General features: G+C 39.4%; 1 long non-coding RNA gene across 2 annotated transcripts; it reads right to left on the minus strand.

The window, feature by feature from the left end:
* Positions 1–8,604: 8,604 nt before the first annotated feature.
* Positions 8,605–45,016, minus strand: LOC129143694 (uncharacterized). Of its 2 annotated transcripts, XR_010156467.1 has the most exons (6): positions 44,938–45,016; positions 42,626–42,782; positions 37,127–37,167; positions 24,389–24,440; positions 21,066–21,278; positions 8,605–12,379 (listed from the first exon to the last, which is right to left on the minus strand). It is a non-coding gene; the product is annotated as an uncharacterized LOC129143694 (long non-coding RNA). The 2 variants fall into 2 exon arrangements; XR_008547435.1 differs by lacking the exons at positions 42,626–42,782; positions 44,938–45,016 and adding an exon at positions 37,700–37,799.
* Between the last annotated feature and the right edge of the window lie 27,073 nt (positions 45,017–72,089).

Below are 72,089 nucleotides of genomic sequence, written 5' to 3' on the forward strand. Positions count from 1 at the left end.
ACCACAGGTGTGCACCACCACACCCGGCTAATTTTTGTAGTGCTAGTAGAGACAGGGTTTCACCATATTGGCCAGGCTAGTCTCAAAGTCCTGACCTCAGGTGATCAGCCCACCTCAGCCCCCCAAAGTGCTGGGATTACAGACATGAGCCACCATGCCTGGCCGACATCTATTCTCTATATCAGAAACCTTCACCTGTAATGATAATTTAGAAATATGGACAAGACAACAGTGAGCAAGATAGCAATCCCAGGAATAAATCAGGGGAAAGATACAATCCCAACCACCATAATCCCAGTTGATGAAATTTCCAAAGAACGAAACCCCCAAAATCTAAAATCTTGAAAATATAATTCTGGAAAAGCATAATTTAAAAATCATTTAAAATACATTCACTTACATGTTTAAAAGGGGATTTAGTTGAGAACCATATAAAAATAAAACAGAACACTTCATGGTCCACTTTACACAACAAAATAGTCAATATAACAAATATTCTTGCAAGCATAAACATGGGCAGACAAACTGTATTCATGAGGAAACAGGTCAAAAAGAGAAATGTATGAATGCATATCACTATGGTGGTTAATTGTGTGCACCCAGCTTTATAACTACAGTCATCTGAAATACCATGATGGACAACCCAAGTCTTTTGATGAGACTGTTCAAAAACCTTGATAGGTTATCACCGCATCACCCTACCAGTCACTCAGAAACATCCAACATCTCGAGAAATGTTATATTTCACAAATGCAGGCATACAACAAGAACATCCCTTTATTTATTGAGGAAATTTCAACATTTTTACATACACACACAATGTTTACATGCAAAGCCAATGTTGTGTTAATGCATTTTCATGGAATCACATTTGCGAAAAATGTGTAAAATGAATCAGCACTGTCTAACATGATTTATATGTCCAGTATTAGAAATGATGCAAAGATGAAATCTATAGCATAACAAATTATATTTAAAAAATGCTTGGAATTTAGAATAGTGAAAAAACCTTTAAAAAGATAAAAGAAAAGAAACAAAAATAAAACAATTTGACAAATAAAAAAGGGTAATTACACGGATAGATTATGTGCAATTGCATAGATAGCTCATAAAAGCTGGCCAAGTTTTACAATCATTAACCATATTTTGAAGTCTTTTTTTTTTTCATCATGAATAGCTGTTTGTTTGTCTGTTTGTTTGTTTTTCTTTTAGGATATGACTCTCCTAGTGGAATATGTTCACATTCATTTTCTACATGGCACTGCTCCTTTCCAAAATTCTTCTATGATTCAATATACACTGATGTGAGCTTTCCCTAAGTTATCCCATCTTCTGTGTCATGCTTCTATGGTGTCTTGGGTATGCAGAAATCCATTCTGTACGTACTCATATAGAGGCCACAAATTTGGCAGGAACAATACCAATGATCAAACAGCAATACGATTGCAAAAGTGTCTTATCCTACCAGGCACAAAATTGTTTTTAAACCAGTCAGTAACTTCAATGGCTTTTTCAGAAAAATGCAGTTTTAATTCATTAAAATCTCCTGGAATGTCATCAGCTGGAAGGAAGGCCTGTGCAAATAAATACATGTTTAAACTGAAGTTTTTCTTGTTGCCTTATCATGTGGCAAATCCACTCATCTGAATTTTCCTCCAAATGTGTTGGGTTTAATGAAAATAAAAAGAGACAAGTTTTGGTAACACCTTGACATTCACTTTTAGATATCATGATCATACCCAATTTCAGATCTGTCATTATGGTTTGTGGATTCACTTGAAATCTATTTTCTTCTGCATAAAGACAATAACAAGCTAATAGTTCTGCCTAACATGATGCACAAACTCATCCTGTGATTGTGATTTTCAGTACTTTAGAAATTGGAGATTTTGATCTTTGGAGACTTCATCATTTGGGATTGTGTCTTTTGATCCAAACTGTAAATCAGATTTGAGGAAAAAGACAGAAACGCAGGTCCTACCCAAAGTCCCAGGGCATCAGCTGGACTGGAAGCAGGCCAACCAGACAATAAAAGCACAGAAAAGGACAAGGTCTTCAATGGGTGCTAATTGAGTCTCAACTCTAGGGAAAGGAGCAAGTAGAATAGACAGCACCTACAACTTAATTGCCTTTTTTGCAAGTCATACTTCTCTGGTGATGGCGTAGAGTACAAATGCACATAAGTGACTGTACCCGGTCCATGACTACCCCATCCCCTGCACCTGCAGCTCCATGTGCATTGGAACCTTCTACATCATGAGAAAACTGAGCTCAACATTACAGTGCTGCTCCTTTGAGACTGAATCAGGTCAACAGAGGTTTAGTCGATGCTTCCCAAGTACACATGCCTCATTCTGGCATTGTGAGAATGGGTGAAAATGATTAGAAACATGTTCCCCTATCTGGACCTAACAGATTATCAGTTGAGACAGCTCTTGAAAATGCCAAAGCTGACCACATCATCCCTTTCTTTTTATCCCTGCATGACTCACCATCAGCTTCACTGTAAAAGTACAGATTTCTGGCAAGAGTAGCCCTCAGGCATTGCCTTTCTCCATGAGCTTGTTTCCTTTTAGGCCTGTTTTTTCATGACACACTAGCCACACTGGCCTATTTTTGATTCCCGAAAATGCCAAGCTGGCTTTTCTCTAAGAGTAGTGCATCGGCTATTTCCTCTATCTAGGAACATTTTACATCAAACTTTAGCATGAACAGTCCAGTAGTATTTTTGAGGTCTTAACTCAAATGTCACCTCTCCAGAAAGACTTTTTCTAACTATCCTATCAATGGGGTCATATCCCATTCATTGCTATGCTTCATCCTAGTACGTTGTTTATATTGTCTCCATTCCAGCTATCACTCAGTAAAATTATATAGCAGCCTCTGCTTACTTGATTATTTGCTATTACTCAAAAATGTAAGCTTAGAGACAGTGGGAATCTTGTTCCTTGTTCTGTCTGCATTATTTAGAAAAGAGGGCTTGGCTCAACATGAATGCCCAATGAAATTGCATTCACTAGATGGATGAGTGACTAAATGTATGAATGAATGAATGACTCAGGCCTGGATGACAGTCGCTGCACCTTGGAAGACAAGGTCTTGGAGATGACAATAAACAGAAAGCAGCAAAATGTGCTGATACTGTTCAAACCTAGGTCTCTAAATTTAAAACCTATGCTCTTTCTTCTTTGCCATACTTCAGTATGGACTCTGCTGTTCCCAGAGTCAGTTGAATGAATGCTTATCCAGGTAAATGGATCCGGGGGACCACCAGATAAATCCCAAATGTGTCCCTGTCTCATTTCTTATCCAGCCTGATAATAGTCTAAATGTTCATGGAAGCACGCAGCTGCATCTCCTTGCTAAGTTTTGCAGATGTCCTGTGCATCTGGCTTGGTATATTTTATTCGTCATTACAAAACTCTCTTAATCATCACTCCTCCAAGAAGTCTGCAGGGAACTCCATCATCCCATGTGTGTTAGGTCATTTCTGCATTGCTATAAAGAAATATTTGAGGCTAGGTCATTTATAAAGAAAAGAGGTTTAATTAGCTCATCGTTCTGCAGGCTTTACAGGAAGCATGGAGCTGGCATCTGCTCAGATTCTGGGGAAACCTCAGGAAGCTTACAATCATGGCAAAAGGTGAAGGAGAGCAGTCATCTCACATAGCAAATGTGGGAGCAAGAGAGAGAGTGGGGGAGGTGCTACACACTTTTAAATGACCAGCTCTCTCAAGAACTTATTCTCTATGGCGAAGACAGCACCAGCCCTGAGGGATCCACCTCCATGACCCAAACACTTCCCACCAGGCCCCACCTCCAACCCTGGGGATTAAATTTCAACATGAAATTTGGAGGGTATATCCAAGCTATATCACCATGTCTTCCCCTGGGTTGTATGAATACACTGTATTTACTTCTACCGTTGTCTTCAAAAATTCTGAATTTTAAATATTTATAAGCATGTTAGTCTCCTGTCTTTTTGAGTGAGCTCCTGACTATCAGGATCTGTGTATACTTTATTTCAAATGACTGTGTGCAGAGTGATTGCTTAAGCACATTGTTTCCAGAGTCCTGGGTTCAAATCCTGACTCTGACAATTACTAGCTGGATGACTTTGGGCAAGATAGTTACTTTGTGATCTAGTTTCCTCATTTACTTACTAGATACTTTGTGATCTAGTTTCCTTATTTATAAATTGAGGATGAAAATATTAATAGTGCCAATCGAATGGTGCTGTACTTTAAATAAGTCACTTGGAACATTATCTGCCACATAGCAGCACCACTTCAGTACCAGTTAGTATTACCTTTGTATTCCCAATAACTTGCATAATTCTTGGCATAGAAGCACTCAATGCATTTCTGAACATAATTGAGGAAGCAGGGGGAGGAAATACCATGTTAGTTTTCTAGGGCTGTCATAAAGCCCCACAAACTGGGTGACTTAAAACAACAGAAATTAACTGTCTCACGGTTGTGGAGATGGAAAGTCCAAAATCAAGGTGTCAGCAGGGACTTGCTCCCTTGGACACTGGGTAGCATTCTTCCTTGCCTCTCCCCAGCTTCTGCTGGGGGCTGGCACTCCTTGGCATTTCTTGGTTTATAGCTGCAGCCCTGCAGTCCCTACCTCTGGCTTCACCTCATGTTCTCCGCTGTGTCTGTGCCTCCATAGCTATGTCCATTGCTTCGTAAAAGGACACAAAACATGTTGGGTTTAGGAACCATCCTATTCCCATATGAGTCCATCTTAATTAATTACATCTGCAATGACCCTATTTCCAAATAAGGTCACATTCTGAGGGACTGGGGTAGGGGAGGTTAGGACTCTAACATATTTTTTATGGGGGAGGCACAATTCAAACCATAACAAACACTCTCATTTGGGTAATACCTTTTAAGCTACATATCCTTACTCCGTGATTTTGCATGATCCTCCCAAATGACTTTTGAGTTAGTCAGTCTCCTCAGTTTACAAATAAGAAAAGAGCACTTATCTACCCTTTCTTCTCACTCTTTCCTTGTATTTTTTTTCCTGAACACTCATTTGAAACTATTGACATATATCCTATGATATATGTCAATATATCCTATGATATATGTCAATATATATGTAAGAGAAAGAGAGCTTTTTGTAAGAGATCTCCCAGGGATCCAAGCTACTAAATGGCATAGAAGAAAGCAAACTTGTGTTTCCCAGTCCTACCTCCTGGAGAGTCCTCTCCTCCACCACGCCTCTTATCTCCATCAGCACATGCCGAGGCAGATGTTGAACAATCATTCTGTGTCAGGCCCTGCACTGCCTGCTATGGAGAAGTCAAGGAATGAGGTGCCCATCCTGCCCGCAAGTCTCTTGTAATTGGTCAAAGTCCTAGCAATTGATTCAGAGTCAAGATTCCAAGGTTCAGGGGAAGATTCTCTATGTGGATGTGATCAGTAACAGCTCCCAAAAGAGGTGGCTGAGATTCTTCCACCCTCTCTAACCTTCCTGCTCTCTATTCTTATTTCCCTTCTCTTCTGTTTCATTTTCTTCTTTCTTCCTCCTTCACTCACCTAACTCTCCCTTTCCTTCTACCCTTTCTTCTCACTCTTTCATTGTATTTTTCTTCCTGAACACTCATTTGAAACTATTGACATATATATTATGACTAATTTCTTTTAATACAGCAATTTCTAGAGTACAGTAATTTTGCTCAACATCAGTTTGTTACAATGTCGACGAGAGAAAAAAATCCATTTCTGTCTGGGTCAGCTGTCTGTGTGGAGTTTGCATGTTTGCCCCACATCTGCATGGGTTTTCTCCAGGTATTTCTGTTTTCTCTTACATCTCAAATATGTGCACATTAGGTGAGTTGTCATGTCTAAATTGTCCCAGTCTGAGTCTGGTGAGTGTGTGTATGTGAGTGCATCCTGTGATGGAATGCTGTCCTGTCCAGGGTTGGTTTCCACCTGACACCCAGGGCTGCTGTGATAGGCCCTGTCTACCTGCAACCCTGAGCTGGAATAAGCAGGTTGGAAAATGAATGAACACAAAATATTGTACGATAAAAATCTGTAAAGAATACAATAGTCACATAAATGCATAATAATAAACAATGCACTTTGAAAGTTCTCAGCCAGGCCAGCCTGTTGGTTATTGTCTTTGAAGTACGTGGTGATAGCAGATGTTTCTTACAAATTTTCTTTGCAAACAAGCAATACCTTGATTTAACCCAGCATCACTGTGACTAACATGATTCACTGATTCACTACAAACTGGGCAATGCATTTATTTGCTTTTGTTAAGTTTTCTTAAATCATTGATAGCTCACACTTATTTTAATGTTTTATATTGTGTTTTGGGTCTTTCTTTAGAAGTTTGGTGATGTTTGGGTACCAGAAATATACAGTAAAAACTTAACTCTTGTTTCTATCAATTAGCCCATGGTAAAATTGGTTTTGTTATATGTCATCTTGCCTAAAGTTGCAGTTTGGAAGAACTTTTCAATGACCTTAAGTGAGCACTTACCATACATATTTCTTGAGAACTGCTATCTTAGGGTTTTTCCAGGCTGTTCCATTCATTTTGCTCCCTTTACTCTAAGCTATACTTCTAAGTAATAGTATCCTGCTTTTATAGATAGACACACTCAAAAGATTATTTACCTCACCCAAGCCAACCCAGCAAGCTCATGGTCTGCAAGACTCTAAGTAAGCCTAGAGCTCTCTCCCCTTCCCTCCCCTCCTCTCCCCCTCCTCCATTCCCCTCCTCTCCCCTCCCTTCCCTTTCCCTCCCGTTCCCTCCCTCCCCTCCCCTCCACTGTTCTGATGTGAAAAGGCTGTGAGCTGCAAAGTTGCACTTGAAACCACACAGGCTCTAAGATTACTCCTGGGATTGCTCCTTTTCAAGAAATACAAAATCCTTTGAAGACGTCCCCAAGAAGACCATTGAGGTGTCTCATGATATTTTCTCTCTCGCCCCTAAGACACCAGGTGTGTGTGTGTGTGTGTGTGTGTGTATGTATGTGTGTATATATATATGGGTATATATATGTGTGTGTGTATATATATATATATATATATATAATTATTTTTTTTTTTTAGTTAAATGTAGTTTATTCTGAGTAAGCCACAGCACATGAGCATTCTGAGGGGTTGACTCACAGGCCATCCTGATCGGTCAGTGGGGATGGCTTCCTCAACATTTACAATTTAGCTGACTATTACCATTGGAACTAGTCCCATAATCTACATGGAAAACCCATCTGTTGCATTATCTTCCCCAGGAGTGAAAAGGAAGATGGCCGGCATCCTCTGGTCTTTAGTAATTTTCTTTTGTAGTGAGAAGTCACTCTGAACTCTGCGAACACTAACTCTGGAAGAATAAATGCTCCTTGTGAAATAAAATGACATACCTTCTGCTATTAACAGAGTACAATAAAAAGCATCATTTTTTCCTAATATGTTGGAAATTTATTAAATAAGACCTACTGTAGTGAACAGAGCATAATCAACCTTACCTCACTTCTTAGGAACAATGTCTCTTTTTTTTCTTTTCTGAGTGGTTCAAAAGACTCTTAAATACTTAAAGTAATGTATAATCATCTTTAAAATTGACTAGGGACTCTCAGGACACAATAAACAAAATAAAGTGCTGGGAATATTCATCATTTCAAGTATCTACATTATGCAATTTATTTCACAATGTGCTATTACTTGTCTATTTTTCATTTTTTGCTAGGAAAAGGTAGGTTAGCCTTAAGCATAATTTGGCCTTGGAGTTTATATTTTAATATGAAGAATTAACATTTTATTTTTACTGTGATTTAGCATCATGATTATCTTATTGAATCTACTCTTTTAAACTAATTGCACTTTCTTCCGAGATTGTGGCTTGGCCCTTTAGTTTGCACAGAATCCATTTCTTAGGCACATGGCTCTACAAAATAGTAGAAAATGTAACATCCCCGCAACAGATTATTTGAATTTGTACAAAAAGTGACATGGAAAGAATAGCAAGGACCACTGGATTGTTTGTGCTGCCAGACTTTTAGATCTGGAAGTAACTTTCAAGGTATTTAGTTTGAAGCTCTTATTTGTTGACGGGATCATAGGCTCTGGTTAAGTAAGAGTCTTTGGGTCACATGGCTTGCCAAAGGGCATGTACCTCATCCAAGAGTTGGATTCTTCCAAATGATCTATCTGGAATCCAAACTTGCTCTTCTGATAGGTAATAAACCTCTAGAACTCTGGTCTCTCCCTTGCACAGAATTTATTTCATCAGTCAGTTCCTTCCTCTGGTCACTAACCCTGAGTGTTGGGGTTCTCACTTAAGATGATCCGATCCATCATATCCCAAAACCATTCATGGTGCAAGTTCTTGCCTCTGGAGAAGCACAGAGAAATTTCTCTCCATGTATCAGTGGACATTGTTCCCACATTTAAAGAGAGATCTCATGTCCCACATGTTCAACGGAACTACTTTTTCACCACTTTTGTGATTCTTCTCAGCCAGAATTGACTCAAACACTCCTGGCTTCTGACCCCATCCGAACACCATCTGTTAAGTGTCACATGGCTGTCCGGAGAGTGGGTGTGGATGGGAATAGCACCTGGAGGCCTTGGTCTTGCCTTCTTCTTTAGACTTGCTTCAATCAAAAGAGATATGATCCAATATATTTTCAGCCAGGCCATGAAATTAGAAAAAGAATACAAATAAATTATACCCATTTAGGTTGAAGGCTGTGCTTCTTTGGTGCTGCCTGTTAGAGGGGAGGCAGGGAGTAGTATGGGTTGGATTTAATACTGTAAACCCTGGTGTTCCAAAGTACCTATTGCATGCCCTCCAACCAACCTCATTTCTATTTGCAGTCATCATGGTGCCAGAGAGTTTTATCCTGCATCTTAAGAACTCCTCACAGTGCTTCTTATCACCTAACTAACCCATTAATTAGGGGTGCAACAGCAAGAGTTTTAAGACCAGAAGAGCATAAACATATAAGAATGGGCTCTGGATAACTGTCTTGGTGGAAGATGGAATTAAAAACTACATTTATGGAGTATATAAGTTAACTTTTTTGGTCTTCACAAAAAAAAGTACATTTGAAAGATAAATAGGCTTCAAGAACTTAAGGCACTGAAGATAAAATATGATAGGATTGTACTTACAGAACGGTTTTCTGATGCCAGATATTATGTTTTAATATCCAATAAACAGAGCCTTAGGTCTTGGGAAGAGAATGTGGTCGGTGGCAGGTAGACATCCAAGAAAAGCTCATGAAAAAGCAAAGAACGGTGGAAAAAGGCACTAGAACAATATCTAAGGCAGGTGCTAAGGAAATTTTCCCTAGCCTTTCAGTAGAACATCAAAAATCTTGCATAAGTTTCTCAACTTATCTGTAGCTTAGAATCTTTATATACAAAAAAAGGGGTAAAAATTGTCATGCCCAATGAAATAATCTTAGTAAAGTATGTAGCATAGTGACAAATACAAAGTAGGCAATAGGCAAATGTTAGCTTTTGTTATTTACCAGCACTTTACTCACTGGGGTATGAAATAATACTTTCTATTTCCTTCTCTTCATTCTTTTTTCTTACTTAGAAACTCCCTTCTGCTAATTTCTGAGTATCTATGTGCCATGCACTATATTAAATACTGGAAATGTATGTTTCAAATAGTCAATTTGGTGGTAAGAAAATGTTCCATTTAGTTTAGGAATTTCAAGGAAGATTTTGAAGAAACAAACTCTTGAATTGGGTTTGGGAGAAAGCATAAGAGTTTCCCATATAGGAAAGGCATTTACAACAAAGCAAGAATTTTTGTCAAAGTCATAGACTCTTAGAGCAATATGTCAGGTTTAAGTGGATCTGAGGGCAATTAAAGCAGGGCACAGAGCACAAGTGGAGGGTGAGTGGAGGGTGGCTGCAGGAGGTGAAGCAGGACTCCAGGTTGTCACATGCCTGGGGAATGTGGTAGGATGATAAGTTGACACCTTAACAAAGGTTTCCCACCCCACTCCAACAGGCCTGTGTATTACACTCCTGGACTTCCATGCCTCAGGTAAAGTAGTTGTTTTAGTGGAAACAAACACACATGTACACACAAGTTAATGTTCAATTTCTGCTTTTCCAAATAATCTTTTGAAACTCATGGCATAAATTAGTCTTGGAAGTCAAGGTTTTATTTCAAAATAGCATAAATATTGAAAGAATCAGAACATGAAAGGTACTGTGACCAACAGGTTGCCAAGAACACATGATGAAAGAGTTACTTTTCACCCCTTGAAGTCCATAAAGTTCCCATAGACAGAACGGGAGAAACTATATAGAGAAATAACATTTTAGACATGGGTGTTGTCCCACAAATAAGATCTAGCCTCCAATTTCTCCCCCTACTTTTTGGTCTATGAGAGGGGTACAGTGAAAGAACTCAAAAATATAAACTATGGAGACATATTTGAGAATCTAATGACCAAACGCCGTGTGGTTCATTATCACAACCAACCAATAGGTGGTGGGAGCTGGCCAGGAACATGGCAAAATTTTCTTGCAGAGCATGGCAGTGGTATGCATAGTCAGTAATGTGGAGTGGCATGTGGAAAAAAAGAGGGTCTGAGCTGGGCTCTTGAATATTCCCAGCCTTGGAGTGTCAGAGGAGAGCATGCTCAAGTGTCCCATATTCATGGAAAGGAACAGAAGTCAGGAAAAGAGCAAGTTGGCTGAGTGCCCTAAGGATCAAGAAGGTAGATATACAAAGACCTCTGTGGACCAATAACTGGGGACCAGGAGAGACATAGACAAGGTCAGTAGACGCCAGAGTGGATAGATTACAATGAGCAAAGACCACATGCTCTCACAGTCATATGATTGGCATTGTTCAGTGATCTGAAGCTTAAAGAGAACCAGTCCAAAGACCTAAAGACAGACGGGAATCCCCAACTTGACTGAGAACATTCTAAAATTCTTTTGTTTATTCTGAATGAATTAAAGTTAAGTTCTCCTCACTGAGGAGGAGGAAAAGAGGTCTCAAATTAGAAGTTAGATGTGTTTATTAAAATAATTTAACTATATTTCGTACGGTCTCTTCTCTTACTATTTAGGAGTAACATAAGATAAACATGTATCACAATGGTAAGAAAGACAACTTTGAAAAATACATATGGTAGAGGTGTTTGGATGGATGGTTGGATGGATAGATGGATGAATGGATGGGTGGGTGGATGGTGGATGGTGAGTAGATGAATGGATGGATAGACAGATGGATAGACGAATGAGTGAATGAAGAATGAGTGGGTAGATAGATGATGGATGGATAAGTGGATGAATGGATGGATGAAGAATCAGAAACTTTACATTGGTTTTAAAAGAGCTATTTTTTCCTGTACTTTTTCTGAGCAACTGTATACACCCATGATATGTACAGAAAATTCCTGCCTGAAACTCTGTTGTGTGCATAGAATCAAGCCTTGCCATCTCTCTTGACAGAGTTTGTCTGAGCTTCTGACAGCAGTAGATTTATTCTGTGTAGATTTGCATCTTCCTCCCTTGGTATTTTGCCTTTTCTTGTTGTCTTACTCTGCATGTTCATCTGGTGTGGGCTAATGGATGCTAAGGCAATTTCAGAACACAAAATCTGCAGTGTCTGTATAACCTATCATGTGTAACTGGGCACACCCCACCGTAAAAACATTAAGCAGCCTACATTATGCTCATATCAGGGACAATTATTCCTCAGACTGCTTTATAGCCAAAAATCCATTAGATTAGCAATAGCAGCCCTTATACAGATAAATAAAATGAGGATCAGGAGATAAAAACCTTGGAACTGTTGCATAAACTGCACCAAAATGGAAAAACAGGGATTTGTAACATCCTTGCCAGATGTTAGCTGTAAGGTATGTTTCTGTAAGAAGTGGATTTAGACACAGACTAGTGCAGAGACCATCTTCCAGGCAAGATACTGCCTGACTCCTGGGCAAACTCCTTTTGTGAATGCCTCCAGCCTTTTTTCCTGAATTTTTTCTCTTACCATTTTCTACTGAACTTGTCTTCTTACTTGCATATTCACTCTGGCCCTAACCTAGTTTTTATTATCAGTATCTCAACTTCTTCTCCTTCTCCTTCTCCTTCCCCTTCCCCTCCTCCTCCTTATTCTTCTTCTCTTCTTCTTCCTCTTCCTCTCCTTCTCCTCCTTCTCCTTCTCCTTCTCCTTCTCCTCCTCCTCCTCCTCCTCCTCCTCCTCCTTCTTCTTCTTCTTCTTCTTCTTCTTCTTCTTCTTCTTCTTCTTTCTTCTTCTTCATATGTCTTTTCTCTTTACTGAATTCACTATTTCTCTCACCATTTTCCTTGGAACCACTCCAGGTGGGATTTGTCTGAGGTGTTGATTCAGTACAAATTCTCTCCTATCAAACAAACAAAAATAACAATAAGGGGACAGAACTATGGCTTGTTAAGTGGGGGTCCCCCAGGATAGAGTCATCCAAGAAAACTGGTATGGAATGCTGTGAGCATGGGAAGGAGAGCTTCACTCGGAATTGGGAAAAGCTAAACAAAATTGAGGCTCACAAAAGACAGAGCAGGAAGACAAGTCACTGGTTGGCTAACACTTTACTGCCTCACTTGGCTCTTGTTCTACCTACATAAGCAGTGAGCTCACCTGTCATATTCAGGGACGTCACATAGAATCTGTGGCACAATAGCCATATCCACGTAGCTAAAGCATAGGGAAGCTTTTCAAAGTAGGAGATTGCAAATATGGAAAAGAAAACCCATTTTGTAGTGATCTAATATTTGATATTATATTATGATTAGGGGATTTGATGTCCTATAGAGTAGTCCTTCTTAAAGTATTCATGGGGGAGAACCAGTATTGATTTAGTTCCCCCCCCATTTGTTTTTACAAAATACAATAGAAATGAGGAGAATCCTATGTCCTCTCACCCATACTTGACTATCCCAGCATTATCCAGTTGCTCTAAATGTTTCTAAGCACCTTGTTCTAATTTCTATACTTCTTTCCTTGTTGAACAGAAGTACATATTGAAGGACTAATACAGACCCACAGACCCCGGCTGCTCTCATTTGCTCCCACACCCTCACCTCCTCACCTGCTGAGGTTGCCTGCCTTCCTACACCCACTATGGACACAGCTTCCACCCTTCTTTGCCAATGAAGGAGCTCCAGCAAGTGGGGCTGGGAAGATTCTTCTCATCATACAGATGAGAATACAGAAAGTGAGAAAGATTGTCATCCGGCCAACCAGTAACAGATACAGAACTCCTTTGGCATTCATCTAAGCCGGTTGTGCATGCTATAGGGATTGAATATTGGGTGATGCTTTATGAAGGAAGAATGCTTTAGGGAACATCCTTTGCCTAATGCTGCTTCCTATCCCCTCTTCCTGAACTTCACAATATTTATTAAAGCAGCAAATGAAAGATTTCAGTGTGTCCTGCAGAAGAGACACTTGTTTGAATTTTGTTTCCCAGACATGTTTTACCAGGAAACACTTAATGTTATTCAATCAGTAAGAAAGACCCTGCTACCCTATCTGACTGGTTGACAAGTGGGATGAAAAATGGATCTTAAGAGCTGTGAGGATTTACTAATTAGTGCAAGAGGTCATTTTGAAGAAGTCATCTTGCTTTTCACTTGTCCCCTTTATGATCCCATCATGTTAATGGGCAAAAATGCTTGATAGTTAGATATCTCTTCAAAAGTTCTAGAAAACTCCAAATCCCACGCCGAGGTGGGCAGATCAAGAGGTCAGGAGATCGAGACCCTCCTGGCTAACACAGTGAAACCGCGTCTCTACTAAAAATACAAAAAATTAGCTGGGTGTGGTGGCAGGCGCCTGTAGTCCCAGCTACTTTGGAGGCTGAGGCAGGAGGATGGTGTGAACCCGGGAGGTGGAGCTTGCACTGAGCCGAGATTGCACCACTGCACTCCAGCCTGGGCGACAGAGCGAGACTCCGTCTTAAAAAAAAAAAAAAAAGAAAGAAAACTCCAAATCCCAATACCCATAATGACTGTGAGTCTGATCATCACCTACTAGTCATTGGATATAAAGGCCATGAGATTTTGCTGCAACTACACACCAGAAGTTTTCTCTGTATTCACAGTTTTCCCCAGAGTTAAATGTGTGCCTGTTCAGTGCATGAACATTGTGTGTGTACAGATTATGATCAGAATGACAAATGTGCCCACTGCACACACGATCCCAAAAATTCTTTGCAAAGCTAAAATAAGGCACTTGCTTGTTGCCTGCAGGTCAACAGGATGTTACTTTCATTTACCAGCCTGGGAACAGTGTGAAAAAAGTGCGAGAGGCTAAAGAGGAAAAGGGGAAACAAATTGTGTCAAGGGAGGTTACAAGTTCAAATTAAATTGAAAGTGTGTTGTTATCTTGCAAGTGTGGGGAGTACACTGCTCAGTTCTCCCTGGGACAGAGTGAGACCATCCCTTTAAAAAAAAATTAAAGGATAGAAATCCATCCCAAGTCATGTGGTGTATTCCCTGGTCAGCTCCCAGCTGATGACCAAGCATGGCCAGGTACTAAAGTTACTATGTTCGAATGTGTCTCCCAAAGTTAATATGTTGGAAACTTAATTCCGAACTCAGTAGTATGGAGAGATGAGACCTTTCTGAGGTTATTAGGTCATGTGGGCTCTACTTTTATGAATGGGTTATCCTGTTTCTGCAGGAGTGGGTTAGTTATTGCAGGAGGGGATTCCTAATAAAAAGAGGAGTTCGGCCGCCTTTCCTCTTGCTCACTCATGTGATGCCCTCCACCATGGTATGATGGTGCAGGAAGGCCCCCATGAGATGCCAGCCTCTCAGTCATGGATATTCCAGCCTTCAGAATCATGAGCCAAATAAGTGTATGTTCATTATAAATTACGCTTACTCTGATATTCTCTTATAATAACGCATAACAGACTAAGCCAGGAGTCAAACCATTCCTGCTCAACACGAGACCCCCTCTAGGCAATCTTTGCTCTAGGACTTTCCATCAGCCTGAATGAGCTGCTTTCAGTGCCGGACTGAAGTCCTCCCTCCTTGCTTCTCTCCATATGTAGGTGCCATACCTGCACCCCTGACTGAAGGCTCTCTGTGCATAATCTTGCTCAATCTTCCCATTATCCTTAAGAGACATTTTCCCAGAGAAATTTCTTTTTTTCTTTATTATTATTATTATTATTATTATTATTATTATACTTTAAGTTTTAGGGTACATGTGCACATTGTGCAGGTTAGTTACATATGTATACATGTGCCATGCTGGTGGGCTGCACCCACCAACTCGTCATCTAGCATTAGGTATATCTCCTGATGCTATCCCTCCCCCCTCCCCCCACCCCACAACAGTCCCCAGAGTGTGATGTTCCCCTGCCTGTGTCCATGTGTTCTCATTGTTCAATTCCCACCTACGAGTGAGAATATGGGGTGTTTGATTTTTTGTTCTTGTGATAGTTTGCTGAGAATGATGATTTCCAATTTCATCCATGTCCCTACAAAGGACATGAACTCATCATTTTTTATGGCTGCATAGTATTCCACGGTGTATATGTGCCACATTTTCTTAATCCAGTCTATCATTGTTGGACATTTGGGTTGGTTCCAAGTCTTTGCTATTGTGAATAATGCCACAGTAAACATACGTGTGCATGTGTCTTTATAGCAGCATGATTTATAGTCCTTTGGGTATATACCCAGTAATGGGATGGCTGGGTCAAATGGTATTTCTAGTTCTAGATCCCTGAGGAATCACCACACTGACTTCCACAATGGTTGAACTAGTTTACAGTCCCACCGACAGTGTAAAAGTGTTCCTATTTCTCCACATCCTCTCCAGCACCTGTTGTTTCCTGACTTTTTAAAGATTGCCATTCTAACAGGTGTGAGATGGTATCTCATTGTGGTTTTGATTTGCATTTCTCTGATGGCCAGTGATGATGAGCATTTTTTCATGTGTTTTTTGGCTGCATAAATGTCTTCTTTTGAGAAGTGTCTGTTCATGGCCTTTGCCCACTTTTTGATGGGGTTGTTTGTTTTTTTCTTGTAAATTTGTTTGAGTTCATTGTAGATTCTGGATATTAGCCCTTTGTCAGATGAGTAGGTTGCGAAAATTTTCTCCCATTTTGTAGGTTGCCTGTTCACTCTGATGGTAGTTTCTTTTGCTGTGCAGAAGCTCTTTAGTTTAATGAGATCCCATTTGTCAATTTTGGCTTTTGTTGCCATTGCTTTTGGTGTTTTAGACATGAAGTCCTTGCCCATGCCTATGTCCTGAATGGTAATGCCTAGGTTTTCTTCTAGGGTTTTTTATGATTTTAGGTCTAACGTTTAAGTCTTTAATCCATCTTGAATTGATTTTTGTATAAGGTGTAAGGAAGGGATCCAGTTTCAGCTTTCTACATATGGCTAGCCAGTTTTCCCAGCACCATTTATTAAATAGGGAATCCTTTCCCCATTGCTTGTTTTTCTCAGGTTTGTCAAAGATCAGATAGTTGTAGATATGTGGCATTATTTATGAGGGCTCTGTTCTGTTCCATTGATCTATATCTCTGTTTTGGTACCAGTACCATGCTGTTTTGGTTACTGTAGCCTTGTAGTATAGTTTGAAGTCAGGTAGTGTGATGCCTCCAGCTTTGTTCTTTTGGCTTAGGATTGCCTTGGCGATGCGGGCTCTTTTTTGGTTCCATATGAACTTTAAAGTAGTTTTTTCCAATTCTGTGAAGAAAGTCATTGGTAGCTTGATGGGGATGGCATTGAATCTGTAATTTTACCTTGGGCAGTATGGCCATTTTCATGATATTGATTCTTCCTACCCATGAGCATGGAATGTTCTTCCATTTGTTTGTATCCTCTTTTATTTCCTTGAGCAGTGGTTTGTAGTTCTCCTTGAAGAGGTCCTTCACATCCCTTGTAAGTTGGATTCCTAGGTATTTTATTCTCTTTGAAGCAATTGTGAATGGGAGTTCACTCATGATTTGGCTCTCTGTTTGTCTGTTGTTGGTGTATAAAAATGCTCGTGATTTTTGTACATTGATTTTGTATCCTGAGACTTTGCTGAAGTTGCTTATCAGCTTAAGGAGATTTTGGGCTGAGACAATGGGGTTTTCTAGATATACAATCATGTCGTCTGCAAACAGGGACAATTTGACTGCCTCTTTTCCTAATCGAATACCCTTTGTTTCCTTCTCCTGCCTAATTACCCTGGCCAGAACTTCCAACACTATGTTGAATAGGAGTGGTGAGAGAGGGCATCCCTGTCTTGTGCCAGTTTTCAAAGGGAATGCTTCCAGTTTTTGCCCATTCAGTATGATATTGGCTGTGGGTTTGTCATAGATAGCTCTTATTATTTTGAAATACGTCCCATCAATACCTAATTTATTGAGAGTTTTTAGCATGAAGGGTTGTTGAATTTTGTCAAAGGCTTTTTCTGCAGCTATTGAGATAATCATGTGGTTTTTGTCTTTGGCTCTGTTTATATGCTGGATTACATTTATTGATTTGCATATATTGAACCAGCCTTGCATCCCAGGGATGAAGCCCACTTGATCATGGTGGATAAGCTTTTTGGTGTGCTGCTGGATTCGTTTTGCCAGTATTTTCTTGAGGATTTTTGCATCAATGTTCATCAAGGATATTGGTCTAAAATTCTCTTTTTTGGTTGTGTCTCTGCCTGGCTTTAGTATCAGAATGATGCTGGCCTCATAAAATGAGTTAGGGAGGATTCCCTTTTTCTATTGATTGGAATAGTTTCAGAAGGAATGGTACCAGTTCCTCCTTGTACCTCTGGTAGAATTCGGCTGTGAATCCATCTGGTCCTGGACTCTTTTTGGTTGGTAAGCTATTGATTATTGCCACAATTTCAGATCCTGTTATTGGTCTATTCAGAGATTCAGTTTCTTCCTGGTTTAGTCTTGGGAGAGTGTATGTGTCCAGGAATTTATCCATTTCTTCTAGATTTTCTAGTTTATTTGCGTAGAGGTGTTTGTAGTATTCTCTGGTGGTAGTTTGTATTTCTGTGGGATTGGTAGTGATATCCCCTTCATCATTTTTTATTGCATCTATTTGATTCTTCTCTCTTTTTTTCTTTTTTAGTCTTGCTAATGGTCTATCAGTTTTGTTGATCCTGTCAAAAAACCAGCTCCTGGATTCATTAATTTTTTGAAGGGTTTTTTGTGTCTCTATTTCCTTCAGTTATGCTCTGATTTTAGTTATTTCTTGCCTTCTGCTAGCTTTTGAATGTGTTTGCTCTTGCTTTTCTAGTTCTTTTAATTGTGATGTTAGGGTGTCAATTTTGGATCTTTCCTGCTTTTTCTTGTGGGCATTTAGTGCTATAAATTTTCCTCTACACACTGCTTTGAATGCATCCCAGAGATTCTGGTATGTTGTGTCTTTGTTCTCATTGGTTTCAAAGAACATCTTTATTTCTGCCTTCATTTCGTTATGTACCCAGTAGTCATTCAGGAGCAGGTTGTTCAGTTTCCATGTAGTTGAGCGGTTTTGAGTGAGATTCTTAATCCTGAGTTCTAGTTTGATTGCACTGTGGTCTGAGAGATAGTTTGTTATAATTTCTGTTCTTTTACATTTGCTGAGGAGAGCTTTACTTCCCAGTGTGTGGTCAATTTTGGAATAGGTGTGGTGTGGTGCTGAAAAAAATGTATATTCTGTTGATTTGGGGTGGAGAGTTCTGTAGATGTCTATTAGGTCCACTTGGTGCAGAGCTGAGTTCAATTCCTGGGTATCCTTGTTGACTTTCTGTATCGTTGATCTGTCTAATGTTGACAGCGGGGTGTTAAAGTCTCCCATTATTAATGTGTGGGAGTCTAAGTCTCTTTGTAGGTCACTCAGGACTTGCTTTATGAATCTTGGTGCTCCTGTATTGGGTGCATATATATTTAGGATAGTTAGCTCTTCTTGTTGAATTGATCCCTTTACCACTATGTAATGGCCTTCTTTGTCTCTTTTGATCTTTGTTGGCTTAAAGTCTGTTTTATCAGAGACTAGGATTGCAACCCCTGCCTTTTTTTGTTTTCCATTTGCTTGGTAGATCTTCCTCCATCCTTTTATTTTGAGCCTATGTGTGTCTCTGCACGTGAGATGGGTTTCCTGAATACAGCACACTGATGGGTCTTGACTCTTTATCCAATTTGCCAGTCTGTGTCTTTTAATTGGAGCATTTAGTCCATTTACATTTAAAGTTAATATTGTTATGTGTGAATTTGATCCTGTCATTATGATGTTGGCTGGTTATTTTGCTCGTTAGTTGATGCAGTTTCTTCCTAGTATCGATGGTCTTTACATTTTGGCATGATTTTGCAGCGGCTGGTACTGGTTGTTCCTTTCCATGTTTAGCGCTTCCTTCAGGAGCTCTTTTAGGGCAGGCCTGGTATTGACAAAATCTCTCAGCATTTGCTTGTCTGTAAAGTATTTTATTTCTCCTTCACTTATGAAGCTTAGTTTGGCTGGATATGAAATTCTGGGTTGAAAATTCTTTTCTTTAAGAATGTTGAATATTGGCCCCCACTCTCTTCTGGCTTGTAGGGTTTCTGCCGAGAGATCCGCTGTTAGTCTGACGGGCTTCCCTTTGAGGGTAACCTGACCTTTCTCTCTGGCTGCCCTTAACATTTTTTCCTTCATTTCAACTTTGGTGAATCTGACAATTATGTGTCTTGGAGTTGCTCTTCTCGAGGAGTATCTTTGTGGCGTTCTCTGTATTTCCTGAATCTGAACGTTGGCCTGCCTTGCTAGATTGGGGAAGTTCCCCTGGATAATATCCTGCAGAGTGTTTTCCAACTTAGTTCCATTCTCCCCATCACTTTCAGGTACACCAATCAGACGTAGATTTGGTCTTTTCACACAGTCCCATATTTCTTGGAGGCTTTGCTCATTTCTTTTTATTCTTTTTTGTCTAAACTTCCCTTCTCACTTCATTTCATTCATTTCATCTTCCATCGCTGATACCCTTTCTTCCAGTTGATCGCATCGGCTCCTGAGGCTTCTGCATTCTTCACGTAGTTCTCGAGCCTTGGTTTTCAGCTCCATCAGCTCCTTTAAGCACTTCTCTGTATTGGTTATTCTAGTTATACATTCTTCTAAATTTTTTTCAAAGTTTTCAACTTCTTTGCCTTTGGTTTGAATGTCCTCCCGTAGCTCAGAGTAATTTGATCATCTGAAGCCTTCTTCTCTCAGCTGGTCGAAGTCATTCTCCATCCAGCTTTGTTCCGTTGCTGGTGAGGAACTGCGTTCCTTTGGAGGAAGAGAGGCGCTCTGCTTTTTAGAGTTTCCAGTTTTTCTGTTCTGTTTTTTCCCCATCTTTGTGGTTTTATCTACTTTTGGTCTTTGATGATGGTGATGTCCAGATGGGTTTTTGGTGTGTATGTCCTTTCTGTTTGTTAGTTTTCCTTCTAACAGACAGAACCCTCAGATGCAGGTCTGTTGGAATACCCTGCCATGTGAGGTGTCAGTGTGCCCCTGCTGGGGGGGTGCCTCCCAGTTAGGCTGCTCGGGGGTCAAGGGTTAGGGACCCACTTGAGGAGGCAGTCTGCCCATTCTCAGATCTCCAGCTGCGTGCTGGGAGAACCACTGCTCTCTTCAAAGCTGTCAGACAGGGACATTTAAGTCTGCAGAGGTTACTGCTGTCTTTTTGTTTGTCTGTGCCCTGCCCCCAGAGGTGGAGCCTACAGAGGCAGGCAGGCCTCCTTGAGCTGTGGTGGGCTCCACCCAGTTCGAGCTTCCCAGCTGCTTTGTTTACCTAAGCAAGCCTGGGCAATGGCGGGTGCCCCTCCCCCAGCCTCGCTGCCGCCTTGCAGTTTGATCTCAGACTGCTGTGCTAGCAATCAGCGAGACTGCGTGGGCGTAGGACCCTCCGAGCCAGGTGTGGGATATAGTCTCGTGGTGCGCCGTTTTTTAAGCCCGTCAGAAAAGCGCAGTATTCGGGTGGGAGTGACCCGATTTTCCAGGTGCGTCCGTCACCCCTTTCTTTGACTCGGAAAGGGAACTCCCTGACCCCTTGCACTTCCCAAGTGAGGCAATGCCTCGCCCTGCTTTGGCTCTTGCACGGTGCGCGCACCCACTGACCTGCGCCCACTGTCTGGCACTCCCTAGTGAGATGAACCGGGTACCTCAGATGGAAATGCAGAAATCACCCGTCTTCTGTGTCGCTCACGCTGGGAGCTGTAGACCGGAGCTGTTCTTATTCGGCCATCTTGGCTCCTCCCGAGAAATTTCTTATCTATCTAATTCTGTCTTGGCCTCTTGGTGTTGTTTCTTGGAGGACCTGCAGTGTTGATACTGAAAGTAGTTTGAGAAGGGAGGCAGTGAGATGGAGATTGGGGGCTGCATTACTCAGTCACTGCTTAGCCAGCAAAGAGGCCTCTGTTCTGAGGGGTATGTGCATCAGGGAAACTCCCCAGCACAGACAGATTTACCAATTGCTAAATATGTCCTTTGTGGTGATGTGAAGGGGCACACCCTTGTGTGTGCAATGATGCAGATATTGGAAAGGGATTTAGCTAAAAAATACAAAAACAGAGGAGGTGTGGGTTATTACTAAGTCCTGGATGTCTATGGAGGGATAATGAGAACTGCTGGGGGAGCAGCAGCATACTACAGTTCTGTGATTAGGTTTCAGTTTTATAGTGAGCCTATGCACTGTGAACTTCACCAGTGTTGTGCAGGCTCCTCCCTGCCTTAGGCAAGATAGGATGGCTAGAGGAAGCTGGGATTAGGTATTACTTTTCTCTCAGGTAGGCTAGGCTCTGATAAAACAACAGCAGGTTAGGCTCTGGTGGAAAGTTTCTCCTGAGGGCAGTTCTTCTTAAGAACAGAATGCTTTTCTGTTTTTCTAAATGGTTCCCTTTCCCCTCCCTCTGTTGGAATCATGAGGGAATATTTCTCTGGTATTCACTGTGAGGATTTGGTAGAGCTCCTGAAGATAAAAGTCACAAAAGTGAGGGGACATCTCTATGTTTTGGTCCCCCTGCCATTTTTAACTCTTAGACTTGCCTACCAGGACGATTTGTCAATTAAAGTTTAGGTTTTCCTGCCTTACTGGTGCTGCTTCCAAAAAATGGTTTATGCTCTGGCAAGTTGTGATTCTCTGTATCCTGCTCTCTGTCTCTCCAATTTGGGGAAGAGCAGTTTGCCCTGTGACCTGACTTTTTCTGATGGCTCTAAAGATTATTAACCTTTTCAGTTTGTTCAGGTTTTACTTTGGTCAGGATGGAGTAGTAACACCTCAGCCCCTTGCATCCTGGACCAGATCCTGGAAATTTGGAACTGGATTTTGAGAGTGCTTAACCAGGTGGATTGAAACACAAGCCTGGGTGAGCAAAAATGCATTGACTGAGAGCACTCACAATATGGGATTGAACTCTTTGGCAAGGACCCCGAAGTATGTGGCAAACCATCTGTATTAGTTTGTTTTCATGTTGCTGATAAAGACATACTTGAGACTGGGTAATTTATAAAGAAAAAGAGGTTTAGTGGACTCAATTCCACATGGTTGGGGAGTGCTCACAATCATGGCGGAAGGTGAAAGGACATCTTACATGATGAAAGGCAGGGAGAGCATTAGAGCCAAGTGAAAAGGGTTTCCCTCATGAAACCATCAGTTCTCAAGAGACTTATTCACTCCCAGGAGAACAGTATGCAGGAAAGAGTCTCTATGATTCAATTATCTCCCACCAGGTCTCTCCCACAACACGTGGGATTTATGGGAGCTACAATTCAAGATGAGATTTGGGTGGGGACATAGTGGAAACACATCAGCATCTGCTAGAATTGAACTCAGAAGCCAGGATAAAATGATGCCCCATGCTGAACAAAACAGGGTTCCTGAAGGATAAATATTCTGAAAGAAATTGTCATAGTGGAATGATGAGGTCACATAAATCTAGAAGATTCACAAGAAGATCCTCATGGAGATCCTAGAATACACTCCACTCCTCAAGGCCACAAGCTGTGCTTGTGAGAGAGGCAGTGACATTTCTAAGTATTTTAGTGGTGACTGTTGTCTTTCTGTCAGAGCAGACAGTAGAAAAGCTGTCATGGAACTGAGCTTTTTAATATCCATGGAGATATAGGGGCCACACAGTAATACAGGCCAGGTAACAGCACTTTGAAGAGGAAGTGGGCTTTTGACCCTAGTAAGCTACTACTTGTTACAACTACAAACATCTGGCTTTAATAATTTAGGGCAGAAACATTTTTGGTTGTTCAGCCAAGGTGATGTGTGCTTTGAGCACACCCCTCTCTGAATGAGCTCTCATTCTGTGTGTTTGGACACATCTGGCACTTCCGCTGCCACAACCCATGCAAGCAACAATATAACTGCTTGTTTTGCTTGTTTACTTGTCTCTTCCTACCATTAGATGGAAGAGAGAAATCAATATGCTTGTTTTGTTGTTTGTTTTGTTTTTTTTTGGACGGAGTTTTGGTCTTGTCGCCCAGTCTGGAGTGCAATGGCACAATCTTGGCTCACTGCAACCTCCACCTCCCAGGTTCAAGCGATTCTCCTGCCTCAGACCCCTGAGTGGCTGGGATTACAGGCACCCGCCACCACGCCCAGCTAATTTTTGTATTTTTAGTAGAGACGGGGTTTCACCGTGTTAGCCAGGCTGGTCTCAAAGTCCTGACCTCAGGCCATCAACCCGCCTCGGCCTCCCAAAGTCCTGGGATTACAGGCATGAGCCACCACACCCAGCCCAACTTGCTTTTTAATCCGTATTTTGAAAATGTTTCTTGTATCCTGTCCCATCAAGAAGCATTCTCTCAAATTTGATGCGAACTTTCATCTTATGGAAAATGAAACTGAATGAAGTTTAGCCTCTTTAGGGTTGTGTCCTCAAAGCTCTAAGTAATATAAATATTGGATAGATTCTGATGAATTTATTTGTAAAAAAGACAAAAACAAAAAAACAACGAATCAAAACTTCCCAGTCCATCTCTAAAGCTCTGTTCCTCCAGCCTTTGACAAGGCCTTCTCAAATGTTTACTCAAATGACAGAATAATTGCCACTCCTCTTTTCTTTCTGTGGTGCAAATGACACCACGTATGGACCCATTACTAAGAGAGGAGCATCACATTTAATGACCTTCACACCTGATATTTATCAGGTGTGATGCCAGGCTCTTTCCAAACATCGCTGTTGGATAAATAATATACCATCATTTTCAAATAAGGCTAGGTTAAATTCAAGGATTCCAGCATTGATCAAGGGAAAAACAAGGATATGAGAGGCACTAACATTGCTTTGTTGGGCTGGGCTTGCATAGAGTTGCATAAAAGAGTCCCTTCCACCAAGAGATCTTCCAGAGGCAATGGCACAAAGCCACACCCAGAAGCAAAATAGAGAAAAGGATCTCTTTAGGAAAAGGAGAAAATCATAGAGGGAGCTCACCTAAGTGATGTTCTTGTCTCAGCAGCTTCTGCGGAATCTCTGAGTGAAAGAGCTATAAAAAGAGGCAGCAATTGGGGGTTTAGCTACAAAGGTCATCTGCTTATCTGTAATTAGCAGATGTTGAGTGTAGTTTTGCAGGGCATGCAAACTAGGTAGGCTCTAAATGGCTAAAAATACGATTATTTGAACTATATTTAAAGAAAGTGGGTGTGTACAAATTTTAGTTTTAACATCAGTAGGCTTTAGCTAATTGTCCTAGCTTGCTGTGAAGATGTAAACAATATGGGGATGGTTTGGGGCTAATACACTGGGGCCATCGCTACTGGCTTATTTCTGTAACAGACTGAAAATGGCTTGTCTCATATGATGCAGCAGGGGGAGGGTAAAACTGGAACATGAACCCACACTAACATTTATCATTCCATCAGATGAATGTTATATATGCCATTCCTTACAAGAGTGCCTTTTCCTGGCGTAAAAATTTTTGCATTCTCAAGCATTAAAGGGAAAACTTTATCTCCAAAGTGTCATAAAGAAAGACAGTAAAACAAATGTTCAAAGAGTAGCCACTCTTCTTGTTCTCTTTCATTAGAATCCTGAACTGATAACAGGATTTGAGAGAGAGATTATAAAAAAAAAAAAAAAAAAAAAAACAGAGGCAGTGCATATAAGAAAGTAGAGAGAAAAGGGCTGTGCATATGTGCGTGGGCAGATGTGAGAGATAAAGAGAGAGATAGAGGTTTAAAGAGAGAGCAAACTGGTGTGTTTACGTTCTTTAGATCTTTAACTTCTTTGAGAATGTTACTTTTCCCATTCTTTTCCAGCTTTACTGAGGTATGGTTGACAAATACAAATTATGTATATTGAAGGTATACAACATAAGGATATATGTACACATTGTGAAATGATTACCACATCAAGCTAATTAATATACCAATCAGCTCACATAGTTTTTTTGTTGTTGTTAGAATATTCAAGTTCTATTCTCTTAGCTTGCAACTATACATTATTAACTAAAACCACTATGCTGTATATTAGAATTCAACAACTTATTCACTTTATAACTGAACATTTGTACCCTTTGTGCCTCTTTCCACTGCTTCAGTGAGATTTTGAATTAGTTGAAGTCAGCCATCTGGGAGACATCAATGATCTATCTTTTTGAATTAAAAGACTGATGTTGTGACAAGACATATGCAGTAAAATATTTTATTAGAAACCTATATTAAGGGAGTTTCATGATAATAAATTGTTAGGATTTATTCTTGCTCCTGGCCAACGTGAAAGCAGGTGACCCCTTTAGTGCAAGGTTCCTTTAACATTCACCCTTCCAAGGAAGAAGGTTTAGCCTTATTGGGATGTCATGTTTAGGAGTTCTCCTGTTAGGATGCCTACTGTGTACTGGACTTGGGCTTTATTTCCTGTCTCCCTGGATGGCATCAAAATGCAAGTTCAAGGTCACCACGGTATTTCAGACATGCTCAGGAACTTTGGCACTTTGTGTCCTCAGGGTGACCACCTTCTTCACCTGATCTGGGGACTCTGGGGCTTTTTAACTCCTAAGTTCAGAACTCTTTCCTCTAATTGAACTAGTAAAGCTTTTTTTCCTCACCCCCTCCCCACCCTGATTAACAATGTAGATGCTTTTCTTTTCCTTTGATTGAAATGTGATTCAGGAAGAGTTGAAGATTTTCTACTCCATTTGGATGATTTTCAACCCTTTGAAGCTTCTTTAAGAAAATAAGTTGCATGAAATGTTTGGCATTAAAGTATTCCTTATTAAGAAGAAAGGCAGGAAGAAATGGAAGAAGAAAAAAAACCCATTCCTTTATATTATAATACAAATGCATATTCATATTCTGAATTTTAAAATTAACATTATAATAAAGCTGTTTTTATCTTTAGGAACATCATGAGCACCACTGTCAATAATATTCTACCCTAGAACAGATCCATGCATATATCCAACTTTGAACAAAATACATGTCCCATTCTCTTATAGGTGAGAAAATTAGAAATCACTTGGGAGCTTTGTTTTTGTTTTTAGCTATAGCTTCTCAAAACCCTCTTACCAAAGAATCTGATTCTGTACTGCTGGTTTGGATCTTAGCAAACACATTAAAAAAAACTCTTCAAGTGATTTGGGGAGTTAGGTTTTTGATATGCTGAATTACTCTAGGTTTCTTCTGATGTTGATCACTATGAACTCAGAGAAAGATGGTGCCTTGCCTAAACTCACAACAGAGCTAGAGAGTGATAGATTCCAGATTAGAACTCAGACTCCTGCCCTCCAAAGCAGCACTGAAAATTCAGTCATATCCAAACCATAAAATTTACTCTTTCTCTGTGTAGTCACCAGTCTAAGCACTGCTCATTAGGCAGAAAATATTTGTTTTGAACAGTGTCTTGCTTCATTGACATAGAATTGCAAAAAGAAGCCTAACAGATTTCCCAAGTCTTGTGCAACAATAAAAAATATATGCAAAAGCAGATTTAATTCCCTGACCTAAACACATGCCCTCCATCCTCCACTCCAGAGAAAAAATAATTTCCATTTAAAAGGTGTTTTGACATTGATTAGTTGAGACTAAAGTCCCACATAACTCAACTGCTTGAAAATAAAGTCATAGCTAATGGCTCTTCCTGGCTTCAGCCAAAGAAACATTGAGCAGCGTCTGAAGAAACATCTGTCTTTTCATATGTGTGAACAGTTTTTGTTGTAAATCCTATAGGATTCTTGATATTCATTATGAAAGAAAATCCGTATGATCATTTTAAAGACCATCTGCTCAGGGTTTAGGATCATCACCTCGCTGGGCTTCCTGAAGCACTGTGTCCAAAAGGAAATAACAAACATGCTGTAAAAACTCATACAACTTTGTTTTTTTCTTCAGCATCCCACCTCCCCGATTAACAATGTAGATGCTTTTCTTTTCCCTTGATTGAAGAGTGATTCAGGAAGAGCTGAAGTTTTTCTACTCCATTTGGGTGATTTTCCTCTCTTTGAAGTAACGCTACCTTAGAGCTAGAAACCATTTTTAGAGATCTAAAGCTCTGGCTATCAACAGTGGGAAATTTATTTTTATCAACTCTTTTTTCTTCCCATTTGGGCTCTTAAAAGTATCAGTTGAATCAGCTGAATACCATGCAAAGGAATATGTGTGGAGTCATCAGCACCTTGTGATTAATACAAATGTGGCTCAGGAAAACACAGAAACACGCAGAGCGAGAGAGCAAGAGTGAGAGCCAGAGAGAGAGTGAGAGCCAGAGAGTGAGAGCCAGAGCCAGAGCGAGAGCCAGAGAGAGAGAGAGCCACAGAGAGAGAGAGAGAGAGAGAGAGAGAGAGAGAATACAGTTGGTATTATTTGAGTTTTGAAACCACGGGGACATCAAAGTCTTTCTTGATGTGCTGCAAAATGTTACTAAAACAGTTACATCTTACACTCTGTTCTTAGAATAATGTCACATGGAAAACTTTGCAACTTTTAAGATACAAGGATGCTACTGGAGAAACATATTGAAAACTCAGAAAGCAGTATGAGAAGGGGGTTGAAGTGACCTCTTCCTCTATGTAAAAAAGGTGTCTGATGAAGTAAACCAGGGAAAATCTATTTTTCCCCTACATCCTACTTAAGATGTGTTCTCCAATTGATTTGTCAATGCTACAAACTCACCATTCTCTTGTCAAATGCCAGCAAGCATGGGAATATCATCTTTCAGGTGAGAAGCCAGGCACAGAATTTTCCTATTGCGGAGGCATACACACATCCCACGCCTTTCCTGTGCACTCTTTTTCTTTTTCTTTTTAATGTGTTGTGCCAAAACCCCAATCCCTCCAAGATATAAGCTCAAAACTAGAATAATGAAGTAGGATATATCCTTACTATAAACACGAGCTTGAGATGTCCATATATGTTACAAATTAAAAATACCAATCTCCAGGACGGATTAACTGTGGGATCTCAGGTAAATTGATCATCTATTCTGAGTGTCAGTTTCCAAAAGAGAATACAAAGCCCATAGCACAGCCCTGGGGCCCAAATGAGCCCAAAAGTGTGTCACAAATATTGGGTACATATATTATAGAACACTTATCCTAAGAACCGAAATTTCTATGCTGCATTATTTTTCTTGTGTATGATTTTGTTCTCCCAAGATTTTTAAACTCCTCCAAGCAAGGGATAAAGTTTATCCTTTCTTTATATTTTATGAGAGTACAGTGTTGAGCCAGAAACATACTAGTGGTAAGTTAGCATTGTTGATTGCTGGGTTCATTCAACTGATTGAATAGCCAAAATAGCAACATTTACTCTATCTTGACTTGAATTTTCTCATTGCATATTAGCTTGTTTTGTAAGAATGGTTATGTATATTCCTTACCCCCCAAAAATAATTCCAATCAAGCAAAGCTTGACATTGACAGGTTCTGTTGCTCAGCTTCTGCTTTAAGCACTAATAAAGGCTAAAATGACCACGTCTTCAGTCACGCTGTAGAAAATAGAGGGGATCATTGTGCTCATAGAGGAGCTCTGACTGGTAAGACTGCACTTGCATTGCTCTATAAGTTAGTCAAATCAGTTCCCTTTGAGCATGAATTATGTTTTTGCAAAATGGTATTAATCATTTATGTTCTACATGTTCTATAGATGGCTATTAAGTGTTTGTCAAAAGATGAATTAATAAAAGATAGACAAATGTGAAGCTAATTCTTTGATGGTGTATGGGCATTCATGGAGAATGTGATACTAGCTCCATGAAATACTACTTTTTAAAGCAATTTATTAGGAATTGGTAGTTCACGTTCTAGCTATTCTAGATCAAAGCCTGTATTTAGAATTTTTATTCCTTCAGGTTCAAACAAGGACAATAGCTATAAGACAGCTTTTTTTTCTCCTACATTATTGATATATATTGGGATGTACCATGTTTTAGGAGGAAGAACAACAAGCATAGCTTTTGAAATTAGAAATCTACAGAGGAATTTAATTCTCCTATTTGTAGTTGTGCCTCCTTGGGTCAGCGTTTGCCTTATCTGAGTTTCCTCAGCAACCGAATAAATAATAATACCTGCAATATCTGCTATAATGAGACAGATTTATTTCAAAAAAAATAATGCCACCATTACTATCATAACACACAGAATATGGAAAAATTTCAGGGTGAGGCTCAGAATAGGAAACCTGAATTAGTTTAAAAGAAAACCTAGGGACAGTGGTTATATATCCTATAATGTCCTCTGATATTTTGACTAGCTGACTTTATTAAGATACATGTTTCTACCACCTGTAGATGGACGTGAGGGAAGGCACCATCACATCTAATAAGTTTGTGTCTCTTCAAATTATGGGTTGCTCCATTGATGAGTGATTGTCCCCACTAAACCTCACCTGGGAGAAATAATAGAGCCTTTTGGAAGGACCAGGATATCTAAACAAAACAGTCTTATAGAAGTACATAGACAGAGCAAGAATCGCAGATCAGAGATAAAATATAACAGGCAGTCCTGAGACAACGAATACTCATTTCCCAAAACATCAGAATAATGATAACCTCTGGGGAAAGAGAGAAGAATAAAACTGGGAATGGGCTTGCAGAGCCCTTGAAGATACTAGCTTAATCTAGTTCTTAACCTGAGTTTTGATTTCACTCATTTTATGATTATTTGTAATTTGCCCATGCATAAATTATATATTTTTCAAGTGTACATTTAACATTAAATTTATTTATGACATAAAGAAGTATACAGAATGAAATACTGCAAATCCAGGATCTAAAGTGGGATTAATGGCAAACAATTACCTAGCTAAAACTATGAACTGACTCCAGAATAAAATATACTGAGCCATCTGGTAGTTGAGTTAGTGTTTGAGGCTGCCTGAAAAAACAGCACAGACCAAGTCTGGATCAATTTAATTGATTAACATATTTATGTTATCAGAAACTGGCAAATAAAACACTAAAGGATTCATTTGGTCACTATTTAGGAACTTGGGCTGAATAACAATTCTTAATAAAATGTATTTCAGTAAATAGCTGTTAATATGTAAATATAGGAATTTATTGTAGGTATTCTATTTTACGACAATGGCATTCTTTGACATTTAGGCTTTGTTCACACCCAGACTTTGAGACTACTTCTGAGATTAATTCTGGCAGTAGGCAATCAAGCTGACTTTTATCCAGTGAGAGATTGACAACACAAATGGCCAACAGCCAGATGGTATTTAACCATAGAACTCTGACCCCTAATTCCTTGCAGCAACCAGCTCTGGGAGCCAAACCACAACCTTATAGAAATTGGCTCAAAAAATAAGAACTTGGTCAGGGACTGCCAGCTGCCCTAATTTTTGTTCCTATTTCCAACTCAGGACCAACCAGAGGAAGGCAAATGCACTCCCCAAACCAATCACATGCTTCTAGTTGACATTCAACTTTCCCAACCTTCAATTGAATGTACCAGAAGTCTTCCCATGTTTTCACTGTAAAGCTTCTCTATTAACTTCTGTGCCTTTAAGCCTGTACCAAATACAAGGGACAAGGCTGACTCTCTGATAGAGCAAGTTCTAAATAAACAGTTTGTTCTCATTTGAATTGTCTTCATTTATTTCCCCAGTTATTGCTTTCATTCAATTTTCATTAAAATAACAACAACAACAACAACAACAACAATTGCATTGGAAACCTTTCACCCTGCCCCTATTTCATTCCTAGTTGCAAAAAAGTAACATTAATGGAGAAAAAGTGTGTTTAATTATCATATCCATTCTTCTGAATACTGAGCAAGAAGTAACCAAGATTATTATAAATATAGTGTAACAATAGGGAAAATGATATGGAGTCATTTTTTTAAATTTAAACATAAATGCATAGATGAGTATGTGTGTACACACACACATACACACAAACACACAGAGTGGGCCAATTCAAAAGAGAAACATGGAAAAATAAGAAATGGTAGTTTTGCTTGGTGATTGGATTGTGGATGGCATTTTATATTTTTTATTCTTGTTTCAATATTCTTTAGTGAAATTGTTTTGAAAAATGAAGCAGCATCTCTTGCTTAAACAAATTAAACAGGTGTTCCAGATCTGCTCTCTGACAGAAGCTTTTGCACCTAGAAATCTTACCTAATTATGACTTCTAAATGTTTCCCTGAGTGTACTTTACACACTGTAAACTTCTCTGCAGATGTAAAAGATGATTATTATTCTATAAGAACTATTTAAATACAGAAATACCTGAATTTGTGTGCCTAAAATGTACACTGGCTGAGATCCCCTGGTTTTGGAAATTAAAGTCTAGTGTGTCTGTGATAATGTAGCCAATACATCCTCTGATGTACCATTTTTGCCGTAAAGATGGTCCAGGATGGGATAACAGAATAAAGCTAAGCTGGGGATACACATGATCTGATGGAAACAAATTGTATCAAGATGGGCTGTTAGTATGACCAAAAAAAAAACATGTAAAATGCCTATAAAGTACAATATATTCAGTACATAGAGGCAAATCTTAAGGTGATGGAAAGAACCAGGAGTCAAGAGACCTGAAATAATTGTGCAACCCTGTAACTAACAAGGAGTGGGGCTGTCTCGGATGGTTCATCTGCTTTTGGGTTCTCTATTTCCTAATAGTTAAGATAAGGATTTGAGATGTGGTATTTCAGGAGGCCATTTCAGATCTGGCATTTTATTCTAGTAGGGCTCTGTATATTGCATTAGATTTCATATTATTTCTGTCTGGCCTTGTAGCACACCATTAATCCTCAATTGTATTGCTATATTGGGAGGAGGAGAGAATCATCAAATCAGAAAAAAAGCTAAGAAAGTTAGGTGATGGGAAAGAAAGAAAAACCTAATTTGTCTGTTACAGTTCATTTCACATGTAGAGGGAGTTAAGATGGGAAAAGTATATCTCAGAAGGTAATTACATATTGCCTGCAATCAATAGAACACACTGGGGAGAGAAAAGCTACTTGTATTACACTTAGAATTAGGGGCTTCATGTTGTTGCTTGAGTTATTCTTGGTCACAGCAGCTGAAGCAACACTTATAAAGCCTGAAGCCTACTCCAAAACTTTCCAACTCAAGCTCTGTCCTGTCTCCAAATCCGTGTCTCCCCATATGAAAAAGCATACACTTTGGGCCATTCTCAGATATTGCGATCAGTCGTGAAGTGTGACTGGAATCATTTACCACTATTAATGCTTAATTATTTGAGAGTATTGAATCATGAATTTGAAATAGATAACTCGGTGAGGTTGCTGTTGATAATTCCACTTTTACCTTCTTGCATGATGCAATTCTTCTTGAATCAGCAAGAATGCGATGGAATTAGATTTATTGCACTTACACCTGTGCTTAGCACTCATCATTTCCTTGGTCATTTCATGGTCATGTGACCTGTGTGAGTGTTTCACAGTCAAAATAGCATGCTGCTCATTAGCCTTATTGATGGATCCCTCAACTACTACAAGTTCAAATAGAACTTGTGCTCTCACTCAGACCTTCTCCTCTACATGTGGTCCTCAAGGCAGTAACATTATCTTATCACTCTTTCCCAAATGCTCAAGCTGGGAACCTCAGAGTTATCTTTAGTTTCTCCATTGTATAGGTCAGGATTCTTGCTTTTAGGTGATATATACACGATTCAAAAAGGCTTTTGCAAAGAGTGAATTTATTGGTCTGTCTAGCTTGATTACAGCTTCTGACTCAGCCAGACTTAAGGATTCTAATGATATCATCAAGCATTTGCTCTTCTCCTCTCTCTTGCCTCTGATTTTCTCTGGGTTGACTTTGTTCTCAGTCTGTTGTCAAATGGTAGTTCTGGGGTTAATTCATGCTTAAATTTCAAATAGAAAATAACAGATCATTATTTCTTTTGTTCCAGAAATTCTATGGCAGTACTGGCTGTGCCTGAGAAACCTCCTGCCACTCAAGCCCAGCAAGGTAAGGTGCTCAGATTGGTCAATCTGGATTCCATCCCTCCCCCATGTGACCATGTGATTGGAGGAGTTATCAGTGTGGGAGAGAAAGTTGCTGCATAGGACAGTGATAGACATAGGGGACATCCGTATTTCTTTCACTCGTTAGCCAATGAACTGACAAGTTGTATGGATTTTATATTTTAAATAGCTCTTGCATCATTTTCTCCTTCAAATTCCACTGCTATTACCTGAGTTCAGGTCCTCATTATCTCTCACCCGGTCAGTTGTGTTAGCATGTTAACTGATATGGGTTTGTTCCGTGTCCCCACTCAAATCTCATCTTGAATTGTACTCCCATAATTCCCACATATTGTGGGAGGGATGCGGTGGGAGATAATTTGAATCACGGGGGCGGTTTCCCCCATACTGTTCTCGTGGCAGTGAAGAAGTCTCGTGAGAGCTGATGGTTTTAACAGAGGTTTCCGCTTTTGCGTCTTCCTCATTTTCTCTTGCTCCTGCAATGTAAAAAGTATCTTTCGCCCTCCGCCATGATTCTGAGCCCGCTCCCCAAGAGCCATGTAGAACTGTAAGCCCATTTAAACCTCTTTTTCTACCCAGTCTCAGGTGTGTCTTTATCAGCAGCATAAAAACGGACTAATACATTAACTTTTCTCCTTTTTTCAAGTTCTCTGTAATCCCAACCATTTTCTTAACAACATCCTACCAGTTCTTCTTCATGTCCATTATCCTTGAGGCATATTAATCTACAAAAGCTTCCCTGAAATCATCATGATCCCTGATACTTCTTATCTTTGCATAGACTGTTCAGCACATTTCTTGTTCATGTGAGGAAACAACTCCTTATACATTAACAAAGACAGATGCAACGCTATCTCCCATCCCACATAGTCCTGGAGTTCCAAGGTTGAAAATTAAGGACTAAAATTATTGGTAAAATTATTTGGCCTCAGAATCAGGAAAATGAGAGAAATGAATATGGAAGAAAAGTGAGACTTCAACACAGGAAAATTGAACAGAACTGAGGTTCAAGATGCGAGCTTTGAAACTAAGGTGGAATATTAAGAACAGGGTCAATGCTGGAGTACAAGTCAGGGTAGCTCATGGGAACCGTAGGGCTCAAGCCAAACCTATACTGCAGTCATATTTGTCCAGATGGGCTTACAGAATTAACAGAGGACAGGAAACAAGGCAGGTAAGCCTACTGGCTTCAGCTCTATCACTGTAATTTAACCGATTCCATTCTCAAAAGGAACTTGAACAATTTTTCTTCTTTATTTTCTCACTGGCCTGTGACCCTAGGAAATGGTAGAGTTCCTTTTTATAGTTGCACTTCTTTCATTGTTTTCTTTCTGTCAGGAAGAGAAATGGAATGCATCCAAAGAATGGTTGCAAGAAAAATAGGATCTGAAGGGTGAGATGTCTGCTTCATATATTACCCTAATACATATATTATATTAGGTGTGTGCATATATATAATTATGTATACATTTTACTTATTATTTATTATAATTATTATTTAATAATATATCACATATTATTTATTAATTTATATTTATTTATTATTTAAATAATATAATATATTATAATTATATATGTATACACACCTAATACAATATATAATTATATATATACACACCTAATATTATATATATATATATATATATATATATAATATTACCCTAATATAAGAAGCAGCATCTCACCCTTCAGATCCTATTTTTCTTTCAATCATTCTTTGGATTCCCCATTGAATTTACAAGGATCCAATCTAAGGTGCAAAGTGAAGGCAAACCCAAGAATAAAGGCAAATCTGTTGTTCCATCATCAGAGGGCATCAATGTGTGTTAATCAGAAAGAGTTGCTATGTATTTGGTTCCCTGAAGGCATGACATGAATTCCCTTATTTCAGAAATCTTGAAAATGGGTCTATTTGAGTATGTTTGGCTACCTGATGATTGTGCAGTGCATCTAGTATGTTTGCCAATGACATACATTTCTGCCCATTGGTTAAACTTCTTTTCTCATGCTTAAAAGAAACAACTTAGAGTACAATCAAATGAATGTACTTCTCTTATCCCATCTTCCATTGTTCCCTTCTCACTAAGAAACATACTTCCTGGTTTTTAACTTGAGAATGTTTCCTATCCTCCTATCTTGTTGCTGGTGTGCTTCTACCACATTGCCACCTGGCTAAATATTTTTTATCATTCAGGATTCAGAAGGTATTTCTTCCAGAAAGGATTTTCAAACTGGGTTAAAAAGCATCTTAATGCGGTCTATTACTGCCCTTGATAATTCGTTAAGGTTATGTGTTGATTTCCCCATTTCAGAAACTGCCCAATGAGTTACCCATGGAGTGAGGAACAAATATCTTAGTTATTGTGCACCTTGGTGGACTATAGGTGCTTGGGTTCATCCAACTCAGAAAAACTGCCTTCTTCCCATTCCTTTCCTGCACAATATCCAATTTAATTCCTCAGAAGTATCTTGTGAGATAGGTTATTAGAGCCATGGCAAAAGCTCAGAGAATGTATGTGATAAACACCATTTTTTTTTTCTGATATGAAGTCCACTATATATTCTTTCAGAAACACAAAAGAGCAATGTTTCATGGAGCCACTATTTTGGCTTTATATGGAAAGTCACAGTTTTGTTGAGCTTTTTATATTTTAGGGTTTTTTTTTTATTTGTTTGTTTGCCTTTGGCAAACCCTTGATTGACACTTTGAGTCAACACGCAAACTTATCTGATGTTCTTAACTAAACTTACCAGCTGCTAATATATTATCTGACAGTAAATTAAACTAATCTAATGCTTTCAATGAAAGCAGTCAATAAAAATGTCCACTAGTTTGTATATGTACGCATTTAACTCTTGGTGTGTTAGGCCCAAGAGTCCAGGTTAAAATACCGTGAAAAGTGGAATTTCGTATTCATTTATTTGTCTGGGTTGATACTTTGACTGAACCATTGCTATCATTCTCTTTTCACTACTTTTATTAAGGGTTTATTTTGTTCCAGCCACTGGGCTAGGCATTAGGCAATCATTTCATTGTTTGGTTCTCTTGAGTAGGTGTTTTTATTATGCCCATTTTGTAGGAGAGAAAAAAATTCTTAGAACAATTCAGTTAAAAATGAAAAATAAAGTCTATGAGATGTCTAGGTTAGAATTTTCACAGAGATCTGTCAGTCTTCAGAAGCTACACTCAAAACTAGTAAGCTTCTTAAATTTGACTCAAGTGTAAGTACGTAATTATAATTCCATATATTTTTTAAATTATGCTTTTAACATTTTCTGGACAATTTTACATTCATTATCCCAGTGAATTCTCACTTCAGTTCTTGAGCTGAGCCCTGCAAGTAGGATGAAAAGATTGGGACGAAAGAGGGTCATTCCGTGACTAAGAGGCAGGGCCGGTGCTAGGAGCTGGATTTTCTGACTCATCCCCAGGCTCACTCACTTGACAGCGTCGCTTTAATCAAAGGCAGCATCACTTAAGTACCCTAGCGATCTCCCCAAGTGAATGCTTCTTCATCCTTCAATAAATGCCTTCTGTACTTTCTCCATTTTACTTTATTTAGAAAGAGTATCTTTCTTTAATGTCAATTTTTCACTGCATTAAGGATGGAAAGCAGCTTTACTGTGAAAAGAAACAAAAATTGCCCTGAAATGCAAACTGGAGGCTGAAAAAGTTTCAAACTTTGGTGTAACAGCCACCTCTCTGCACACTCATGGGAATTGTGCTGCAAGGTAATGGAGGCTTTAGGGGTTTAGTAGACCTTAATACATACCTTTTTGATGCTGTGAGCACAGTAAGAGTCTTCCGAATCACCTATTAAATGGACAGATAGTAGGTATTTGAGTGACCTATTAAATCCTAAACATCAAAATATAAAATGATAGGTGCTGTTTGTATGAAACCCTGAAATGGTGTCTTTAATAATCATAAAATGCTGATTTGGCTTAAAGTACCCTAATTATGTATTAGTTTTTCAAAAGTGATTATATATGTGTGTGTATATGTGTGTATATGTATGTATTTCAATGTAAAGATGTGTTTTGAATTATAAATATATAAATATAGTATATTTCAGTGTTATAAATATAATATATTTCAGACTGAAAATGTCAAAATCAGACCATGCTTTCATAAAGAAAGATAGGTAGAAAGTAGAATCATTTTTTTTGGTGAATCATAAACAAAAAAGTCCTTAAAGGTCTGGTCAAATTTAAAGACCCAGAGAACAAAGCACTGAGGTACTTCTGTTCCCCAAGATGCTGTGAAGAGAAATAAATTAACGTGTATTTAGCAAAGCTCTGAGCAAAGGCATTTAAAAAAGATAATTCAATTTAAGTCTTATTACCATTCCATGAGACAGCATTATCTCATTTTATGGATGTAGAAGTTAAAGCTCAGAGAGGTTAAACACATATTATGGTCACATGGCTAGAAGGCAAATTCTCATCGGCTTTATGATGTCATACTCTTTGTGTGGTAGTCATTTGGTTTTTCTTTAACTAAGAAAATGAATTAAACACATACACACACAACACACATACACACACACACACACATGCACACGTTTGTAAACTCAGCTATATTTAAAACAAAAACACATACTATTGCAGGCCAAACAGTATATGTATATTTACTCCTTATGGACAGCAGCTACATCTGAAGGAGGGCTTGTGTTGCTGGAAACTCACCCCTGCCCCATCTTTAATGGGAGAGAGGTTCCCAAGGAACATGTGTGAAATCCTTGGGACACATGGAACACAATTTGAAAACTGCTAATAATGATGCAAGAGTCTTGTTTTGTTTTTAAGGAGCAAGAATTGGAGATCCAGAAACTCTAAATGACTTGTCCAAGACTACCCTAGAGTCTGATGCACCCCTGAGCCAATGATTTCCATCTATTACTCTTAAACCTAATTCATCTAAAATGAGGATTGTCTGTGCTGGCACTCAGCACACAGTGGGAACTTGATAGATACTCACTTAACAGATGAAGCTATGTGAAAATACCTCATCTCTAACTACACTCAATCAATACTGCTTTAATTCATTTCTCACCACCATATCAGTTGGCCATATTAATCTTATTTTCTAAAGGAGAGTCTTTGACACAAGTGATGAAAGGGGCTTATTTATGATCACTGAGCTCTTAAGAGGCTGAACTGGGATTCAATCAGATCCAAATCTAAATCCGGTGCACTTTTGAAAAGCAACCAGCTATTCTCCACAGGTATTGAGAGAACCAAATGGTGTAGAAAATTTGATATAAAAGGCACCTCAAAAAAGCATAATTTATTATATAAATATAAAACATTGTATTTATTTCAGTATCACCTGCTTTTCCCAAAAGGCTTTCACTCTACCCATTCAAGTTGATTATGCAGCTGGGGTTAATGGCAGAATGAAATGATGCAAGACACACGAAGTGGAAGGGGATTATCTCCAAACGTCAAATGTGTATATGCAATGCTGGGATTACAAGTTTGGGCAGCTACTGAGCATGTCACCTTCCACCAGAGACATCTTTCTCTCAGACAGAATGCTGGAACCTTGGTTTAAGTCCTGAATCTGCTTCTAAACAGCATTACGACTTTAGGCTAATTAAACGTACTCCATGGGACTCAGTTTCCTCATTCATAAGCTGAGAGTAATAATACGCCACTCATAGGCTTATTACGGGATAAGCAGCAAGGAAAAGATCTCAGCTGGGAGTCAGATGGCTTGGGATGGAACCCAGTACTCCCACTCATAAACCACTGGCCTTAGGCATGTTACTCAATCTTCCTGTCTTTCATATCAAGTGGAGGTAATAGTGTTAAATAATAACATCGATAGTCATAGTTTAATATTATGAGAGTTAATACATGGGGAATACTGAGAACCCTCTCAAAACAGAATAAAGCTCAAGAGTGGTTGGCTGTGTGTATTTTAAATGATCTCATTACATACCCTAACATACAGGTGGTGGTATGCAGAATTGACAGCAGTTCACAAAATGCTGCCTTCACCCCTGGCTCATTTCATCTTCACAGCTATCCTACTAGGGCTGTTGTGAAGATGCCTTCTGGGACTGGGGAGCCTCCTCTGCAGAGGCTCATCCTACTGCCTCTGCCAGACGTCAAGAGACCTCAGCTTACATGGACCCTTATCCTGCCTGGCTGCCTGCAGCCACAGTCATGTTCCCAAGGGAGCATAGCAAGAAATGCTCATCCCAACTGCACCCCTGAGCTAAGCCTGAGCCTCACTTCATTCCTGAATCCTACAGCCTTCCTGTCCTGGGAACTGGGCATCAATGCAGACACCACAAGTATCCCTTTACATCTTCAGTTCAATGTCTTATTTTCATGCCAAAATAGGTTCCTTTGATCACCTCGCTACAATATAAACTATGCAGTTTATTTATTCTTGTTCTTGTTGTTTGTTTCTTTGTTTTTTTTTTTTTTTTTTTTTTTGAGACGGAGTCTCGCTCTGTCACCCAGGCTGGAGTGCAGTGGCGCGATCTCGGCTCACTGCAAGCTCCGCCTCCCGGGTTCACGCCATTCTCCTGCCTCAGCCTCCCGAGTAGCTGGGACTACAGGCGCCCGCTACCACGCCCGGCTAATTTTTTGTATTTTTAGTAGAGACGGGGTTTCACCGTGTTAGCCAGGATGGTCTCGATCTCCTGACCTCGTGATCCGCCCGCCTCGGCCTCCCAAAGTGCTGGGATTACAGGCGTGAGCCACCGCGCCCGGCCTCTTTGTTTTCTTTTAACTCATGGCCATGTAAGATTGGTAAATACTGAAGAGTACCTTTTGTTTTTTGAAATACATAATTCATAGCAATTTGAAGCTCATGAGGAATCTTGCATCATTTCCCTAATTATTTGACTTACAATTTCCTATTTTTCTGTTCTAATACCACTTATACAAATTTTAAAAGCATAAAATGTATATTTTTACATATACATAGATGATTGGAAAAAATAATAAAAATTTGAAACAGAAGCGTCTTGATTTAAGGTCTTAAATACATTTATGAAGAAATTTGATAAGACTAGGATTTGACTAGGTAGGAACAGCCTTCAACTTCCCCTAGAGATTGTTACTTTCCATGGTTATTTCATGACATTGGATGATCCTACCTTGAGATCGTCCTGCTTAATTGTTGTCTCTTTGTTTTCTTTCAACATTCCTCCTCAGTTTTAACAAGTTTCCTGTGAACATCCATTTTGAAGCTCATGGTACTTCTGGCTCTGCCTTGGGGTTCTCACAGGTTTGCTCAGGGGATGATCCGACGAGAACAGGTATCGGCATTTCACAGTTGCCTCCTCTCTGTGCAGGTTCTTGGGAGAACAGTCCAGCAGAATCAGTTATCAAGTAAAAGTCACAATCATAAGTTCAATGCCACCGATTCATTCAACAGGTAGGACTATCACAAGTCCCATCATCATCTCCTGCTCTTCTGTGCTTCCTGCCAGGACACAGGCAGTTTACTGAGTAGATGGATTGACCAGAGCTTCCTATAATACCAAGGAAAGTTTCACGGAGAACATCTGGAATTAAGTCAACTTGAGTGGATTGAAGGATGCAAAGTATTTTTCCTGGATGTGTCTGTCAGGGCGTTGCCAAAGGAGATCAACATTTGAGTCAGTGGCCTGGAAGAGGCAGACCCACCCTCAATCTGGGTGGGCACCATCTAATCAGTTGCCAGTGTGGCTGGAATAAAGCAGGCAGAAGAACATGGAAGGATTTGACTTGCTGTCTTCTGGCCTTCGTCTTTCTCCTGTGCTGGATGCTTCCTGCCCTTGAACCTTAGACTCCAGGTTCTTCAGCTTTTGGACCCTTGGACTTACACCAGTAATTTGCCAGGGGCTGTCTCTCTAGCATCCTTGCTCCTCAGCTTGCAGACAGCCTATTGTTGGACTTCAACTTGTGATTGCCTGAGTCAATACTTCTTAATAAATTCTCCTCCATATATACATCTATCCCGTTTTTTCTGTCCCTTTAGAGAACCCTAATTAATACAGATTTATTCTCTTCCAGATTCTTTTTAGAAAAATTACAGAGAATATTGGATTATCCTTCTCTCCCACATATAACTCTCTCAGCCTCCAGCACCTCCCAAATGAAAAGCAAACCAGCCCAACATGCACTCTGGTGTCAGGATAATATGGGCCAAGCACAATCAGCAAAATAACGTTGATCCCTTTGCTCCTCCCTACAATGTTGTATTCCCTTTATGAAGAAGCAGTTTAGTGTCCTTGAGCTCTCCAACTACTACTTGATGCATATCAGTGTTTTATGGCCTCTTCTAAAAGGATTAAATGATACGTATTTCATATAGGGAGAACCTGAAGCTCAATGATCAACTAATTTTAGCAAATTCCTTCAGTGAACAAATGACAAAATTAGGCCTTGGGACTCAATACCAATATAATAATGCTCCTACTCTTTCCACCTGTATCCTCAAAATTATGAACAAGGGTGAGGACAGTGATGAAAAATAAGAGAAGGTGACCAACATCACATAATCATCTGCTTGGTACCAAGAACATGTTAAGTAGAGACATTATTCTTCCTCCTGAGGGTCTTGCTCGTAGGATACCACTGATAGAACCACTTCTAGAAGTGAAGACCTTTAATTTTATTTATTCATTCACATATGCACCAACAATAATTCATTATATCAGAGATTGATGAGTGGCTTTGACCTTAATAATTGTGAAAATGAGGAAAGAGCAAAGTGGGGAGTTTTGTGTAGGTAAATCAAGATCAAGTTCCCAGCAAAAGCCAAGAGACTAATAAGAAGCCTGAAAGGGGAAGCAATAGTAGCCATTATCAATCAACAAATGGCAAAAATGACATATCCATGGGCATCTATTTTATATTCCCAGCATTGTGAATGCAGGTTCAGAGTTAACGACTCAAGTTGAATTCTTCTTTGGAGTATTTTAACTTTAATTTTATCAGTGTGTTGCATTTATTTTGCATTATCTCACCCAAAGTAACTTCACATCAATTGCTCTATTTGGTTATCAAAAGTGCTATGGACAAGGCAATGCACAAAAGGTGAACTGCACAAGGGCACTCCTAAGTGGCAAAATAAAAACTAAATAAAAATGCTCATCTCTTTTCATTACCCAATGCTCACTTTTAATCTAAGTGGGTTTTATGGAATCAGATCCTACCAACCAACAAAGCACTGCACTCATGTTACATGTATGTAAAAAGAGATATATAAATAGATTCAATTACTTGACTGCAAGAGCATTTTTTTTTTCTCTTTGGAATGTTACCTTCTTTCCCTCTGTGGAGTTGTATCAATGACAACCTGCTAACTTCCCCATCAGAGAACAACTCTGTTGTTTGTTTTATCCCAAAGTAGCACAAGAGTGGTTTTTCTATTCTCTTTTACTTTTTTTCCGTAGTGGGAAAATCCTCCTGTGAAATGCCCTGGAATATAGGAATTGGAACTTTGATTAGCAGCAGGCTGATTTTATTTTGCGGTGGTGTAAATTAATCTCTCGATGTTCAGAAAGTCCTGTCCCCACAGGATCTTATCTTTTGTGCACTTCAAAGGACATCCTCTGTGTCTGGGAAGCTGTGAAGATTCAGTGTTAAACACTGAAAAGTAATAGCTTTGCTTACATATGACCAAAGGCATGTTTTGAGGTCAAATTGGGTTTTTCTGTTTGTTTTATTTAGAATCAAAGAGATTCAAAATACTGAACACTTATTAGCATTTCAAACTTTGTCCTAAGTGTGTATCTGCAGAAATAGCACACCAGTCTTCCACCATTGCCCCAGGCCCGCCACATTTGGCTCACTCTTATTCATCCATCAAGTCAATGATTAGTTTTCTCTTCCTCAGAAAACAAAGTATCTTGATTCCTTTATGCACTTTCCATGACCCAACACAACCAATGTTATATGTCAAGCCTCCCCTTCACTCCTCAGTGTTCCAGCAGCTTCTGCACATAATCCTATCAGCAGTCATCACACTGTTAATTATGCACTTAACTCCCCCCCCAGTAGATTGTGCACTCCTTGTGAATAGGAATGAAACAACTGTCACCTCTATCATTTACAATGATTGACAGAATACTCAGTACTTAGTAAACCCTCAGATCATATTTATTGAATGGATGATGCATGAGTGACTGAATGAATAAATGAATGATTGTTCTTAATCTCTAAAACAATCTTCCATGATAGATAACAGACCATAAAGCTTTGAGATGGGAAAGCTAGGATCATAATGCTTAATGCATAATAATGGTTATATAAAAAATAAATTATAGGGATAAAATTAAATTCAATGTTTTAGTATTTTAAAATCTCCCTCTACCTAGAAGCTACAGAGGAAAGTTTGTAAAAAATGTAGCTCTGATTGTCAATTCTTGCACAATTAATTAAGCCAGCAAGTATAGCTTGGTGGATACTGTATATATGTATGTATTCATAATGACACAAGGTTTGACAACAAAAAATCCTCTGGAAGAGACGTCTCAGGAATAGTACTTTCACTGAAATCAAGAAAGGATCTGCCAACTCTAAGCTCCTAAGAGCCAAAGAAAACAAAAGAGTAAGATTCAAAAAAATATGACCCAGTGTTAAAAACAATAAGAAAGGATTATGGAAGAAAATTCCCAAGGACTTCTGAGAAGAGACTTCGTGATTTCCAGGGAGCTTTGGTTTTGAGGAGTAATATATGTTTGATTGGACCCTGCTATTTGGTGGGGCAACTTCTTGATCCACTGGACCACGGGATCCCAATACAAAGTTCAGCAGCCTACGAGCCTGTCACATTTGCCCCTGGAATATTCACTCACTCTATTTCCAAGAGACTGAGTATTTAAATAAAAATAAGCTTTCTTACAACTAATTTCTCACCAATTATTTTAAAGAATGACATCATAATTTTTAAAACAGAAATGAAATTAACCCATATAAAAATGATAAATTGTATGCATTTTATAACTGTCTTAATGTAAATTTCCGATATAAATGACCATTGGTTTAATTTTTAAAAAGGCATAGTTCTAATAGGAACCCTAGTGATGCAAAACAACATGGGATGTGATGGTTAGAATACTTGGAGTTGAGTACCAGCTCTGCTATGTCCTAACTATGTGAATTTGGATATGTCTTTTAGTTTTTGTGAACCTCAGATTCTTAGCATGTAGAATGCAGAGTATGGGAATCCCAATACCTGTTTCCAAGGGTGAATAACAAGAGTGAATGAGGCAACGTATAATGAAAATGCCTAGCACAATTTATTGTAGGAGGACCACAGGGCTGTCGCCAGCCTTGCTAGCTCACTTCCATGTTTACTAGTTGTGTGATTTTGGGCAACTTGTGTGATCTGTCTGATCTTCATTGAATCTTGTCTGTGAAACAGAGAAAATAGTAACTGTCTTATAGGGTGGCTATGAAAAGTAATACATTAATACAGTCACATACCACATCATAATATTTAGGTTAACAACACACTGCACATAAGATTATAATGGAGCTGACCTATCTAGATAAAAAAAAAACCATTTTTTTGTCTTTTATAATGTATTTTTACTACACCTTTTCTATGTTTAGATACACAAATACTTACCATTGTGGTACAGCTGCCTACTGTATTCAGTACAGTAGCATGCTGTGCAGGTTTATAGCCTAGGTGCAGTAGGCATTACCATATAGCCTAGATGTGTCATAGGCATTGCCACCTAAGTTTATGTAAATATACTCTATGATGTTCCCACAAGGGAATCACCTAGCAACACATTTCTCATAATCACAATGTATCACCATTGTTAAGAGACACATGACAGGCTGGGCGTGGTAGCTCACAACTGTAATCCCAGCACTTTGGGAGGCCGAGGCAGGTGAATCACAAGGTCAGGAGATCAAGACCATCCTGGCCAACATGGTGAAACCTTGTCCTTACTAAAAATAAAAAAAAAATAGCCTGGTGTGGTGGCATGTTCGTGTAGTCCCAGCTATTCGGGAGGCTGAGGCAGGAGAATTACTTGAACCTGGGAGGCAGAGTCTGCAGTGGGCCGAGATTGTGCCACTGCACTCCAGCCTGGGTGACAGAGTGAGACTCCATCTCAAAAAAAAAAAAAAAAAAAAAAAAAAAAAAAAGAGATACATGACTGTAACTTTAAATCTCTTAGAATGTCTAAACTATAGCAAGTGGTCTTAAAATATTTTGTTCATTTTTTCTTCTCTGTCAGTTTCTTCACTGATAAAATGGGGATTCAAAATGCCTATTACAAAAGTTAATTTTAAGAATTAGAGTTATATATTAATCACATTCTTTAGCTTGGCAATATTTTAGTTGTTAACATTATAATATAACACCTTCTTATAGGGCATTAAATGACAATTCTCTCTTCATCTTGTGCTTTTCTTAAGGAAAAAAATAGACAAAAGGACTCATGTCTAGTATCTTTAAGGCCAGTATTTTATCCAAACTGCTTGACAGGACATTGCCTTAGAGAGGGCTGTTCACATGGGTTTTAGTAATCTAAGTCACAGTCCATGCTTCTTATCCATGCTCACTGAAGCATGTTGCACAGCCTGCGTTCAGAGGCAGCCACATTCTCAGAAGTAGACTAAAGAGCCTCTGAGAAGTTGACAGCAGCTCCTAGACTTCCCAGACCCTTTCTACGAGAACCTGGTGATTGCAATGTAAATGGGTCATAGATGAGAAATAAATGCAGTGTAGCATCTGGTAGCTCCACTGGTCATAGAATAACAGGTGGTTTTCTTTTATGTCTCCTTCCACCACCCAAATTTACTCTCTCTGAGGAAAGTAATCACTAAACATTTGAGGAAATCGCATTAGCTTGGAGCCAGAGGACCTGCATTCTAGCCCTGCTTCTAGAAATTGCTATTTGTATCATAGGGACTGCCCGGGTGATGTTTCTGAAACCCCATCAACTCTCTTGATGTATAAAATGAAGAAAAAGTCTACTCTTCGAAGTAAATAGTCTGTATGACATCGTTCTGCAAATTCGACCATGCCAAACACGTTATTATTATAATTATTATACTTACATGATTGCTATTCCCTTCATGAGGTGTGAGGGGAACATATTTTAGTCCACGTTCTCAAGGAGTTATGACCTTAAACTGGATAAAGTCACGTGATACAATGGATGAAGAGATGAAATCTAACCCCATTTTAAATGCATCTCAGAAAGCATAATTATAGTCTTTAGTCTCCAGAAACAAATGGAGTAAAAATCCTCTTTTGTATGAGGATTGTCCTATGGTCAATGTATGGCCAGACTTACCTTGATCTTGGTTTTACTCAATGGAATGGTCTGGCACAATGAAGCTTCTCCATACCTAGTTTTCCAGCATGATTTATGGGACCGTCTTCAGACATACTAAATTTCAGTTCCAAGCTGGAGTCCCCATGTGCTTTTCACATGAGCCTGCCTTTGCCTCTGTGCCTCGTGCTCTCTGTTTGAAATAACTTACCCTTGCCATGTGCTGACTGGCTCTGATCATCTCTGCCATGGCTTTTCCCCCTCTTCTAGAGCTCATTGTCTTCTCTCTACCAAAATAATCCTTTTCACATTGTGACAGGTTTGTTCCAAAAGTTCTTTATTTTCTCTGATAGATGATAACTTTTTTTTTTTTTTTTTGGTATGGAGTCTCACTCTGTCACCCAGGCTGGAGTGCAGTAGCACGACCTCGGCTCATTGCAACCTCTGCCTTTCTGGTTCAAGCAATTCTCCTGCCTCAGCCTGCCAAGTATCTGGGACTACAGGTGTGTGCCACCACACCCGGCTACTTTTTGTATTTTTAGTGGAGATGGGGTTCCACCATGTTGGGCAAGCTGGTCTTGAACTCCTGACCTCAGGCGATCCACCCCCCTCGGCCTCCCAAAGTGCTGGTATTACAGGTATGAGCCATCGTGCCTGGCCGATAGAAGTTAACTTTTTAAGATCAGGAACTATGTCTTATTGATCTGATGTTTTAGTTCCTTGTGAACCCATGTTTTGAGCACATGCATCTATACTGAATGCCAGTATCTGAGTGGCTTGCAGCCCTGCCCTAATGGGATATGAAGGGGAGCTGGACATAGGAGATTGAAGCATGTTCTTCATGGGATACTTATTTTGCCTGGTGGGCAGTCTCATGTTTAGCTGTTTAACTCAGAACCAGGGGATTCCTCACATGGGAAACATATTTATACTGGCAGGATCCTGGGGCTCTTGCCTGCACCCTGTCCAGTTTATGCCTGCTGAACAATCAACCTGATGCTGGGAGTCCAACCTTGTGTTTTCCTTGGCATCCCTGGGAAAACCCAACTGGGTTGGGAAAAGCCAACCCTTGTTCTTCAGAAAGAAAGTGCAAATTTCACCCACCGCCATAACAGGAAAAGGTTTAAAGATTTTTACTTACAGATCCTGGGCAGGGGAGGGTGCAATGAGTCTGAAGGGAAGTCCTTTGTCCTTGGGTCACACAAGGCAGGAAAGAAGAGTCACATAGAGTGAGAGAGCACACATGTGGCAGCGAGCAATGTACATGAGGGAATGGGGTGTGGACCACTTTAAGATCACAGGGAAAGGCCTGGATGGTCTGTTTAAAGGAAATGGCTGGAAAGTGGGGAGCCCAGTCTGCTAGTGGTTATCTCCGGCCACCACCTTGAACCATATGAGTTTGGCTTTAGAATTGGAAACTATGTCAAGGGTGGCTGAGTCCTGCTTCTGGTATGAGCAAGTTAAATTTGTATTCAAATTAGATGCCAAGACATAAAATTGTAAGAATTTGCTACAGGCCCCTGGTTTATGGTAAATCCTTAGCAAAGTTCCAGAGAAAGAAAATAAATAAATAAACCAAAAAGAGCAAAGGAGAACCGTCAATGGGGGAGGTGGTTCAGAGGAAGGAGGCATGGGTATGAGGCAACTCTACAGCAACACTGAGGAAAAGTAGATGTGTTTTTCACCTGGACATAGATGTCTGTAGGGTCAACAGGTAGAAGGGAAAGGACTGTATTTGTCTAGTTTGAGTCCAGTGGCCGTACCTATGACTGACAGATAGAAGTTAGCCAGCATAATTGACAACTTTCATGGTTGGGAGTTTCTCACTGTGCAAATAGATCAAATGTGGTTTGGGCAATTACAATGTGGAGACTTTGCTAATGGAGTTAATTGCTGTTTGTGAGTGGTGGGAGATGATTTCTACCCCCATAAAATTCTTTCTTTCTGTTCGTAACATCCTATTTTTCTGCAATTGCACATTCTATGATTCTCAGATAAATGATTTCTGAGGGAGAAAAATGGGGCATGCAAGAGAGAGAGAGAGAAAGAGTTTCATGTGAGATTGACAAGGAAGAGTGCCCTATGCGGACTCCTGTGATTCTGTCCTATTTCTTAATTTATTAAGCTTATTGCTAAGATCTATGGCCAGGCTTTGTGCACTGGGGACTCAGTAAGATTTGAAGTGACTAACAGCTGAACACTTTGTTCAGGTCTCTTCTCAATGCCACCCTCTGGAGAGGCCCTCCCTGTCCGTGCCTTCTAAAAGGGCACTTCTCTATCACCCTGTGATCCTTTACCCCATCTGAGATTTCTTCATAGCACACAATCACAATCTGAAACTTTATCAGATACCTATTTATTGTTCGATTTCAATCTCTTTCAATATAGAATGTTAGCTCCAGGAAAGCAGGAACTTTGTATATTTTGTTCACCTTGATAGCCTCAGTTCCAAAAATAGTACCTGACACATGGGCAGCATCCAGTAAATGTTTGTTGAATGAATGAATAAAAGAAGGAGCTCAATTTACTTTAGCTTGCCTTAGGCTATTTGCCATGCTTGAAGCAGCTGGTGTACTGACACCAGATTCTGCTAACCTTTCAATAACCCCAAATAAAAGATGACTGCCACTAGCTTCCTATGTTCATACTAAAAAGATTACAAAAATAGTGCTCCCTCCTTAAAATATACCTTATTGGACACTTCCCTACATCTGTTCAAATTACATCATGCAGATACAGATTTTGCTGTTAGACTTGTAAGTCAGGGTTCCCATTATCCCTGGACCCTACTTCATTGTCTTGCTTTGATCAGATCTTTTTGCCTGCCAGAAAATAAGTTCCCTGAGAGAGCAGAAACTGGCCTATTCCATTATTATTGCATCTGCAATTATGAGTGGCCAGCCAATAAATAACCATTGTTCTATAAATATAAAATGAATAAATGGGGAAAATAATTAAATGAATCGTTACAAGACCTTCCTAGTTCATCTCACTTGGTTTGTCTTTTCCTCAACTCAAATTATCATTTACTCTCAAACCAAACTGGTATTTCTGAAACAATATTTTGTACATGTCAGTTTTAGGTATAAAAGCTTGCCATGACTTCCCATTGCCTACAGAATTAACCATGCATTATGGGTTAAATTTTTGTGACCCCAAACTGCTCTGGAGAACAAAGGTGGCAGGACCCCTGCCCAGCAGGTCCATTGGATGGGGATACTGCCCTGTGGGACCAAGCGTAAGTGTAGAGCATCCCACTAGAGGGGATTATTCTTGAGCCTAAAGATCTAATTAAGTTTCTCTTGCTAGATTTTGGACTCTGGAGATTTGTTTCCCCTTCCTCTTTTCTGTTTCACCCTTTTGGAATGGAATGTCTACCCTATGCCTGTCTCACTGTTGTATTTCAGATGTGCATAACTAATCTGGTTTCACAGGTTCATAGCTACAGAGGAATCATATCTTCATTTCTCATGATGCCTCAAGGTGAATCATGCATTGAGTCTCACCCATACCTGATTTAGATGATATTCATATGATACCCTGCACTTTAGACTTTAGAGTTGAAGCTGAAATTAGTTAAAACTTTTGGGGCAGTTGGAATGGAATGAATGCATTTTGCATGAGAAAAATATATAAATTTGGGAAAGCCAACAGTGGAATGTTGTGGAATGAATGTTTAAATTTCCATAAACTCTAAACCCCAGTGTCACTGAGTTTGAAGATGGGGCCTGTAAGGAAGTAATTAAGGTTAAATGAGGCTCTAAAGGGTGAGTCTCTGACCCAACAGGATTAGTGTACATATAAGAAGAGACACCAGAAAACTCATTCCCTCTCGATGCACACATGATGCAGAAAGGCCATGGGAGGAATAGTGAGAATGCAGCTGTCTGCAAGCCAAGAAGAGTGCTCTCATTAGAAACCAACTCTGCCAGGCCTTGTTCTGGAATTGCTGCCTCCCAGAACTGTAAGAAAATGAATTTCTGTTGTTTAAGCCATCCAGCCTATGGTATTTTGTTATAGCAGCCCAGCAGATGAATACACCATGAATCACCAGTCCTTCAGAAAGCCTCAACCCATCCTTCTATTCTTATGATCTCATCTCCTAAGATGATGCTCTGCCAAATGGATGGCTGGCTGATACCCAAACAGCCCTGGACATCTCATTCTTTGCAGTTTTGCTCATATGTGAAGTATATATACTCCATGAAACTCTACTATATAGAATAAAAGTAAATTGAGTTGAGATAAAGCATTGGATAATTTGAACTTTACAGCTTAGAAGGGCTTGAACAGGACAATTTAGAAAATAAATTTTTGTGGTAGCCAAATGCATCAATCTAGTTAAGTACAACACATCAAGCTGCTTCTGTTGCATACTTACTAGGATTTTTGTGGGCCATGTATTTTGATGGAATGTAGTACCATGTGGAAAAACAAAAGGCCACTGTATGGAATCTAAGACTAATTCTGATGTGAATCCTTGCTCTGTAACTTAGGAGATGCTGCTCAGGAACATATCTTTGATCCTCTTTGCACCTTGGTTTTCTCACTTATTAAATTGGCATCATAATTCTTACTTGCCTTATAGTTCATTTTATTTGGTAAACAAATGAGAAATGAATGAGGGAGTGAATGAAATAGGGGTTTGTAAATGTGAGCTTTGCAAACCATAAACTCTGGCAGTGTAAGACTTAAGTATTCTGCCAACCAGCACAGGGCCTGACACATGCTTGGAGTCTCATCAATGTCTTTTGAGTAAACGTTCTTTTGAGATGTGCATTTTTTTTGGCTCTCCTTCGGCTCCCGGAGCATTACTAGCACTTTCTCAGCCAGCACTGTGTAGTTCTGACAAAATCATAAAGAGAAGTACTTGCCCATTTAACTTTTAATTTCTTGCACTGTATATGTAAAAAGTAAAAGTCTTCCTTTAACAATTTCTAGTAATACACTAAAGGAAATCATGATTCTTTGTCCTGACCTAAGTTTTATTTACATATTAGTTATGAAGAAATATTTCTTACCAATTTGGTTATTTAAAGTAGATGTAAACAAGGTTACCAGTGCTATTTTAAAAAGTTTTTCATTGTATGTGCTGTAATAGAACTCTGGACTTCTCCAACAAAGCATTTAAAAATTGTAATAAAATAATTTATGGCTTTATTCTGTTCCATGCCTGTATTACCTAAAACTTGTAAGTCAGGTTTATATGTTCACCTGAATATAAGGTGCATGAGGAGAGCAAGCTCTGAGTTTGACTTTTTCACTCTTTGTGAAATAAGTAAATGAAGTAATTAAGTATACACTCATTTCAAGTTTTTAGCAGCCTTCCATGGCATGCCAGTAATTAATTAATTACAATTATATCACCTCTTCAGCAAAGCTGGTCCAGTAGGACCAGTGCTTGCCAAACTTCAAAGGCAGTTCATGGCTAAATGTCCTTGAAATGAATAACTATCAATAAGAACTGAAATATCATATGCTACTTTACAGTTTTCAGTTCTTCAATTAGTTTCTTTAACAATCTTGAGCTATAAGAAAAATTATTACCAGTCAATGATAATTTTTCTTACGGAAGTCTGATACAAATGCCATAACAAAAGGTACCATAGACTTGGGGGTTTAAAAGACAGAATGATACTTTCTCACAGTTCTGGAGGCTAGAAGTCCATGATCAGGGTACCAGCAAGGTCAGGTCCTGAAGACTCTTTTCCTGGCTTGAAGACAGCTGTCTTCTTGCTGTATCTTCACATGGTACAGAGAGAGAGAGAGAAGGAGAGAGAGAGAGAGAGAGATTCGATGCTTCTCCTAATGGGGGCATTAATCCCAACATGAGGACCCGTCATGAGGACCCTGCTCTAACCTTAAGTACCTTCCGAAGGCCTCATCTCCAAATATCATCACTTTGGGAGTTCAGACTTCACCGTATAAATTTTGTGAAAAACACACACATTCGGTCTATAACACCCTATGTCCCCACTGAAAATACTCTGACTCAGAGGCAGCAACTTGCTTGCCCAGGTGGGGCTCACCCAGCCAGGAATGGGGCAAAGCTGGAGGCAAGCAGAATTCTTCCAATCTTGAATTCTACAATCTTTCCAAGAAAGTAAGCATTCTGTATCCCTTCTTCCAAAGATTCTATGACCCCAAATCACTTTCTATTTCCTCCTGGTTTTCCTCCAATTAACCAACATGATTTGTTCTCCTCTGGGGTAATTTTCTCCCACAGGTGACATTTGGCAATAGCTGGAGATATGCTTCCTTGTCACAGCTAGGGTAGGGGAAAATGCTACTGTCATCTAGCATGTAAAGGCCCAGGCTGCTGCTTAACATCCTACGATATCAAGACAACTCCCTAAAAGGAAGGATAACCAAGCATAAGAAGTTAATAGGGCCAAGATTGAGAACCCTAACCCAGATGAGTGAAGACTCCCGTATTTGGTTTTGGAGCTGGGGCTTTCTTACCTGACAGGTGGATGTAACAGGATTTCTGAATATCACCCATGGCCTGGAGTCTCAATAACTGTTCATTACTCAGAGAAATTCAAGATCCAAGCTCTAATTTCAACTTTTTTTTTCAATTTTTTAATGATTTAATCCACTGCAAAAAAAAAAAAAAATCCTTTCTGCAAAGTCCTGTCTGTAAATGTCAAGTGTGAGAGCAGCTGTTTTCACAAATGGGGAAACCAAGGTTCAGGAAGACAATAATTTTTCCGTGGTGATACTGCTAGTAGTCATTAGAATTAGAAATGTTGACTCCCAAATCCTTATTTTTTTTCTCATTCTCTTCTTTTCTTTTTCCTTTTTTTCCTTTTTTTTTTTTTTTTTTTTCCAGGACCCTTCTTTCCTTTTCATGTCATTCTTTTTCTCCCCTAAGAATCCAGAGTGTGGAGACTTCAGTCTACTTAAGCTACTTAATGTAGCCTAAGTGTGGAGACTCCAGATTCTTAGGGGAGAAAAAGAATTATATGGAATTGAAAAGGGAACCCTATAACAAAGAAGAAAAGAAGAGAATGAGAAAAAAATATAACATTTCTAATTCTAATGACTACTAGCAGTGTCACCATGGGACAATTATTGTCTTCCTGAACCTCGGTTTCCCCATTTGTAAACTATGAATAATTATATTCGCCTTGCAAGATTGATCATTTACATAAAATAATATGAATATGAATATGATGCTAAGTTAAAATAGTAATAACAGTAGCTATTAGCAATCATACAGTTATTAGGGATAATATATTATTTATGTTTAATATTACTTTATGTTTCTATAAATAGTCATGCACCACAAAATGACAATTCAGTCATAGACAGACTGCATATATGACAGTGGTCATTCAGTAAACTAAGGTTAATTCATTATTAAATAAATAAATATTTTAAAATAAACGTATTGCAGCCTAAAGACACAATGTTTATAAATTCTACAGTAGTGTACACTAATGTCCTAGGTCTTCACATTCACTCAGGACTCACTCACTACCTCACTCAGAATAACTCCCAGTTCTGCAAACTCCATTCACAGTGAGTAAGTGTCCTATACAGGAGTACCATTTTTTAATCTTTTATATCATATTATTCCTGTACCTTTTCTATGTTTAGATATACAAACACTCAACATTGTGTTACAGTTGCCTACAGTATTTAGTACAGTAACATGTTATACAGGTTTGTAGCCTAGGAGCAATAGTTTATACTATAGAACCTATATGTGTAGTAGATGGTGTGATGGTTAATATTGTCAACTTGATTGGATTAAAGGATACAAAGTATTGCTCCTGGGTGTGTCTGTGAGGGTGTTACCAAAGGAGACTAACACAGGAGTCAGTGGACTGGGAGAGGCAGACCCACCCTCAATCTGGGTGGGCACCATCTAATTAGCTGCCAGTGCAGCCAGGATAAAAGCACTTCCAAGTTCCTCTGCCTGCTTTTAAAAGAAGGCAGAGGAACATGGAAGGACTAGACTGATTGAGTCTTCTGGCCTTCGTCGTTCTCCCGTGCTGGATGCTTCTTGCCCTGGAACATCGGACTCCCAAGTTCTTCAGCTTCTGGACTCTTGGACTTATACCAGTGGTTTTCCGGGGACTCTTGGGCCTTCGGCCACAGACTAAAGGCTGCACTGTCAGCTTCCCTACTTTTGAGGTTTTGGGACTTGGACTGGTTTTCTTGCTCTTCAGCTTGCAGAAGGCGTGTTGTGGGATGTCACCTTGTGATCATGAGAGTCAGTTCTCCTTAATGAACTCCATTTCATATATACATCTATCCTATTAGTCCCGTCCCCCTAGAGAACCCTGACTAATACATAGGTTATACCATTTAGATGTGTGTAAGTACACTCTATGATGTTCACACAATGACAAAATCACTAAGACATTTGTTGGAAGGTATCCTCTTCATTAAGTGACATGTGGCTGTATCACTATACTTATAAAAATATGCATTGCTTATAATAATATATGATATGCCATGATATATTCAATTATACATTGAATATTATAATTACATACTAGTAATAAAAAGTAGCAGTTAGTTACAGTAATAACAGCTAAAATTTCTGCATACCTACATGTTAGTATCTCTATATTAGCCATGAATCATCTGAGACTAAGAGAGATTAAATAACTTTTGTAAGATCACAAGGCTAGGAAAGGTTAGCCTTGGGGTTCAACCTCAAGATCCTTTTTTCAGGAGCTCACATTCTCAGCTCCTGTGTGTATTTAATATTTCATAGAAGATATTTGACAAATTGTGGATTTTATAAATAGTACAGTCAAAAGAAAATAGTCCGGAAGTGGACTGAGGGAAGGGTCAAGGCGCGAGGGACAGGGGGAGCTTCTGGTGCAGGCAGGAGCACTGAGACTGCCATTATGAGGCTCTGGCTGCCTGGCCAGGGACTGGGGAAGGTGACCTGCTTGGATAAAGGGAACATGTAGCGCCGGAAACTTTCAAAAGGACTTGATTGAATGTCCTACTGGATTAAACAGCCCTTGCTACAAAGGTCCGCAGCAGTGAGAAAGTACAATGCTGTGTACTGTATAAATGCTAAATCAGTCATTCTCCTCCAAGCATTTCGTGTGACCTGCTCTGTGCAGGACATCTAAGGTTATCCCCCACAGGTCGCATCGGCACCACCACTGCTGTCTCATCTTCAGAGAGCCCTCTGGGAGTTGGGCTCCCAGGCCTCTGGTTAATTAGCCATCTAAGGGAGGACACTCCTGATAGTGAGTCACATTCTCTTTTAACCACAAGGCCATTGTTCCCTCCCCACCAGGTACAGCTGACCTAGAAATAGGCCATATTGTACCAATTCTGGAACTATTTATTAAGCATCCTATTTTCTGCTCCAGGTCAGCCAACAATGGAAGAGCTGGCACAGAAACAGGTGAGGCCTGTGTCTAGAAGGGAGTTAAGTCATCAGTGAAGCGATTGTGACAAAAAGAAAAGAGGCCACTGTGTGAAATTGATGGAATTCATGGACACCGGCACTCCCACATTGAGCAGGACACTGGATGAGATAGCATTGCCCTCTTTTCTGAGTCCTGACAAGGCCTCTCTCTTGCCTCTCCTCCTGTCTGCCAGCCTGTGCTCTGCTGCCCATTTCCTAGTTGGCGCTCAGTAACTGGTGACTCCTATAAAGCTCTAAACCTGGGTTGTGCTGAAAGGTAAGCTGTGAACACTGCAGTTCTTCTGGCACAATCTCACCATTCCTTGACTCTTTTTCTGGTCCACGTTCTGTGCTTCTCCACTGTACACTTCATCTTGCTGTGATGACCCCATTCCTAAGTTCTTGGACTGGTCATTTTCACCTGATGATGAGCTCTCTCCACCAACATTCAGTCCCCTCCTGTGGTCTCTGACTTAGACTATCTCCACCCCCATTTTTCACCCACTGCTTACCACCCTGGTTCTCTGGATATTGGACTATCCTTGGGGCACAATTCTCTGCCAGGCAAAAAATAAGAGTTATAATAGGTAATCAATATTTGTATGGATTATATATTTAATAATGACAAGGGAACTTTGGGTGCCTTTCTTGGTGTATTGCATGGAAGCCAGTCATATTTTCTTATGTATTAATAGACATCTTAAAAGTTGTTTACAATCTTTCAATGGATTACAAATCCTACTGTAGGTGCAAACCCAATAAATAGATGTCTGACCTGAACATGAACATTTCCAGGGTCAGGAAAAGATGCAAAGGAGGACCCATTTTTTTTTAAATTAAGCACCTCACACTGCACTAGGTATATGCTTAGGCTGTGTTATCTCAGGCTGTCTTAGAACAGAGAAGGAAAGACAGAGGATAAAGGACGTGTATGAAGCCACTGCGGGCATCTGGAACTCAAGCGTGCTGGAAGAATTCTTGGAGCCAGGGAGGAACAAACACCTCAGAGTTATCCAAACCAAAGATTGAGGAAAGAACATTTATACATCTATTGCTGTGTTCATTGGTTAAAAGCAGCTGCCTGTTGAATGTTACTTCCTTGGTTCATCACCACCTGATGCTTGGACAGCAAAACAAGCTTCCCTGGGAAAAGAAAGTACTTAGGAACAAAAATGCAGATGCTGGCAGTTGCAAGCTAGGCTGGCGTGTGCTGAAATGGTCAAGACAAGGGACTATAAGCTGGGCACAAGCAATATCTGTCAACATAAATTATTGCAAATAAAAGAAAAAACCAACTTTTATTAGTTACTGATATAAAATCGGGCTGGGATAGTGTGCTTTCTGTATTATCTCACGTCACTTAATCTTCACAATAATTCCTGGAAGGTTTTATCAGTACTCCCAGTTTCATTTTCAGAAACTGAGGCCAAAAGCCCGTAAAGTTTTTTCCACAATCACACAGGAAGGGGCAGATGTAGGGTTCACTCAGAGGGACTCTGCTTCCTGTTCTTCTCACTTTCTCTGGCATGTTTACAAGAAAACAAAATACTAGTCTCTCTCTCTCTCACCTTGATAAAAACTGTTTGCAACCCCACAAATTGAAAATTAACTGAGGAACTATCAACAAAGAGAAGATATCACCAGCAAAATTTGCAGCTGGAAGGAGGCTTTAAAATGTGACACTTTGCAGACTCACTCTTCTCTTCATTAATGGCCTGGGAAAGGGAGGAAATAGCCCTTTAATGCAATCTGTGAATGACATACAATTGGAAGATGTCATAAATACCAGTTAGGGCAGAGAGACCAGGCTGTGTAAACTCCCAGCATGCAGAGAAAATCACTGAGCAGCTTATTCCTACTCAGCTCCTTTGGAACTCACTAAAGAGCAGGGAATAGAACAAAAAGCTGCAATATGACTGTTACCTCAGTCCCAGAGCAAATTAACCAAAGACATCAGAGAAAGGAGGCTCAAAAGAGTGAAGCAGAAAAACATTTGATAGGAACTTCAGAGTTATGCATGCTCAAAAAATGCCAGATCTATTTCAAGCAGCAGGATAATTGTGATGACATTTGATCAATGAGTGGGAAAGTGATACTTCCTTCCTTCAAGGAGGTTGTGGAAACCACACCCTGTCACAGAGCTCATTTCCAACCCTTAAACTCCATGGGAGTATGAATCCTAGCAAAAAGCAAAGATCCTAAGAAGAAATACAGTGACTGAGTGATTACATCGAATGCAGAGGAGTCTATGCAGAGAGCTTACCCTAGTAATTTATTCTCTATGATTTCCAAGGAACTTTCACATATGTGATGAGCCTCCTTGTAAAAACTGTAGAGTGGGAGCATTACCCTCCCTCTCTTTTTCAAATGAGGAAACTGACGACTGAGGGTGGGGAGAGAGATGTAGATTTCAAGCAACGTACCCGAAGACATCATACACCCATCTCTCCTGTCCCTCCCAAATTCTCCTGCCTTTTTTGTTCTACTATTTGACTCTATAAAATGTGGGAGTAGGGACAATTAAGTATTTCCCCCATTTTAGGATGTGAGACACTTTACCAAAACATTGCACATGACTTTATCCACCCACCACATTAAATCAAAGCTACTCCAAGTAAAATGAGAATGGGAGCGCAAGAGTCCAGCCTGCTTTGCTGCATTCTCACCTCCAGACTTGTCCCTTCCAAGGAAGTCTTTGCTCTACAGGAAAAAGTTGGAAAAATTACCTTCCAATTGATCTGCAAATGTTCTTCCAGTTGTGGATTATCTGATAGAGTTTACATTAGTCCATTCTCTAATTGCTATAAAGAAATGCCTGAGACTGGGTAATTTATAAATAAAAAAGTTTTAATTGGCTCATGGTTCCAAAGGCTGTACAAAAGGCATGATGTATCTGCTCGGCTTCTGAGGAGGCCTCAAGAAACTTACAATTATGGAGGAAGGTGAAGGGGAAGCAGGCACGTCTTACATAGCCAGAACAGGAGGAAGAGAGAGAGCAGGGAGGTACCATGCACATTTAAACAACCAGATCTGATGAGAACTTTATTAGGATAACAGCACCAAAAGTATGATGCTAAACCATTCATGAAGGATACAGCCCCATGAGCCAATCACCTCCCATCAGGCCCCACCTCCAACAACCGGAACTGCAATTCGACATGAGATTTGAGCAGGAACACAGATCCAAACCCTATCAGCGTTTCATTCAGATATGTCTCACAAACTAGATATATTTAAGGTGTACAACTTGATGTTATGATATATGCATGTATTGTAAAATAATCACCACAATTAAGCTAATTAATATATCCATTGAGTCCCATAATTATAATATCTTTAGTGTGTGGTAAGAACACTCAAGGTATACCCTCTTAGTAGATTCCAAGTTTATTAAATAGTATCGCTCATTATAGTTACTATGCTATACATTAGCTCTCCAGAACATATTCAGCTTGCATAACTGAAGGTTTGTACCTGCTGAGCAACATCTCCCCATTTCCCCATCTTAGCCCCCGTAACCACCATTCTGCTTCTGTAAGTTCCATTTTCTTTTCTTCTTTCTTTCTTTCTGTCTGTCTTTCTTTCTTTTCTTCGTTTCCTTCCCTTTCTTTCTCTTTCTTTCTTTCTTTCTCTTTCTTTCTTTCTGTCTGTCTGTCTTTCTTTCTTTCTCTCTGTCTTTCTTTCTTTCTTTCTCTCTTTCTGTCTTTCTCTTTCTTTCTTTCTCTCTTTCTTTCTTTCTTTCTCTTTCTTTCTTTTCTTTCTTTCTTTCTCTTTCTTTCGTTCTTTCTTTCTTTGTCTCTTTCTTTCTCTCTCTCTTTCTTTCTTCCTTCCTTTCTTTCTTTCTTTCTTCTTTTTCTTTCCACAGAGTCTCACTCTTTTTGCCCAGGCAGGATTGCAATGGCAAGATCTCAGCTCACTGCAATCTCCACCTCCCAGGTTTGAGTGATTCTCCTTCCTCAGCCTCCCAAGTAGCTGGGATTACAGGCATAAACCACCACGCCTGACCCAATTATTTTTCTTTCCACATATTAGTAAGATTGTGCAGTGTTTGTCTTTCCGTGTCTGACTTTTTTCACTTAGGATGATGTCCTGGTTCATTCATGTTTTCAGAATGACAGAATTTGCTTCTTTTTTTATGGTGGAATAATACTTCATTGAATGTATATAACACATTTCTTTATCCATTTGTTTATTGATGAAAACCTAGGTTATTGTCATATCTTAGCTAGTGTAAACAGTGTTTCAGTGAACATGGGAGTGCAGGCATCTTCATGAGACCTTGATTTTAATTCCTTTGGATGCATATCCAGGCGTGAGATTCCTGAGTCATATTATAGTTCTATTTTTTAATTTTTGGAGGAACTTCACACTGTTTTTTTTATAATGCCCGTAACAATTTACATTTTCAACAACAAAGTGTAAGGCTTCTCTTTTCTCCACATCCTTACCAGCTCAAAAATAGTATAGCTTAGCCTTCCCTGATGTTAATTATCACACAAATATATGTTTTAGTTAGAATGCAGGAAATTATTACCGCAAATTCATTTGAGGAGTTGGAATTCTGATGCTCCCTTCTGGCTTATAATCATGAGTCCCTGAGATAATTGGGCTCCTGATTCAAGTTCATATTCACCCAGTGGTTAAAGCCCCCCACACCCTTATCACTCATCAGAGTGATGCATCTGAAAGAATGTCAGGCACTGAAAGAATAAAAGCTAAATGGCAAAATGTGAGGGATGGAGCTCCTAGAACAAGTCTGTTTTTGGAGCTCCTTGAAAACTCAGCATGAAAATGGAAAGAAGGAAAGAGAGAAGGAAGGAAGGAAAGAAGGAAGGAAGGAAGGAAGGGGAAATGGGAGGGGAGGAGAGGGGAATGAAAGGAAGAAAAGGGAGGAAAGAAGGAAGAAAGGGAGGGAGGGATGCAAAGGAGAAGGAAAAGGAGGGAACATTCCTTGAGCAATTTGTATTTCATTTTGACAGAGTGAACAAATTGTTTTGGGCAACGACCTATACTTTCCCAGTTTTAACATTGCAAGAACCATGTCTCAGTCCCAGGTCCTGAGTGAACCCGACTGCTTGATCACCCTAATTTTAGAACTCATGATTCCTTGCAAACTCCATACCATTCCCAATCTGGCATCAGGATTAGGCAGAATATACATTCAAGCACCATGCCAGAAAGTTCCTGGAAATTTGAAGTCAGGAAATAGAGGGAGACTGGCCTGTGACTGTTCAGAATCTATTGCCAAGAGGTGTGTGGGTTAAAGCAGGCCAAGCTTTCAACCTAGCTAAGGGTTCCATGGTATAAACTACAGACTGAAGAAATGGTAGATTTTCTTTTTTTCCTATTTCTAACATAGTTTCACTAGAACATGGACTGCTTGATGTTCTAATCCTGCAGTGACACAAGGACTAGCTTCTTTGCAAGATTCAGATTATACATAACTCCAATTCATTAATGTATTCATTGCCATTCAGCCAATGACAAATTCTCATTCAGCCTTCAGACTTGGTTACATGTTACTTGTTTTTTTGTGAGTGCTTCCCTTAACCCTTCTAAGTACGTAATGAAAATATGTACTTTATAATAAAGAAAATTGAATTTTTATTAAGTGAACACTCATAATCACACATATTGATAATTACAGTCTCTTAATTTTTTGAAAGCAGATTTTATGCACGTACTTGTCTAGTATTCAACAAATAGCTTTATAGTTTAATTCAATTTTTATTTGAATTATAATTTAATCAAAAATTTAAATTAAAATTTTAACATAATTTAAAAATTACAAAGGTTTTTTAGCAGAATCTCATTTACAATGTTTTTTTATTGAACAAAATGTGCAACATAGCAGACTATTTTTTGCAGACTATGAAAAATACACACATACACACAACAATCTGTTATAACAAATACTCTGAAAGAATAAGGAGTGTTCTCAAACTGAACTTTATGATAAGCATGCACAAGTGAGGTCAGAGACCAGTGTGACTTGAATTGGTTTTGTTGGTGGTGGTGTTACTGTTTTCCTTCATAGGTAATGAACATCCATCTGATAAGCACTCTAATGATAGAGAACACCCAGATACCCACATGATGTATCTAGGAAGGACTCGTTCTGCAAAGTGACTCCAAGTGGTATCTTAAACGTCACCATTAGATGCTTACTATTTAAACTTCAGTCCTGACAAGTTCAATGTATTACACACTCTAATAGACTGTAATTTTACTAGATCTCAGTAATCTAGGAAATTCCTAGATTGTACAATCCCTGTTTCCCAGGAGCTCAAGCCTGACAAATAATGCACACACAGGCAGAGATAAATAAATATGCCATGGGATTACAATGCAGGATCTACATTTGGTCAGCATTTAGAAAAATAGTGTCTACCTGATCCCTTCATAACCTGCACCATCAGACACAATGGAACATGAGCTCGTGTGGCAGCATCTTACTAAAAGAGGGGCCTCGAGTTGTTAGTCAAGATCAGTCAAGAGGATACTGTGGAAAATGAATAATCTTTGAATAACCACACTTTTGAAAGCCAGCCAGGCAGTGGGAATCCCATGCTTCTGGAAGTCAGCCTATCAGCAACAGCCACACTCTAATAACCAGCTTCCACAGCCAAAATATTAACAATCCCCAGGAACCTTCACTCCCAGAAGTCTTCAAACCCTTAGTCCCATGCTTATCAAACCATAAATGAGGTCTAAGCTTTACTTTGTTCAGAGAGACTGTGCTTTTCAAGCACAGCTCTCTCCTTGCAAGAATTACCATCAGGCTGTTTCTGTTATGAGAGGCAGCCTCTTTGTTATCCTGACAAATATACCAGAGCAAATGAAACAAAAGCGATAGTCAATGAAATAGTAGAAGAAAAATCCTGTGAGCTGAATAGAGAACTAAATCTGAAGATTAGAAAATGTATATAGTACCAGGAGATAAATACTGAAATAGTCAAATCTGAATAAAACCTTGAACTTCAAATAAAAAGAAAATATCCAGTAAAAAATACAAAAGTAAATAAATGTTACTTAGAGAGAGAGAGAGAAAGAGAAATTAAACCAGTTTTGTGCTTGTTTTTAGAGAACTAAAAAGGATAAGCCAAAAGTACTGGGGAAAAATTCTTGAGCTTAGGGAATGATGGATATTACCTAAGTCTTTATTTCTTAGAGAAATTATTATTTTTATGTATAAAATTTAGAAAGGATAACATTTAAAATAGGCAACAGCTTAGAAATTATGCCACCCTTCCTGGGGAACTATTAGAAAGACAAAATATGTAATACAAAATAGTAATGAGACTTTCAAAGAATAAAAACCTAAAATATAAGTCTTAGACTTCACCATTAAATAAAATAGAATGAAGAAGGGAGCCAGGAAAAATATGGAAATTGCCTCATTTTGCAGGTAGACAGTCATCAAAAATGTCTTTGGGAAAGTAATCCTTTTAAAATTAATCAAAAAGATATGACCATTTGAAAACATTACAAATTAAGGAAAATTATGAATAAGAACATTTGAACAATAATTATATGAAACAACAGTGATAAATTGTGTGTCTTAAAATCATGTAAGACCTCCTTGTTGCACTCTGGGTAAGATCTAAGTGTCTGGAAATTCCCCAGTAAGTCCATGAAGAGCTGGTCCCAGTCCACCTACCTGTACAGCTTCCTCTCTGAGCCCTTAGACATTTCACCTGAGCTTCAGAAACCCTGAGTTGCTTGTGCTCCCTCATCATATTCTGCTTCTCTTTCTTAGTTTGCATGTGGTTTTCCTTGTGTTACTGTTATTCTTTCCTCTCTCGTTTCTCTATCCCTTGCCTTACTTCTGCCAGACTTTCAGTTTACTCTCTGGAGTGACATGCACAGAGATTTCCTGGGCACTCTCAGAGTGGATGGAGAGCCCCGCTTTCTGCACATGCATCTGTGATTTTACTTAACACTTTGGACAGTAATTGTCTGTTGATGATTTATAAGATTCTTAAGAAAAATAGAAAAGACCCTGTTTTGTTTATCTGGGTGATCCCAGTGCTTACTACATATCTGGGTGGCAAATAATTACTGCATACAAAACAAACTTTCAACAGAATCTCTCTCTCTCTCTGGCCACCCAGATTACCTATTGGAACTCTCATTGTTGCTATCATTATTCTGAGATGCTTCATCTGAAGCTTATTGAAAGAACTGTGCATCCTTAGGCTGTTTTCAAATATCTAAATGGCAGTCATTTTGGTCAGAATGGACTAATTTATTTTGCTAGAAATTGTCAAGAGCAAATAAAACCTACGTCAAACTGTATTATTTATTTACCATTGCTTTAAATAGGAGATAAAGTTTTGTCCCAGGAACAATATAATTGTAGCCATTTTAGTTTGTATTTAATGCATATTCCTGTGCCTTGGCTATTATGAAATCACAGTGCTTTCCCGTGCTGCGTATAGGTTAATTCCAATCTTCATCTGTTTTTCCCGGTAGGATTTCCTGAATCTTAAAACAAATAAATAGGTGGAGTTTTCATTTGAATGGTGGTATTTGAGATAAATATTTAGGTTCTAATGAATTTTAATGAATCTAAATCTGCAGTCCAGGTTTGCTAAGAGAGAATCATAAAATACATAAACTAGCTATTGAGAGGGGTGGGTAGGTGTAGAGTCTGATTATTTGGGAGACATTTGATGAATTAGGACCGGAAGAAAAACAAATTTCCAACACCATGATTTTATAGAACTGTCATAAGGAAAGAAGTATGATTAAAAAAAGAAAAAAAAAACTTCCTGATAACAAATAGGATGACAAAGTAATGGTTTTTATTTTTTTAATTTTTTTTTATTTTTAAACTGAGATTCGCTCCAGGAAATGCTCAGAGGTTTAGATGTGATGACTTAGGGGACTTTGTTTATTCTGCAGTGTGGGAGAAGAGAAAGAGGAGACCGGGGAGAGGAGGTTCAGAAAAGTGCAGACACAAATAGCCAGTGATATGATGATGCTAATATTTATTGGGAGTTCACTGTGGGGCACGCCCACACCAAGTGCTGGATGGGAACTTTCTCATTTAATATGCACATAGCCCTGCGTGGAGATGGTACTATTCTTTCCATTTCAATATGAGGAAAGAGGCTCAGAGTGTAATTTACTGGCTGAGAAATGGCCAATAAGTAGCAGAGTCTTGATTTAAATCCAGCTGTGGCCTAGCTAGCTGCAAGTTTTTCTCAGCAGGCTGGAACACAAACCAGGGCTTTGAATATTCCCAGAACATTCCCAAAACATTTCCATTCTCACTTGAAAGTGTGGGCCACTAACCACTAAGCTATGCAAACTTGGATGAGTATTTAAAAGTGTGGAGGAAGTAATGGCATTTAGGAAGAGGAACAATTTGAAGGAAATGAAGGGCAGAATATTCTCCCGTAAAAATTCTGCATTAAACTGGGCATATTAGTAATGTTTCTGTTGATCATTTGTTTAAAAATTACAAAGAGAAACTTTTTTGTTTAAATAATCCATGAATTAGCAGGAAAGAAAAGAACATGGATTTTTAAAATTAAATCTGTCAAGAAAATGTATAGATGCTCATGTTATAGATTAATACCTCTGGTATGCTAATTGTCTTATTCTCTTGTGGTCCCCAAGAACATGGAGATTATTGTATCTAATACAGAAGCATGTGTGATTATCTGCAAAGTGTTCCCAGGTGCCCAGTAAGGTCGGTTAATAACGCATGGTGTGAACGGAGCACAGCGGTGAGAAATGGTGTGTGTCTGTCTTCCAGGTTAACTAGGCTGCAAGGAATCATTCTCCAAGACAGGCTCTGTTTTGCTTTCCTTTTATTTCTCCTTCATTATTAGAATGACAATAATAACTTGAAGAGCTCTGAAATTTGACCCTGGAGACACTGAGATCACCTGAAATTATTTGCAATATTTCGTGTTTTGTGCAGTCTTTTCCTGTCTCAGTAGGAAAACTTATTAAGAGAGACACAAATCCCTGTTGAAAAAGTTTGTGAAGCAAGTCATGTGCTTACAAGCCCCATGAAGATATGACTAAGAGAGGATTATGTCAAATAAACTATAGTCAGGCTTCCTACAAAGCATCTCAAAGATTCTACAACTTCCGAATTCCTCCTTTCTGTTTCTCCCAAGAACTCTAGTTTCTGAATTTCTCACCTCTCTCTCCCCCTCCCATAAACACACACATGCGGACACACACACACACACGCACACATCACACACACCTTTAAAACTACTCCTTCCATCTAGCGTTTTACCTTGAGATTAAGCACAGTGTGTAGAGGATAGGAAAATATTTTGAAGTCTAAACTGTTGCATTCGAATCCCATCTACACAGTTCCTATCTATGTGGCCTTGCTCGGTGTAACTAAAATCTCTGCACATCAGTAGCGTCATCTGTGAAATGGGAACTATGAAAGTCCCTTGTAGGGTCCCCAGTTCCTCCCACTTTTTTTCTGTGTACTGACTAAAAATCACAGAGTGCCTTGGCCTCTCTGTGCATAGCCCGCTGCAAATTCTTCCCAGCAGGCTCGAACTCAAACCAGGGCCTCGAACTCAAACCAGGGCCTCGAACATTCTCCAGGCACTAAACATTCCCAAGGTCTTAAACATTCCCAGACACTACAAACATTCACAGGCATCTAGGTTGTTGCCCAAAACACTATAAGAATCTAGCCACAGCCCCAAGCAAATTCCAGTGTACAGAGCTCATATAAGCTCTACGCACTGACCCCTTGCTGCAGACCTACCTGGGTAGAACATGCCTTTTCTCTCGTGGTTCATCACAAGATTTGCTGTGACCCACTCTGTATGTAAGTTCCTTTAATAAATGCCTTGGACGGATCACCCTGGCTGTTAGTGCTTCATTTTTTGGAATCTCAACCGGCCCCATCTTGAGATTGTTTGTGGCACTGTCTTGTAGGAATTCTCCTGTTGTTGCTTTTGGGTGGTTCCAGCTGCAGGTTTAGTGGGATATTCCTATTTTGCTGGCTTCACCCACATGAGTGAATGCGGGTGAAGCCCTCGGAGCAGTGCGTGGCATGTAGTCAACATGCCTTAACTGCGAACCACCTTGATGCTACCCAAGAAACGTCATCACGAGCAGAGCTTGCTGTTGCAAGTTCAGAGGAGTGATGACTTTTCTTATGAGGAATGTTTAGGCACTATTTTTGGCTGAATTGTGTCTTCCCAAAATATATATGTTGAAGTTCTAACCTCCAGTGCCTCAGAGTGTGACTGTGTTTGAAGATAGGATCCATAAAGAGGTAATTGAATTAAAATAGGGTCATTAGGGTAAGCCCTAATCTAAGATGACTGGTGCCCTTGTAAGAAGAGGTTAGGACACAGACATATATAGAAGAAATGTCACACGAGGACACGGGGAAAAGGTTGCTGCTGTGTGCAAACCAAGGACAGAGGTCTTGGAAGAAGCCAGAACAACTGGCATCTTGATCTCAGACCCCTAGCCTCTAGAACTGCAAGAAATTAAATTTTCATTGTTTAAGCCACTCAGTCTGTAAGATGTTGTTATGGCAGGCCTAGGAAACTAACACAAGCACCAAGGTTTCTGTTTTTTAATTCTCTTTTTGAGAAAAAAATAATACACGGTGAAGTGTACAAAACATAAATGTAGAGCTTTCTAAATATTATAAAGCTAAAGCACATATAACCACCTTCCAGGGTCTCCTTCCTTTATGTTCTTTTAAATGAACAATGCTGTTTGTTTTTGTTTTTATTATCATTTAAAAAGTTTTCTGGACAAGTGCAATGGCTCACACGTGTAATCCCAGCACTTTGGGAGGCTGAGGCTGGCGGATCACGAGATCAGGAGATCGAGACCATCCTGGCCAACATGGTGAAACACTGTCTCTACTAAAAATACAAAAATTAGCTGGGCGTGGTGGTGCGCGCCTGTAGTCCCAGCTACGTGGGAGGCTGAGGCAGGAGAATCGCTTGACCCCAGGAGGTGGAGGTTGCAGTGAGCCGAGATCATGCCATTGCACTCCAGCCCGAGCGACAGAACAAGATTCCATCTCAAAAAAAAAAAAAAAAATTTCTTTCTTTCTTTTTTTTTTTTTTTTTTTGCTTGATTGAGCTTTTATGATTAACCAGGCTGGAAACATAGACTTAAAAAAGAATAGCATTTGAATAAATAAAATAGAGATGTGTAACAAGAAAGGCTCTACTACTTTCACTTTCTTCCTTTTTAGGGTTCCTTGAATCTTTCATTGTGTGTGGTTATTGCTTGATCTTCATTTTGCAATCTACAATTTAGTTCTCTGAAAGTGCAGGGTAACAGGTAAAGAGGAAAGAAGCAAAGTTGAAGTTTCTGCCCATCTCTATAATTCAGTTTCTATAAAAAGATTCATAAACAACTATTAATTTTGAATCTGGCTTTATTCATTACATTCACAAGTTTCATGTACACTGTTCCATAGGCCTTTATTTTATTCATTTTCTTTGCTATGTAAAATGCCATTTTATAAGTACAGTGTATTTATACATTCAACTATTAATGGACATTTATGTTTTTTTCTGATCTGTGTTATTGATAATCAAATTTCAATAATTTTGTTCAAGCATGCATTCTGAGTGCACATGCGATCAGTTTTCTAGGGTATTTACTTGGAAATGGGGTTGATTGCCAGGTCACTAGATAAGGCCAAGAATCTTCCAAAATGGTTTTCTCAAGAGACACTCTCTTCTTCAGTGAGTTAAATGTTCCTCCCCAACAGTTGATATTGTTTTTTCTTTCTCTTTTAGCCATTTTGGTGGGGACATAATATCTCTCTCTGGTTTAATTTGCCTTTCCCTGAGTAATAATGAGATTGAACACCTTTTTATGTTTTTATTAGCCATTTGAAGTTTCTCTTTAATTAAATGTCCATTCACATCTTAATACTTCTCTTTTGTTTTTCATCTTTTATTGACTGATCATCTGCCTTTATAGATTCCAGAAACAAGTAACTCTTCAGTTATATGTGTTGCAAAAATGCTCTCCCTTTCTGTGGCTTACCTTTTTCTTTCTTTAGTGATATATTTTAGTAATAGAAATTCTTACTTTTAATGCAGTTAGTCTTACCAATCTCTCTTTTGTTTGCATCGTCGTTAAGAAAGGATTCTCTGCCCTGAATCCATTAAGCTATTTCTCAAGATTGTCTTCCAAAAGTATTATTTTGATATCATTCACATTTAGGTTTTAGGGTGGATTGGAATTTTGTCCAGAGAAGTTTCACTCCTCTGCCCCTTCCCTTAAGGGTGCACAGACCTGACTGATAGAATGCAAGTGGGGGTGACATGAGCAAGGAAAGCTTTACATGTGCTTGGAGGGTGCTTCCTTGTCCCCAGCTTGGGTAGCAGGTGATGGAAGGAGGATGGCAGATGTATGAAACACAGCTGGAGTTGACCCACATCCTGGATACGAACCCAGCGACCTTAGCCAAGGGAAGCCACCACCACCTGTAGAACTGAGCTAGAAATGTATTACTGCTATTAGGCACTTAGTTTTATGGTGATTTGTTTGCTATGCTATTGTAGCAATAGCCAAGTGACAGCGCATCTGAATCCAGCACCAGGTAGATTGGGGCCTGTCAGGGACTCTACCCCTATAGTCCTTACAGGTCATCCAAGTCACCAATATTACAACTTCATCTCTTACTTTCCTCTTCCAGGGTAGAAACTTGGCCCAAGATAAAGGCAACTCAATGCTAGGCTCACATGTCTGGGTTCTAGACCTTTGCTCGAACTTGGCTTGGTCATTCCTCACCAACTTTTTAGCCTTGTGATGCCTAAGATGATTTTTAATAGACTTTATTTTATAGAGCAGTTTTAGGTTTACAGCAAAATTGAAAGAAAAGTATAAAGAGTTCCTATATACCCCTAGCCACCACATATGTATAGCCTACCTCATTATCAATATCCCCCACCAGAGCGAAATATTTGTTACAATTGATGAACTTACACTGATACATCATTATCACTCAAAGATGATAGTTTATATGAGGGTCCACTATTGGTGTGGTACATCCTATGGATTTGGACAAATGTATAATGACATGTATCCACTTCCATAGAATCACACAGAGCAGTTTCGCTGCACTAATAATTTTCTTTGCTCTGTCCATCCATCCCTCCTGCCTCTTTAACCCTTGGCAACCACCTACTTTTCTGCTTTCTCCATAGTTTGGACATTTCCAGAATGTCATATAGTTGTAATCACACAGTAAGAAGTCTTTAGATTGACTTACTTCACTAAGTAATATACGTTCACATTTCCTCCATGCCTTTTCATGCTTGTTTGTTCATTTCTTTTCGATGTTGAATAATATTCCATTGTCTGCATGTACTACAGTTTATTTATCTATTCATTCACCTACTGAAGGTCATCTTGTTTGCTTTCAAGTTTGAGCAATTATAAATAAGCTGCAATAAACATCTATGTGAAGATTTTTGTGTGAATGTAAGTTTTCAATTCTTTGGGGGTAAATGCGTAGGAGTATGATTTTTGGATCTTATGGTAAGAATATGTTTAGTTTTGTAAAAATCTGCCAAACTGTCTTCAAAGTGGACTACCATTTTGTATTCCCACCAGCAGTGAAGAATTCCCAGTGCTCCACATTCTCATCAGAATTTGGTGCTGTCAGTGTTCTAGATTTTGGTCATTCTGATAGGTGTGCGATGGTATCTCATTGTTTTAATTTGCATTTCCCTGATGATATATGAAGTGGAGCATCTTTTTATAAGCTTATTTCTTTCTCTATATCTTCTTTGGTGAGGCATCTGTTAAGGTCTTTGGCCCTTTTATTAATTGGGTTGCTTGCTTTCTTCTTGTTGATGAATTTTTAAATTCTAATTTCGCGTTTTCTTTATTGTTTTTATGGAGATTATTTATTTCAATTACCTAGCCCATTGCTACTAGAAGAGCAAATAAGGAGGAATAGCTCTTTCACTTGTTTTGGAAGAACATCTTAAAACAGATCCCTCAAAAAACTAACCATGTGGCCATCCATTGTTTTGTCATGTACTTCTAATGGGACCCTGCCTCCCTTCTCTCTCAAATATTTTCACTCTGGTTATGCCAGAGAAATCCTTCTGGCATGTGAACATGTCATGATCTCTGCTCTTACAACCTCAACACTCCCACTACATGTGGTTGAAGTCAGCTTTTGAGGCACACTGTTCACAACTTGTAGCTCTACAGTTTGCCCCTGAGCTATATTTCTAGCCTCATCCCACACAGGTATTTTTTAGTGCATTCTTTATCCACCAAAACAATTACTTATACTGTCTCCTCCCACCCCCCACAGGAAACCAGGATACATTCTCAGATCTCTGTGCCATATAGTGATTCTACATCTGAAGTAAGTTCCCATCATTTTATAGTTGGTGAACTTCAAGGCTTAGTTTAAATATTGCATCACCTTTGAAGATCTCCCTTCATCTGAAGGCCAAGTTTCCATTCCTTTTATCCACGTTGCATTGTGAACATTTGTTTTTATAAGTAGTGTTTTGTTTTGATTGCTATGGCCCATAGCTATTTTCCCCAGTTTGGTGGTCTAAAGAGGAAAAGAGAAATTGCAGAGAGAATTAAATGCAGTGAATTAGTTACACAAATAATGAAAGAGGTAAGGAACCTAAGAGAGGGTGATAAGGAACCCACAGATTAGCATCAGCGCGAGTCTGGAGTCACAGAGGTGAGCGGTGTCTGGGGGTTGAAACCTCCAGTGGAAGCTGAGCCCAAGATGGCCCTGCCCACTGGAGCTGGAGTTCAGGGCCTCCAGCTGCTGCCAGGGGTGTTAACTAAGGTGGGGAAGAAGGTGGGAGTGAGAACACTCTCTGACTTTCCCTTTGTCTCACTCTCCTGTCTAGTGAAGGTGAGCCTCCTGTCAAACTCAGCTGGACGCATACAGATGTGGAGGCAGATGAGTCTCCCTGTACCATATGAAAAAAAGGAAAGGGATGGATTAAAAACACAGGAGAACAGAGCAGGCACATTATCTCTGGTGGCATCTCCCAGGCATTCTGTCATTCTTATTATGGAATTGGGGTCTAAAACAAGGTAAAATTCACATTCAGTAAAATGTAGCCACATTAAATG

Source organism: Pan troglodytes, chromosome 3 (assembly GCF_028858775.2).
Source record: "Pan troglodytes isolate AG18354 chromosome 3, NHGRI_mPanTro3-v2.0_pri, whole genome shotgun sequence".
Classification (NCBI taxonomy): Eukaryota; Metazoa; Chordata; class Mammalia; order Primates; family Hominidae; genus Pan; species Pan troglodytes.